The sequence below is a fragment of the Gossypium hirsutum genome, chromosome A11, assembly GCF_007990345.1.
Source record: "Gossypium hirsutum isolate 1008001.06 chromosome A11, Gossypium_hirsutum_v2.1, whole genome shotgun sequence".
Taxonomy (NCBI): domain Eukaryota; kingdom Viridiplantae; phylum Streptophyta; class Magnoliopsida; order Malvales; family Malvaceae; genus Gossypium; species Gossypium hirsutum.
The window spans coordinates 26,274,907-26,346,995 of NC_053434.1; the positions used below are offsets into that span (position 1 = coordinate 26,274,907).

The 72,089-nt window shown below is 33.9% G+C and overlaps 3 protein-coding genes across 10 annotated transcripts; 2 read left to right on the forward strand and 1 right to left on the reverse strand.

Moving 5' to 3' along the window:
• Positions 1-2,171: 2,171 nt before the first annotated feature.
• On the forward strand, positions 2,172-30,366 carry LOC107896645 (AAA-ATPase At1g43910). Of its 4 annotated transcripts, none has more exons than XM_041081490.1 (4): positions 2,172-2,393; positions 7,958-8,116; positions 28,331-29,469; positions 29,557-30,366. In XM_041081490.1, exons 3-4 carry the CDS (start codon positions 28,465-28,467, stop codon positions 30,031-30,033), a joined length of 1,482 nt encoding a protein of 493 aa, XP_040937424.1. In that variant the 5' UTR covers positions 2,172-2,393; positions 7,958-8,116; positions 28,331-28,464; the 3' UTR covers positions 30,034-30,366. The 4 variants fall into 4 exon arrangements, with proteins under 4 accessions (XP_040937424.1, XP_016677361.1, XP_016677353.1 ...); XM_016821872.2 differs by having other exon boundaries at positions 7,958-8,023; XM_016821864.2 differs by lacking the exon at positions 7,958-8,116.
• A 32,156-nt stretch (positions 30,367-62,522) lies between these two features.
• Positions 62,523-67,849, reverse strand: LOC107896629 (uncharacterized). 5 transcript variants are annotated; one of them, XM_041081493.1, is made up of 8 exons: positions 67,349-67,844; positions 67,140-67,254; positions 66,361-66,425; positions 66,149-66,267; positions 63,855-64,021; positions 63,481-63,757; positions 63,176-63,365; positions 62,523-63,072 (listed from the first exon to the last, which is right to left on the reverse strand). In XM_041081493.1, exons 1-6 carry the CDS (start codon positions 67,404-67,406, stop codon positions 63,736-63,738), a joined length of 546 nt encoding a protein of 181 aa, XP_040937427.1. In that variant the 5' UTR covers positions 67,407-67,844; the 3' UTR covers positions 62,523-63,072; positions 63,176-63,365; positions 63,481-63,735. The 5 variants fall into 5 exon arrangements, with proteins under 5 accessions (XP_040937427.1, XP_040937428.1, XP_040937429.1 ...); XM_041081494.1 differs by having other exon boundaries at positions 63,176-63,757; positions 66,161-66,267; positions 67,349-67,846; XM_041081495.1 differs by having other exon boundaries at positions 63,481-64,021; positions 66,161-66,267; positions 67,349-67,845.
• LOC107896637 (AAA-ATPase At1g43910) lies at positions 62,633-63,775 on the forward strand. The gene has a single exon (XM_041081491.1). It carries the CDS (start codon positions 62,633-62,635, stop codon positions 63,662-63,664), a length of 1,032 nt encoding a protein of 343 aa, XP_040937425.1. The 3' UTR covers positions 63,665-63,775.
• Positions 67,850-72,089: the final 4,240 nt, after the last annotated feature.

The following is a 72,089-nucleotide window of genomic DNA, read 5'->3' on the forward strand; positions in this document are numbered from 1 at the left end:
AGTTTGCCTATTAGAATTTAACATAGAAACCGTCAATTCCTAGAGCCTTCAAGGGTGCCATGCTAAAAACAACTTTGCGAATTTCACCATCATTTATAGTAAGCTTTAAACATTCCATATCAGCCATAGGTATCGATGGGAACTTGTCTTTGAAGGAGTGTACAACATGATGTTTCAAGGCAATATCATCAAGACACCATTCATCATTTTCAACCTTCAATTCTTTAATCTTATTTCTCCTCTGTCTTGCTAGAGTACGGCCATGGAAATAGCTTGTATTTTTGTCGCCATGTGAAAGCCAATTCGATCTAGATTTTTGGAACCATAGTAATTCCTCAAGGTACAAAATTTCTTCAACCTCAAGTCTTAATTGTAATTCAAGTTCTCGGAGGTGCGCCGATGACCATAAATTAAGAATTTTTTACACCCTGTTCAGTTCCGAGATAAGGTTCCTCTTGCAAATAAAGATATTTCCATAAAACTGTTTGTTCCAATCTTACACCACATTCTAAAAACATTCTAAATTCCTCACAATAACATCATCAGATCTCCAAGTTTTTCTCACAAGGTCGTTCAACTCGGCATGAAGCATCCAGCTAGCTAGACACCGAAATAGACGACAGTCCTGTTAAACATTCGGCCTTAGAGAGACCAAAATAGGATGATAATCTGATTTTAGTCTATGAAGATTACGGACAGCACAATTGGGCACAAAGAAGTCCCATTCAGAGTTACAAATTTCCCGATCAAGACGCTGAGATAGATTCCTTCTACTCCAAGTGAATTGCGGACCACTATAACCCAAATCCCGAATCTTATAGTGAACCAAGAATGACTGAACCCACTTGCAACCAAGTCGTGTCTAAGAAGCACTTCCAACCCTTTTCGACCCATTTAACACCAAGTTAAAATCACCAGCAATTAGCCATGGTTCAGAAATTGAGTTCGCCTTAACACCTAAAATATACCAGAAATCTTTCTTTCGCCTTTACTGTGGACTAGCATAAACCGTAGTGCAAAGGAAACTATTAAGAGTCATTCTCGCTACAAACCTTTATATGAACCATTTGAGGGTGAACAGCTAGAATATCAATTGAAACCATCTCACTTCAAAGGATCCAAATACAACCGTTAAAACCATTAGCTTCAATCCTACATGATCGGGCCATTCCGATTTGAGAAATAATTCTGTCAGCACGTGCACCACTCGTTCAGGTTTCAAAAAGACAAATAATCTCTGGTTAAAACTCCCTTCGATACTCAAAAACAAAGTTATAGAAACTTCGATGACCCTCACCTTAAAAATTCAAAAAAATGATTTTTGTATCCATGTATAAAATAACAAAAGAGAAACCCAATAGCAACAAAAATGTTAGCAGCTAACTTTGGCGTTAGTCGAATCCAATTGACCCATCGGTTCATCATCTTCTGGGTTTTCAGCTAAAATCTCCATGGTTACATGACCCTACTCCAGCCCATAAATTATACCCTCCATAGCTGCCACTAAATCCACAGTATCTGCTGGCGATTTACTTAACTCATCAGGTGGTTTGCGACGTTGTGAATCCCCTTCGGCTAGTAATAAAACTGACAGTCCTTCGACCTAACCGTTAGAAGCTACTCCAAACCGAAAGACCCCATTTTCAATACCCAAATCCATGCCCAAACTTTCCCTGCACAAACCCCTTTTTTTTTTCACTGCGTACTGCCCAAAACGTTTGATGCCTCGATTTATCAAGCTTGGCTATTAAGGATACTGGGTGAAATCCCACAATATGGTCTCCCCCAGTAGATTTGGTGTTAACCGTTCCAATAACCTCCGTGGGTCGCAAATCCATTCTATTTGAAGCCCCCACATTATCACTAATGGGTCTAAAAACTTTCAGGCCCACTTTGGAACCATTTCCATGAATAACACCCTTACCTTTAGAGGTGTGCATGGGCCGGACCGCCCGGCCTGACCCGGCCCGAAGGCCCGCCCTAAAAATAGGAGGGTTCGAGTAAAAATATAGGTCTGAAAAATGAGCTTAGACAAAAAATGAGGCCCGTTTAAAAACGGGCCGAGCCTCGGGTATAATTTTTTTGACCCGAGCCCGGCCCGATTTTAATATTAAATTATTTTTTATTTTTTTATTTTTAATTTTTTAAGTAACTTCACTCTTTGATATTTTTGTTTAGTTGCTGCTGCTGCCTTCCTTCTCTTATTTCCATTTCCATTTCCAAAACTCAAATCCCTAGCTCACCACCACCTCCACCGTCCAGTTGTCCGTCGGCCGATCCACCTCTTAGCCTCAAGCTCAGCTCAGCAGCTTCTTCATTTTTGCTTCTTCATTTGCAGTCTCGGTAGCCGATCCAGTTGTCTTTCAGCTTCTTCATTTGCTGTCTTCTTCAAGGTAAGCTTCATTTTCTTCTCCTTCACTGCTGCCGTGTTTCTTATTGTAATTTTCTTGATGAAAATACTGAAGGAAAATAGATAAAATGAAATAAATAATGAACACAAAATGGGATTTATCTAATCTGGAAAAGTTGATTTCCACTACAAAATGTTGCAGTAAAGTAAGAACGGAATAATTGTAACTAAAAGCAAAAATATATAAACACATGCAATTCAAGTCACTGGACACACACAAGGGTAGGCAAACATGGGATTTAGTTCCTTAAGCAGACTAATCTACTTATTAACTTATTAATCTATTGCTTTGCTTGATATTGCATTTGTTCCTTAAGCAGACTAATCTACTTTTAGCACATAAAGTGCGCCTTGGTGCCCTTGATATTTCTACAATATTTTGTACCCCAAGAGACCATTAAGTAATATTACGTTCAAAGCAAGAAAAACTATATCTCTGTAGCTTTAGCACATTCTCCACTTCTTTCATTTCTCACATTTTAATCTTATACTTATTTCTTAATTTATCATTTTCATTTTATTTTATTTAAAAAATTATTCTTAAACTTAAATGGTAGCTTTTTAATTCAAAAATAATCTGATCTTTTCTATAAATTAATAACAAAGTGAATAAATAAAAATTAATATAATTCAAAGTCTAATTCGAAGACAACTATTGCACTGGGTCCAGACCATAGGCTCATATTCAATATTAGAAGTCTCCAATTCTAATCCATCTACAAAAATTAGACACAAATCAAACAGATACACAGCTTTGTTACTATAATTAAAATCAGTACGAAGACCATATGCTCAATAAAACCTTCATTGAAAGGCCTAAAACCCATACTAACATAAATACCAAAGAACATATAGGCTAAACCAAATGCCTATGATAAAAACACCATAGAACGTTCTTATGGTTTTCATGATCCTTAAAATTCATATCATAACTAAAGGTTACAGGAAATAATTGAACACCTCAATGGAACTTTTTTCACTCCAAAATGCTTCAAACTTATCAAATTTATGCAAAATTTTAAAAAATTTTATTTAATAAAAAAGTCAAAAAAATGACCGGGCCGAGCTCGGGCCTACCATTTTTTCCCCGGGCCGGGCTTGGACAAAATTTTAAGCCCATATTTCGGGCTGGGCCTAGAAAACGGGCCTAAAATTTTTTGTGAGCCCGGCCCGGCCTATGCACACCTCTACTTACCTTTAGCATTCGGTTTATTCTTCCTTAGGCCAGCAATTCGTTTTGTGGAATACACCATATTTCCACTCTCATGGCCATTTAGTTCCTCTGTCGGTTTTTCAACAATATTCAAAGATTCATCATCAATCACCATATTTTTCTCCAAAACAACAAAGCGTGATTGATCTAGAATCACTCTTTGACCTATGCTCCTTGTCTCCCCCTACTTCGGCCTCTTCCTTTGTCGATGCTCTACCAACATCCATGGGCCAAAGTCCTCCACATCAACTCTTTTTTGAAGCTTTAATTTCTTGTAATACCCTGAACCCGTATCCATCGCCAGAACAGGGTTACGGAGTATTATCAGACTTATAACTTAATCAATCAAACATCTCATGCATATATTTCATTCAATTCACAAATTATTCATAAACATTTATATGGTCCTTATTATAAGCCCTTGAAGGTCCAAAATAATCATTAAAATTAGTTCGAGGCTAAACCGGATACTCAAGAAATTTTTTAAAAAACATAGAAATTTTTCAAAGATGCAAGGGATACCCGCCCGTGTGGCAAGGCCGTGTGAGCGACATGCCCGTATCTTAGGCCGTATGGATATTCAATGTGAGGCACACGACCGTGTCCCAGCCCCTGTCCATACCTGTGTAACTCTCTGACTTGGGTCACACGGCCAACTACACGCTCGTGTGCTAGGCCGTGTGAAAATGTAAAATTCACAATTTAGGTGCAGAGGTTACACGGCCAAGTCACACGCCCGTGTGCTAGGCTGTGTGTGACACACGGCTGAGACACATGCCCGTGTCACTACCCGTGTGAAATTACTTGAGTATTTTGTTTCTATATTTAAGTATACAGGGGACACACGGCCAAACCGCATGCCCATGCGCATGACCGTGTGTCACACATGGTTGAGACATACGCTCGTGTCTCCGCCCGTGTGGAAAAAAATAAACTATTTTCCAAGCCTTATTTCTCACCCAATTTGATACCAACCTAAAATTAAACTTAAAACATGTATCATCATCACATACAACATTGAATTTGTTAAAATGCACATTCTTCATTTATCATTCATATCAACTCATTTAAGTAACATCATTTTCAACATAGTATAAAATGTCACTAACTTTGAGTATGGGATTCTCACTTTGAGTATGGGATTCTCACTGGATGCCGAGTCCAATTCTACTATATATCTAACCTGCAACATGTAAATCAATTTATCATTAATAGGTTTCATTTATTAGCTAAACACAATTCCCACATCTCTTAATATTAAATTCTAACTTAGCCAAATAAGATTTCAATTCTCTCAATAATTCAAGTAACTTTATCATGAGATCAATTAACGATGTGGCACCCAGTGCCTAGCGATAAACTGCAGAAAAGGGTTGTGCCCAGCGCGAGTCAGATTATCAGACGGTAATGAAGGTGAGCTCAGCTCTAGTTGGATTAACTAACAATGTTTGCACCCAGTGCTAGTCGAATATACCGACGATAATAATTATAAGCCTAGCTCTAGTTGGATAAACCAACAGTAATTGTGCCTAGCGCTAGTCGGATTAACCGACAGTTATGTGCCCAGCAATAGTCAGACAAGCTGACAAAGATTTGCGCATAACGCTAGTCTAACATATTGACGGTTATACAATTGTTTACTTCAACATTTTTTCTCACACATTTTCTTTATTATTATTCAATAACATAGATACATTTCATATCATGAGCAAATTTAACATTACTTAATTTAAATGTTAATTACAAGTAAAATCAAGTTTGAGTCTACGAACTTACCTTAACAAAAATAGTCGTATTAGTGAGGCCGATAGCTACTCCGTTACTTTTGTTTTTTCTCGATTCACGTATAATTGATTCGTTCCTTAACTAAAGTTCATAATTTCATTCAATCAATGCTATATCATCAATCTAATAATTACATTGATACAATCACATTATTCTACTATTATTATAAAATTGTCCCAACATTTAGTCACTTGTTTAATTCGATTCCTCATACCAAACATAGAATTTAACCACATTCAATCTTCAACATTTACATTTAACTTAAAGGCATTCCAACTAAATATAATCCACCCAAATCAATCCACTATTTTTACAAAAAATTTAACTATTTAACTATGTTTCTTTGAGTTTACTACATTCAAATCTCTAGAAATTTTCACCAATAAAATCACTCACAACAATACCCACTTAGTCTACAAAACTTATACTCACATTATCACCTCAAATACATTTAGTATTCAACAAAATAACCCCAAAACTTTTGAGCTTCTCAACCATGGAAACTTTCATAATTTCCATTCATTCTTAAAATTTCAACTTGGGTAAACTAGCTCGTGATCTTAGGATTCCAAAAACACAAAATCCATGAAACAAAAACTAAAAATTACTAACCAATTTGAGCTTTAAAGATTGAACAAAATGGCTGAAATCTTTCTCCCTATTTTCGACAGGTAAGAGCAAAGATGAAGCTTTTTTTTTCTTTTTTTTTCCTACTAACTCTTTTATTTATTTTCTTTTATTTATTTCTTTTACTAACTCTAACACATAATAGTTATCCTATAATAACTATTGATGATATCACCTACATATCTATATGTATACATATACATATATTTATATCTATATGTCCACTAACTCCATTTGACTAATATAAATAATGAGTTATTTACTTAAATAGTCCTTGTAACTATTCATTTCTCATAATTAATTTAGTCCCTATCAATTAAATTTACTACTTTACTATTCGATTAACTTCTAAAAAAAACTCCAAACATTATAATATTAATATTTTTACACCCAACACACAAGGGCGGGGTCTGAGAAGTATGTTTTTCAACAAACCCAACTTTCAGGTCGTTACAACCTCTCCCCCTTAAGAAATTTTGTCCCCGAAATTTACCTGAAAAGAGGTAAGGGCATTGTGATCTCATCGTTTCTTTCGACTCTCATGTGGCTTCCTCGACATTATGACTACGCCAAAGGACTATGACTAACGAAACTCATTTGTTACGTAATTCTTTTACTTCACGAGTTAAAATTTTGACCGATTCCTCTTCATAGTCAAATCAAACTGTACAATTTCCTCCTGCGATAGATTATAAGACGGATCCGACCGATATCTTCTAAGCATCGACACATGAAAAACATCATGAATTCTCTATAGTTCTATATGTAGTGTTAGGCGATAGGCAACAGGTCCGACTCTCTCAGTAATCTCATACGGACCTATAAAGTGGGGGATTAATTTCTCTTTTCTCCCGAATTGCAAAAATTTTTTTCCACGGAGATACCCTTAAAAATACTTTATCACCCACTGAGAATTCAATGTCTCGGTGTTTCAAATCTGCGTACATTTTTTGTCTGTTGAAAGCCGCTTTTAATCTGTCCCGGATCACTTTAACCATACTTTCTGTTTCTTGAATCAACTCTACCCCAATTACTCTCTTCTCGCTTAATTCAGACCAACATACATGTGTTCTAAATCTTCGATCATACAAAGCTTCGTAAGGAGCCATTTGAATGCTTGATTGAAAACTATTATTATACACGAACTCGAACAAATGTAAAAAATGTTCCCAACCATATTCAAAGTTGATCATACAGGCTCGAAGCATATCTTCTAGAATTTGAATAACACCGTTCAGATTGTCCATTCATTTCAGGGTGAAAAGTTGTGCTAAAATTTAGCCTAGTACCAAGTAATTCATGTAATTACTTCCAAAATCGTACAGTGAATCGGGGATCCCGATCTGATATAATTGAGATAGGTATGCCGTGTAATCTGACAATTTCTTGAATATAGACTTCAGCTAGCTTTTGTAGAGTCCAATCTATTTGTATCGCGATGAAATGAGCCAACTTTGTGAAATGATCGACTATCACCTATGCCACATTTTTCTTGGTTGAAGATAGCGGTAACCCGGTGACGAAATCCATGGTTATGTGCTCCCATTTCCATTGAGGAATAGAAATAGGTTGAAGCAATCCTATGGGGACTTGATGTTCCGCCTTGATCTTTTGACAGGTTATGCATTTAGCTACAAATTCCACTGTTTCTCTTTTCATGCCCAGCCACCAATACAAGTTTCGAAGGTCTCAATACATTTTTATTCCTCCTGGGTGTAGGAAAAAAGGACTATCGTATGCCTTTCGTAAAATAAGTTCTTTTAATTCCACAACATTAGGGACACATACTCGATTACGGAATCGTAAGCAACCCCGATCACCGATGCTGAAATCTTCAATTGATTCATCTTGAACCATTTTTATTTTCTCTGATAATTTACTATCCAACAACTGTGCTTCTCTAATTTGATCGAATAATACAGGTTTGATTCTCAATTCGGCCAAAAGACTGCCATCGTCGTTAACACTGAGTCAAGCAAACATTGCTCGTAAGTCAGCTACTACTTTTCTGCTTAGTGCATCTGCTACAACATTGGCTTTACTCGGATGGTAATCTATAACACAGTCATAATTTTTCAAAGGTTTGATCCAAAGCCGTTGTCTTAAATTTAACTCCTTTTAGGTTAGGAAATATTTAAGACTTTTATGATCTATGTATATATGGCATTTTTCACCGTATAGATAATGTCTCTAAATCTTCAAAGTAAAAATTACCACAGCTAAATTCAAATTGTGGGTCAAATAATTAAGTTCATGAGTCTTCAACTGCCGAGACACGTACGAAATTACTTTTCCTTCTTGCATTAGGACACAGCCTAAACCACTTAGTGAAGCATCACTATACACCATTAATTCCTTTTCTGACTCGGGTAGAGTTAAAACCGGTGCTTCTGTCAATAACTGCTTTAACTTATCAAAGCTCTCTTGGCACTTCTTATTCCAAACAAACTGCACATTTTTCTGAAGGAGTTTTGTTATTGGCATTGCTATCTTCGAGAAGCCATTTACAATCTTCGATAATACCTGGCCAAACCCATAAAACTGCGAACTTCTTCGATGCTTTCCACTGAACGATTGCTTCAATCTTTTTCAGATCTACTCGAATTCCATCCACTGATATCACGTGTCCCAAGAATAACACCTTAGTTAACCAAAATTCACATTTGCTGAATTTTCCAAACAACTGCTTCTCTCACAACACTCGCAACTCGGTTCGTAAGTGTTGTTCATGTTCAACTTTTGATTTTGAATAAATCAGAATATCATCGATGAAAACAACCACAAACTAATCAAGATACGATTGAAAAATACAGTTCATTAGATCCATAAACACTGCTGGAGCATTTGTTAATCCGAAAGGCATCACTAAAAATTCATAGTGACCGTAACGTGTTCAGAAGGCTGTTTTTGGTACATCACTATCCTTTATTTTCAACTGATAGTATCCCAATCTCAGGTGGATCTTGGAGAAGATAGAAGCTCTTTTAAGTTGGTCAAACAAGTCGTCGATACACGGAAGGGGGTTTCGATTCTTAATTGTCAACTTGTTCAACTGATGATAATAAATGCAGAGTCGTATCAAACCATCTTTCTTTTTAACAAATAACACCGAAGCTCATCCAGACGATATACTCGGGAGAATAAAACCACGTTCCAACAAATTCTGTAGCTAAACTTTCAATTTCCTTTAACTCAATTGGAGCCATTTGATATGGAGCTATAGATACGAGAGTCGCACCAGAAAACACTTCGATTGCAAATTCGACATCTCTATCCGATGGTAATCTTGGTAATTTCTCAAAAATACGTCAGAAAACTCACTAACAGTCCAAATACTAATAATGTCTTCACTTTCTGTTTTCGAGTTAATGACATATGCTAAGAAAGCTTCACAACATTGCTTCGACAATTTATCTACTTGCATCAAAGAAATAATCTGATTTGGCCTATTCGTTTTAACACCACAAACCTCTATGACTTTCCCCTCTTTATCTTAGATCAAAAACTTTTTTTTGCGACAATCCAGAACTATTCCATGTTCGGTCAACCAATCAATACCTAATATTACATCAAAATTGCCAAAAGGCATAATCAATAAATCTACAGGAAACACTAGATTTTGAATCTCTAAACGACAACGTTTACAAACTTGGTCTACTAATACAGTTTGACCCAAGGGACTTGACACACACATGGCTATATACGACATTTCATAGTTCATATTCCCATATTTAACCATATCAGAATTGACATATGAGTGAGAAGAGCACGGATATATTAAAGTATAAATGGGTGTGGAGAATAGTAGAAAAATACCTGCGACAACATCGGTAGCATCCCTTTCATCATAGGTTCGCACTGCATAAACATGTGCAAATGCTCTGGTCTCAGACTAATGAGCGACTATATCATCATTCTTTCTCGATCCTCCCCTCGAAACTAATCTACTTCTACTCATCCCTTGGCCCCTCATCGCAGAAACGGCTATCAGAGAATCATCGGGTGAATCATTTTCGCGCTTCGGACATTCTCTAGCAAAATGCTCTAATGACCCACAATGAAAGCATCCTTTCGTTAATTTCCAGCATTTTCCCCAGTGTTTTTTTTCATAATGTTCACAATTTTGCGTCTCTGAAACTCTATTCGGTCCTTTACACTACCCACTGATACTGTAGGTTGACGATCTTGCACTTTAATTGGCATACTCGATCTTGCAGTTGATTTTCCAATTTCTCGTAATTCTCTACTTCTTTTTTATGCAGAGGAAAAATTGAAGTTCCCGAATCGTTTACTTATAGTACTAGGGGGTTTTTGCATAATACCAGAGATTGTTCGACCATTTTTGCTCGTTCTGATAAATCCGCAAACTCTTTAATTCTCAATACTACTAGTTGGGTCTGAATTTCATTGTGCATGCCCCAAAGGTAACGTTTGCAATTTTCCTCCTCCGTAGGAATCAGTTCTTTCCCATACTTGCTAAATCACGAGTATTCCCTTTCATAGTTTACTATCGACATATTTTTTATTTTAACATGAGAAATTATTGTTTCTTATCTTCAAGATAAAGCTCACCAACGTATTTCTTCCGAAATTCAGCTTGGAAAAATTCCCAATCGACTACTTCTATAGTAACATGCCTTGTAACTATGTTCCACTATGCATAGGCTTCTCCTTATAATAGTGAAACTGCACAGATAACGCTCTCTCAGGTAGTGTATTCTAACTGTTGCAAGATTCGAGTTGTTGATTCTAACCAAACTTCTGCCGTTGAGGGGTCAACTCCTTTTGTTCCAGCAAACTCGGTAGTGTCGTACCTCCATAGTTCTTTAATAAGAGATCGTCTAGCCACAGATGTGGTCGTTGGGAGTGGAGAGACTCTCGTTACCCTCTAAAGAGCATCCGTTATCGTTCGTAATACATCATTATCAGATTGCCTTTCAATTGGGCCACTATTAGTATTAGGTTTTTGTACCCTGTCAATGTGTACACTCGGTGTTATATACTAAAATTCATCAAATTCCCCAGTGGATTCATCACCAATATGTACTTCTTGATTGGCTACATCATTAGTATCATCTGACATCTTTACATATAAATAAAACATGATTATTAGCATCTAATCCCGACTCAAACTCGACTCGACTTTCGCATGTACCTCTAGACTCACTCATGAGCTTGATTTAGTCCGAGAATTAGCTAAACCTGTACACACTGATATCACTAAATGTAACACCCTAAACCCATATCCGTCGTCAGAACAGGGTTACGGAGCATTACCATACTTATAACTTAATCAATCAAACATCTCATGCATATATTTCATTCAATTTACAAATTATTCATTAACATTCATATGGTCCCTAGTATAAGCCCTTGAGGGTCGAAAATAATTATTAAAATTAGTTTGGGGTTAAACTAGATACTCAAGAAATTTTTTGAAAAACATAGAAAATTTTCAAAGATACAGGGGATACACGCCCGTGTGGCCAGGCCGTGTGAGCCAAGTGACATACCCGTATACCAGGCCGTATAGACATTCAATGTGAGGCACACGGCTATGTCCTAACCCTTGTCCATACCCGTGTAACCCTCTGACTTGGGTCACACGGCCAACCACACACTCGTGTGCTAGGCCGTGTGAACAATGTAAAATTCACAATTTAGGTGCAGTGGTTACACAGCCAAGTCACACGCCCGTGTGCTAAGCCATGTGTCACACACGACTAAGCCACACACCCGTGTGAAAATACCTGAGTATTTTGTTTCTATATTTAAGGATACAGGGGACACACCGCCAAACCACACGCCAATGTGCATGACCGTGTGTCACACACGGCTGAGACACATGCCCGTGTGGACAAAAATAAGCTATTTTTCAAGCCTTATTTCTCACCCAATTAGATACCAACCTAAAATTAGACTTAAAACATGTATCATCATCATATACAAAATTGAATTTGTTAAAATGCACATTCTTCATTTATCATTCATATTCAACTCATTTAAGCAACATCATTTTCAACATAGTATAAAATGTTAACAAGCATTTACAATTATATACACTTACAAAAGAAATTCGTACTCTAGAGTTCGTTAAACAAAAGGACACTATCATTAATTTTGCATCCTAGATAAATGCCAAAACACAAAAAAAAAAAGAAACGTCACCAACTTTGAGCACGGGATTCTCACTGGATGCCAAGTCCAATTCTATTATATATCTAACCTGCAACATGTAAATCAATTTATCATTAATAGGTTTCATTTATTAGCTAAACACAATTCCCACCTCTCTTAATATGAAATTCTAACTTAGCCAAATAAGATTTCAATTTCTCTCAATAATTCAAGTAACTTTATCATGAGATCAATTAAAGATGTGGCACCCAATGCCTAGCAATAAACCGCAAAAAGAGGTTGCGCCCAGTGCTAGCCGGATTATCCAACGGTAATGAAGGTGAGCCCAGCCCTAGTTGGATTAACCAACAATATTTGCATCCAGTGCTAGTCGGATTCACCGAAGATAATAATTATGAACCCAGCTCTAATTGGATAAACCAACGGTAATTGCACCCTACACTAGTCGAATTAACCGATAGTTATGTGCCCAGCACTAGTCAGACAAGCTGACGAAGATTTGCACCCAGTGCTAGTCGAACATGTCGATGGTTATACAATTGTTTACTTCAACATTTTTCCTCACTCATTTTCTTTATTATTATTCAATAACATAGATACATTTCATATCATGAGCAAATTTAACATTACCTAATTTAAATGTTAATTAGAAGTAAAATCAAGTACGAGTCTTCGAACTTATCTTAACAAAATAGTCGTATTAGTGAGGCCGATAGTACTCCGTTACTTTCGTTTTTCCTCGATTCACGTCTAATTGATTCGTTCTTTTACCAAAGTTCACAATTTCATTCAATCAATGCTATTTCATCAATCTAATAATTACATTTATACAATCACATTATTCTACTATTATTATAAAATTGTCCCAACATTTAGTCACTTGTTTAATTTGATCCCTAATACCAAACATAGGATTTGACCACATTCAATCTTCAACATTTACATTTAACTTAAAAGCATTCCAGCTAAATATAATCCACCCAAATCAATCCACTATTTTTGCCAAAAATTTAACTATTTAACTATGTATCTTTGAGTTTACTTTATTCAAATCTCTAGAAATTTTTACCAATAAAATCACTCACAACATGACCCACTTAGTCTACAAAACTTATACTCACATTATCACCTCAAATACATTTAGTATTCAACGAAATAACCCCAAAACTTTTGAGCTTCTCAACCATGGAAACTTTCATAATTTCCATTTATTCTTAAAATTTCAACTTGGGTAAACTAGCTCATGATCTTAGGACTCCAAAAAACACAAAATCCATTAAACAAAAGCTAAAAATTACCAAAAAATTTAAGCTTTAAAGATTGAACAAAATGGTTGAAATCTTTCTCTCCATTTTCGGTAGGTAAGAGCAAAGATGAAGCTTTTTCTTCCTCTTTATTTTTCCTACTAACTCTTCTATTTCTTTTCTTTTCTTTATTTCTTTTACTAACTTTAACACATAATAGTCATCCTATAATAACTATTGATGATATCACCTACATATCTATATATATACATATACATATATAATATATATATGTCAATTAACTCCATTTGACTAATATAAATAATGAGTTATTTACTTAAATAGTCCTTGTAACTATTTCTTTCTCATAATTAATTTAGTCTTTATCAATTAAATTTACTACTTTAATATTTGATTAACTTCTAAAGAAAACTCCAAACATTATAATATTAATATTTTTAAACCTGACACACAAGGGGGTCCCGGAAGTATGTTTCTCAACAACCCAAACTTTCAGGTCATTATATTTCTCATCAACCACAAAAGCACTATTGTTACTAACACCAGACGAAGGAATATTCATACACGCACAACCTTTAGTACTGTAACCATAGAGACCACAATTGAAACAAACGTTAGGTAAAGATTCATATTCCACACGTTGTGTTCGGCCCTTTATCTTTTTTTTTTTTGAACACACGATTTCTTAAAATCAACACAAACAGCTAAGCATGCAAACTTACCCCTCCTGGTAAAGCCCGTATGGGTGTCAAGTTTTACGACTGGACTAATAACTTATCCGATAGCACGCAGTAAGAAGTCAGAATAGTAGCCTTCTGGAAGACTAGGCAGTATTATCCAAACTACCTGAACATTGATTCCAATTTCAGTGGTAAAGGAGTCTGATGACCAAGGGCACACCGTTAAATACTAACCATAGAAAACACACGACCCTCCTACCAGTATTCGATCATAGTCCTCTTCATTGTTAAAATGAACCAAGCAAAAATCATTCTCCAAGTCCATCAACTGGATAAGATTCATCAGTTTCCATAAAATACTAGTCTTACTAAGCAAAGCATGAAAGCCAATTCTACAACTAAGAGTTTAAAAATTAGAGTTTTTGACGTCTTCCGTTCTATAAACTTATGAACTCGATCGGAAAAAGTGATTGATAGTATTCCATCCACCATCTCCATTATCACATTCGCCTCTGGCAATTCAAAAACCTCTTCCATCCTATTTGTCTAATCCGAATTCTGAGCCATACCTAACAATGTGGCCTTGTATAAAGCCTTTGCCAAACTGAGATCTGGAATCTACCATCTATTCTTATCGATCTTGGGATAGTCAGGCTCTGTAGAAACCTTCGATCTTCTACGAACTTTCTTTGTTGCCTTTCTGACATCATTGTTTGAACTATCAAGTTTTCTGGCCACCGTGACCTCCATTAAGAGAATATTAGCTATCTATTATCAATACCACTAAACTTTTGATATAAAGAAAAGTTAATGGTCAAACATATTTGATCTCTGGATACAAATTATTGGCAAAAATAAATATTTTGACTACCATGGGTTTATAGAAGCACTTGAGGTATCCATTTGTACTGGGTCATAGTTGTTGCAAATGATTTTGGTACTCACTCAGTCAGTGTTTCCCATCTACATGATATATATATTTATCAACATTAAATAAATCTATTACTTGTAACTAGACTTGAGTATAGGTTTAAGCAAAAATGAGATGATTTGAGTAAAAATACAGGTTCGAAAAATAGGTTGGGATAAAAAATAAAAACCCAATTTTTTAAACATTCTGGGCCTCAGATAATATTTTTTGACTCAGCTGGGCTCAAATTTGCTTAAAATTTTATCTCTTGATGCTGTTTTGATGTCATTTTGCTATTATATTGCTACTATTTTATTATTATTGTTTGGATATTATATAACTCTTGTTTTATTATTAATTTTGCTACTATTTTAGAGGCATTTATTTGCTAATTTGCAATTATTTTAGTATTATTTAAGTATAAATACTTTTTTTAATATATTTTCAATTTATTGGGAAACATTTATTTTATTGATCTTAGTGTATTTGATGTATTGTATTTTATAATTTTGTTTTTATATAAAAATTAATATAAAAATTTTTAATACGGGCGAGCCAATCTCAGGTTTAGCATTTTTTATTTGAGTCGAGTTTAGACAAAATTTTAAACCCATTCTTTAAGTCTAGTCGAACCCAAACCTAAAAAACGAGCTTCACATTAATTCAACACAAACATGATTCCATCCTGCCAATGATTAATTCTACTTGTAGTTGCCTACCTTTACAAATTAAAAATGACTTCCAAACCCAATTTTAATAATTTTAATACGTAGTGTTTTTTTATGTCAATTATTTTAATACACAGTCTATTATATTTATTTCTTGCGCTTACAGAACATAACTACTTGCATTTCAAGCTAACTCATTGACATCCCATCCACTCTATTTTATTGGTCTACATCACTTACTACCACTAAATGTTTTCCAACTTCTCTTTTTCTTTTTTTAGAAGGTTCATTTTATTTTTACGGATTTAAATACTTTATTATAATTTTTTTAGTAAAAAAATTCATTAATAGATTAAACAGGTAAAAGTTAATAAGGATATAATAAAGAGAGAATCTAAACTCCAGTCATCAAACTTATTCAATACACTCAAATCTAGCTTCCTTCCTTAGCTTTCAAGTTAGACAATTTATCAGCATATACAATACGAGTAATAGGAGTACAAACAGTGCAATCCATATAGTTCACTCTCCATAAAGTTTCTCTTTCACAAACATAAGCAACGTTATTAGCGTTCTTATAAATCCAACATAAAGAAAAAATTGAAAAGTATATGTAATGCTCTCTACTTGACCCGATGAATTGAATCTGAGTTTTGGGTGTTACTTCCCATAACAGATGTAACTTTAAGTTTTTGCCTATGTACAAGTTCTACCTATGAATGTGACAGAGCCTTTTATAGGTGTGCATTGTATGGTTACATTTACAATTCATGATAAAAAAAATTTAGTATTCTCCATTTTATCTTTCAGTCTACTGTATACACATTGGATTACTACTTAATAAACTTATGCTCAGACTTAAGCATGCCACTTAACATCCTCTATATGCATAATAGCCCGATCCGTCACTCCTTGACGTAGCCCTGGCATCGTCCCTCGACGCATACTCCTTTAAAACCTAAAACAGTAAATAACTGTAATTATTTTTTCTATTTTGACATTTTTCTTCCTCTTAGTGTCTTTAAGGACTTATCTTCCTTTCATATTCATTAAGCCTTCATTCTACTAGGCTCCAAATTCGAGGTCCAAACTCAAGTGACCATTTTTTTTTAGCATGTTATGCTTAACATCTCTTCACTTTCTATGTCATTTCTTAAATCTTATCTTTACATAGTCCTTAACCATTTCATTCACCTTATTAATAGACTTAAAATCTTATTTCATACTAACTAATTTTACCACTACCTTCGGGCGAGGTAGACTACTCCCATTACTTAACACAGAGTTTGCTCAGATCTTCCTTACTTCAGGGTACTAGCTATACATGCCTATAACATATATCTCGGATTCATCACCTATTCTGGCATGCTCTAGCTTTATTATTCATTTCTTGTTACTATGCGAGGTTCACCGATTAATTTACATATGGAGCCTTTCTTTCAAAGTTCATTGGATACTTGGTTCTTTCTACTTGTCCATACATTATCTCTTACTTGCCATATCTTCTGAGTCTTATCTTTACTTTTCCTTCAAAGGACCATTTATACCATTCTTTCCTAATTCCTTACATGCCATTTGTAATACCCCTACCCGTATTCATTGCCGGAATAGGGTACGAGGCATTACCGGAGTTTACGAATTAATTTTTTTTTCAATTCAACATATTTTCATGATAGATTTATGCATTTATATAAGATAACGTCATCACATATCTATAACCAAGTTTGTTAACCATACTAATGGCTAACTTTACATTCATTTCACGTTAATATTTACTTTGTTAACTTATACATGCCATTGATTTCCAAAATAAAGTTTCTTTATATACCGAAATCCTGAGGTTGACAGTGTTATGTGTCTCCGACCAAATCCGACCTCTGAGCTCTTAACACTACAAAACAGGGAAAAAGGAAACGGGGTAAGCACTTTGTGCTTAGTAAGCTCATGTAACAAGAATTATACTTACCTAATATTTTCAATACAATATAATAAACATTCATATATCCTTTCAATGCATTATTACCCTAATATGCACAAACTCAATATTCAAGTTAGTACAATAATTTCCATGTACCAATAATATATACTATGATTTCCATTTCCTTGTTATTTTTTCATATTTATCCCGATGAATTTATCGAAATTTCGATGGATTCTCAGAGGTACACTTTTAGTGTACGATTCCGGGTCCGTCAATTCATATTCATGTGCGCACATTTCCATTTCAGAGAGCACACTCCCGCGAACCTCAACCTTGCAGCGGGATTACCAGTCCAGGCTAAATCCCCTGCAATATAAACTCATAGAGTATTGTTGGGATTACTAGTCCAGGCTAAATCCCCTGCAACAACAATTACTCTAATGAGCTTGGATCTGAATTACCAGTCCAGGCTAAATTCAGACCCTAATTCGGATTACCCGTCTGGGATAAATCCATTTTACACATATTCTTCGGGAGGGCTATATCAGGATAGGATCACCCGTCCGGGCTAGATCTTTTTTACCGTCAATTCCTTTTCAGAGATCCATCGAATTTTCCTTTCATTCAACCGGGATTTCTTCCCATTTTATCAAATATATCAATGTTTTATTAATTTTCATACAATGAACATTCAAATCATATTCACATCAATAACATATAATCTCAAGCAATTTATGAATATAATTCAAGTTACATGAACTTACCTTGATACTTGTTTGTAAACAGTAAAAATCTATTAATCCCGAACTTTTTCCTTTCCTCAATCTAGCTTCGTATTTGAATCTTTTGGTGCAAAAATTATGAAATACCAGCTTAGAGAACCCTCCTATGGCGTTTTTAGCTGCTGGAATTGAAGAGAAATGAAGAGGAATCTAGATATTTCCTAGTTAGTCCTAGTTTTATTTAGTTAATTTTGCAATATTCCAATTTTACCCTTAATTTATCAATTTTTCTGCTGATTTCATACCCTTGCCGTCCAGCCCAAATAACTTTGGGTCTAATTGCCTTTTATATCCTTTCTCATTAGACTAATAAGCTATTTAATCACTCTAGCAACTTTTACACGTATGACAATTCAGTCCTTTTCATTTAATTGACTACCCAAACATTAAAATTTCCTAACGAAATTTTAATACCATATTAATAACATTTCATAAATATTTATAAAATTATTTTTGACTCGGTTTTATGAGATAGAGGTCCCGATACCTTTTTTTACCTAATTTCTTCAATAATTTCTTTTTCTAACTAATCACTAAATTGATAAAATTTTCCTATCAATATTTTCATACGATTTTCCTATCATATAAATTTTCAAGCAAAAATATTGAAATAAATTTCTCTTTAAATCGGATTTGTGGTTACGAAACCACTGTTCCGATAACATTGAATTTACGCCATTACAACTCTCCCCCCCTTTTAAGGATTTTCGTCCTCGAAAATCCTACCAGTAAAGAGGTTTGGGTATTGTTTCCTCATTGCCTCCTCCGGTTCCCATGTTCAGCTAGGATTGAACCATCATCAGTCAATGATAACCGGGTATTTATAGCTCGTAAAGCAAACAGAGATTTTCGGCTCAAAGCATCAGCTACAACATTAGCCTTACCCGGATGGTAATCAATAATCAAATCATAGTCCTTTATCAGTTCAAGCCACCTGCGCTGTCTCAAATTCAAATCTTTCTGTGTCATCAAATATTTCAAGCTTTTATGATCAGTATAAATATGTCATTTCTCACCGTACAAGTAATGCCGCCATATCTTCAGCGCAAATACAATAGCAGCTAATTCAAGATCATGTACTGGGTAATTTCTTTCATGTGGTTTAAGTTGTCTTGAAGCATAGGCTATTACTTTACCTTCTTGCATCAAAACACAACCTAAACCATTTAATGAGGCATCACTGTAAATAACAAATTCCTTACCCGGTTCAGGCTGCACTAATACAGGTGCTTTCGTTAATAGGTCTTTCAATCGGTTGAAACTTTGTTGACATTCATCAGTCCACTCGAACTTTACATCTTTTTGCAATAATCGAGTCATTGGAAAAGCTATCATAGAGAATCCCTATACAAATCTCCGATAATAACCAGCTAAACCCAAGAAACTTCTAACTTCAGATACATTCTTCGGTGGACTCCAATTGACAATAGCTGAGATTTTGCTTGGATCTACCCTGATGCCTTCGGCAGATACAATGTGTCCAAGAAAACTCACTTCTCGAAGCCAAAATTCACATTTACTGAATTTAGCATACAACTGCTTCTCTCGTAGAATTTGCAACACAATTCTCAAATGTTCTGCATGTTCTTCTTCATCCCGAGAATAAACCAAAATATCATCAATGAATACTACTACAAATCTGTCTAAGTACGGTTTAAATATCCAGTTCATCAAATCCATGAATACTGCAGGTGCATTAGTTAGCCCAAACGGCATAACTAGAAACTCATAATGCCCGTACCTGGTTCTAAAGGCTGTTTTTGGCACATCTGACTCATTTACCCGTAACTGATAATAACTTGATCGAAGATCAATCTTTGAAAACATAGTAGCACCTTTCAGCTGATCAAATAAATCATCAATCCGGGGTAACGGGTACTTATTCTTTATGGTTACTTTATTAAGCTGCCGGTAGTCGATACACAATCTCAAAGACCCATCTTTCTTTTTCACAAACAGAACCGGAGCACCCCAAGGTGAATGACTCGGTCGAACAAAACCTCTGTCAACAAGCTCTTGCAATTGTGTCTTTAACTCTTTTAATTCTATAGGAGCCATCCGGTACGGAGCTATGGAGATCGGAGTAGTTCCCGGAATCAAATCTATAGAAAATTCCACTTCTCTTTCTGGTGGCAATCCTGGTAATTCTTCTGGAAACACATCAGAAAATTCACATACCACTAGAACTGCCTGTATCTTTGACTCAGATACCTTGGTGTCGAGTACATAAGCCAAGTAAGCATCATACCCCTTTTTGACATACCTCTGTGCTGCCATTACTGAAATCATATCAGATAACCCCTCTGTCTGATCAGATTTAATCCGGAGCAACTCACCATTCTAACATTTTAACACAATATATTTTTGTTTACAATTTACTACTGCATCATGCTGGGTTAACCAATCCATACCCAATATCACGTCAAATTCATCAAATGGCAGTAACATCAAATCAGCCGGGAAACAATAACCTCTTACCATCAGTGGACAATTTTTACAAATTTTATCCACTAACACAGACTGGCCCAGGGGGTTCGAGACTTTAACCACAAATTCAGTAGGTTCAACAGATAAATTTTTAACAATTGCAAGTTTAACACATATATATGAATGCGTAGAACCAGGATCAATCAATGCAGTAATATCAGTATCAAGTAAAGAAAATGTACCAGTAATAATATCGGGTGCTGAAGCATCTTCTCTGGCACTAATGGCATATGTCCTAGCAGGTGCTCGTACCTCAGGCCTACCTATAGTATCTTTTGTAGCTCCTCGACTACCACTGACATTACCGGATGGTCGAGGTGGTCTGCCCCTCGAAACTAGATTGCTCGGCTTCGATATATGTTCAACTTCTTTTTCAACCCTTTCTGGACAATCTCTGAGGAAATGGTCAAAAGAACCACATCGGTAACAAGCCCCACTCTTAAATCGGCATTCACCAAAATGAGCTTTATTACAGTACTGGCATCTCGATTTAGGAGTGCCAACACTGCCAATACTGGTCACTGATGGAGTAGAAGGCCTTGGATTAGTGTGTTGAGAACCTCGTTCTTTGCCCGAATACCCAATGGCTGAAGTAGAACGATCCTGATATTTCTTCAATTTCTTTGAAGCAGAAAACTAGGATTTTCCCATCGGTCTTTTACTAAAAATTCGAGCTTCCCTCTCAGCCTGTTTCTTTTCTTTGCTCAATTCTTCTGCTTTATAAGCTCTCTCTGCCAATGTAGCAAACTCTCGAATTTCAAGAATTCCAATCAGTAACTTAATGTCTTCATTCAACCCTTCTTCGAATCGTTTGCACATTTCAACTTCTGACTGTACCTATTCTTGAGCATATTTACTCAATCGAACAAATTCTCTTTCATATTCAGATACTGATCTATTGCCCTGTTTTAGCTCAAGAAATTCTTTTCTTTTCTGGTCAAGGAACCTCTGGCTGATATATTTTTTTTCTGAACTCGGTCTGAAAGAATTCTCATGTAATTTCTTCTTTCGGAACAACTGAAGCTTTAGTATTCCACCAATGGTAAGCTGTATCTTTTAGCAGTGAGACAGCACATTTCAGACATTCTTCTGGTGTACAAGATAATTCTTCCAGAACCCGAGTAGTATTTTCTAACCAGAATTCAGCCCGTTCGGAATCATCATCAACTGCTGCTCGAAATTCTACAGCCCCATATTTTCGAATTTTATCTACTGGAGCTTTCCCTTTTCTGACAGATTCAGTACCTGTACCTTGTGGGATCTCGAGAACCGGTGAAGGAGCAGGAGGGGGAGCTTGAACTTCTGCACTACAGGGTTAGTTCTTAAGTATTGATTAAACCATTCATTCATCATTTGAAAGAAGGCTGTTTTTGCCTCCTCCCCTCGACCCTCTGTCTCGGGCCTTCTACTGCTAGTTTCTTCTCTTTGTACTGAAGCCGGAGCATGACTCCCAGCTTCCTCAGATTGAGCTCGGTCGGATGACATTACTATAGGAAAAACACATTTTAAATGGTCAGGAGATATCACACTATCAATAATAATTTAAATGGCATGTATAGCTAATCCCGTATTTACTACATCGGTTCTAGAACCGGCTAAACTGTAGCTCTGATACCAATAAATGTAATAACCCTACCCGTATTCATTGCCGGAATAGGGTACGAGGCATTACCGGAGTTTACGAATTAATTTTTTTTTTCAATTCAACATATTTTCATGATAGATTTATGCATTTATATAAGATAACGTCATCACATATCTATAACCAAGTTTGTTAACCATACTAATGGCTAACTTTACATTCATTTCACGTTAACATTTACTTTGTTAGCTTATACATGCCATTGATTTCCAAAATAAAGTTTTTTTATATACCGAAATCCTGAGGTTGACAGTGTTATGTGTCTCCAACCAAATCCGACCTCCGAGCTCTTAACACTACAAAACAGGAAAAAAGGAAACGGGGTAAGCACTTTGTGCTTAGTAAGCTCATGTAACAAGAATTATACTTACCTAATATTTTCAATACAATATAATAAACATTCATATATCCTTTCAATGCATTATTACCCTAATATGCACAAACTCAACATTCAAGTTAGTACAATAATTTCCATGTACCAATAATATATACTATGATTTCCATTTCCTTGTTATTTTTCCATATTTACCCCGTTGAATTTATCGGAATTTCGATGGATTTTCAGAGGTACACTTTTAGTGTACAATTCCGGGTCCATCAATTCATATTCATGTGCGCACATTTCTATTTCAGAGAGCACACTCCCGCGAACCTCAACCTTGCAGCGGGATTACCAGTCCAGGCTAAATCCCTTGCAATATAAACTCATAGAGTATTGTCGGGATTACCAGTCCAGGCTAAATCCCCTGCAACGACAATTACTCTAATGAGCTTGGATCTGAATTACCAGTCCAGGCTAAATTCAGACCCTAATTCGGATTACCCGTCCGGGCTAAATCCATTTTACACATATTCTTCGGGAGGGCTATATCTGGATAGGATCACCCGTCCGGGCTAGATCTTTTTTACCGTCAATTCTTTTTCAGAGATCCATCGAATTTTCCTTTCATTCAACCGGGATTCTTCCCATTTTATCAAATATATCAATGTTTTATTAATTTTCATACAATGAACATTCAAATCATATTCACATCAATAACATATAATCTCAAGCAATTTATGAATATAATTCAAGTTACATGAACTTACCTTGATACTTGTTTGTAAACAGTAAAAATCTATTAATCCCGAACTTTTTCCTTTCTTCGATCTAGCTTCGTATTTGAATCTTTTGGTGCAAAAATTATGAAATACCAGCTTAGAGAACCCTCCTATGGCGTTTTTAGCTGCTGGAATTGAAGAGAAATGAAGAGGAATTTAGATATTTCCTATTTAGTCCTAGTTTTATTTAGTTAATTTTGCAATATTCCAATTTTACCCTTAATTTATCAATTTTTCTGCTGATTTCATACCCTTGCCGTCCAGCCCAAATAACTTTTGGGTCTAATTGCCTTTTATATCCTTTCTCATTAGACTAATAAGCTATTTAATCACTCTAGCAACTTTTACACGTATGACAATTCAGTCCTTTTCATTTAATTGACTACCCAAACATTAAAATTTCCTAACGAAATTTTAATACCACATTAATAACATTTCATAAATATTTATAAAATTATTTTTGACTCGGTTTTACGAGATAGAGGTCCTGATACCTTATTTTACCCAATTTCTTCAATAATTTCTTTTTCTAACTAATCACTAAATTGATAAAATTTTCCTATCAATATTTTCATACGATTTTCCTATCATATAAATTTTCAAGCAAAAATATTGAAATAAATTTCTCTTTAAATCGGATTTGTGGTTACGAAACCACTGTTCCGATAACATTGAATTTACGCCATTACACCATTCATCCAGAATTTTGTCGTGAAGACATTCCTTTATTTAAATAGCCGCAAAGGCTTCCTTTGTATTTGCCATAAGAGTTTTCTTTTACAGAGCTGTCACTAAGGCATCCTATCTTTACGTTGCACCACGAAGGTGTTCCTTTTCAGATATAGCTACGAAGGCTTTCTTTACGAAAATTACCAGAAAAACTTTCCTTTAACAGAGATTGCCACTAAGATGTTTCCCTTCAAAGATTTTCTACAAAAGCGTTCTTAAACAAAGGTTGCCATAAGGACTTACCTTTCCAAAGTTCTGCCATAAAGGCATCATTTACATCCAGTACTTGCCACAAAGACTTTCTTTTAACAGAGATCGTCACAAAGATGTTTCTTCTCAGAGATTTACCATAAAGACGTTCTTAAACAGACATTGTCATAAGGGCTTACCTTTCCAGAGTTTTGCCACAAAGGCATCCCTTACATCTAGTACTCGCTACAGAGGTTTTCCTATCTAGAGTTGTGCCACAAAAGCTATCATTTACATCCAATACTAGTCACAAAGGCTTTCCTGTCTAGAATTATGCCACAAAGGTTGTCCTTTACATCTAGTACTCGCTACAAAGGCTATCATTTACATGCAATACTAGCCACAAGGCTTTCCTTTACAACCACTACTCGCCACAAAGGCCTTTCTGTCCAGAGTTATGCCACAAAGACGTTCTTTTACTGATGTTTTAAACGATAGTGATTTGCTTAAACTCACACTTAGTGAGGTTTTCCCCTAATCATTTTGAAACACACAGAGAACCATATTAGGTAATAACCTTTATTATTATTTTCCATATGATGCCATAACTTACCAGTTACGGTCTTACATAATATAGTCTTCTCCCCATATGATGCCATAACTTACCAATTGCGGTCTTATACAATATAGTCTTTTCCCCATATAATGCCATAACCCACCAGTTACAATCTTGCACAATATTGTCCTTTAATGCTATGGCCATGGACTTTTTGTTTCAGAGATTCGTGTTTTTAGTCCCGACGGACCCCTTTGACGACTTTGGAGACAAATACAAACTTGTCATGCTTAGACCCATCTTTTCAAAACTTCACTTACTCGTAATAGACACATCCAAACCTTTCAGACACATCAACACATTTGTATTATCCAGACACAAGCATACTTTAACCTCAAGATTTAGGTTTCATACTTTGACTATGGAATTTCATGTAATCCATACATGCAAGTTCATAAATCTTAGGTTCCTCATCAAAGTCATCACATCTCATTTCACTAATTCTATTTCACAATTTGGTTACTTAGCATAGAAGTTCCTAGGAGGCATACTATACATGCATGAATCAGTTCAGAAACTCACCTGATAACCTCAAAAAGTATCTTAGCCTTCAGATCCATCATTCAGCAGGATGTTACAACCTCCTTTACCTTGCAGAACAGAAATATTTCATTGGAACCCATCCGGGTAACCATTTTCATCATTTTAATCCAGACATCTCTCAAAGCCATATTTCTTCAATCATACTTATAGATATATGTTTGACAAATAGAGTCATGAAATGTACCTTATAGTGAAGAAAATCACTAGAGATATCCAAGATTCTTAACTCAGCTTAGAGCAATGTTTCTATCTCTCTTTAGTTCTAAATCCTTTTTATTTTTGAGGGGAAAAAAAGAGGAAAGAAGATAACATTTTTCTTAACCCAATCGGAGTGTCCTTTTAACTTGACCCAAGTCTCTATGGGAGCTTGGTAAACGTCACATCAAGACTGAGTGGCCTTATCAAAATTTGTCACCTCTAAAAACTTACTCGATTACTCCTTTAGCCCTTAACCTTTCTTAGTTCACATTTGGTTAATTCCTAACCAACATTCCTCACAATTTAGCTATTATGGGACCACATTGGTCACTGGATATACTATATCACTGGTGTGGACTCATACCTTATAACTATTCCTTTTGGATTACCACTTATATTTCACTTGTCATTGTAATCTGACAGGGAGTCCTTGTCTATTTATTTTCATGTTGAAGTCCACCCGTTCTATTCACTGAATAGGGCTTTTGGACGAACACTACTTCGCCAATAGTACTTCTTTGTACTATGCGCCTTACTCAAATATATTCTTACTAGCACTCATTGCTTCGTTATACTTACCTTTCTTCAGAGTTAGTCATAAGTTTTGTTCTTTTAGAATATCTTATATGTTGTACATACCAGAGTTCGCCATAGGTTCCTTTCTTTTCATTCAGAGTCCGCCAGACCAGGGCATCACTGGTGCATTCAGATGTTCTTTCATAAGATCCTATACATTGTACACTTAATCGAGTCTTAACGTTGGACACTTGAAACTTACCCTTAAGCTTTACTTTTATAAACGACACTTAAATAGTTAGGACTTTGCCAAGCGGGATGTTACAATAGAGGCAATAGTAAAACAACCTTTAAGTAATAATCTTGAGTCCAAGGCATATTCATAACCATGATAGAAAGCTTGTCAAAGACATTGACTATCAGTCTCCATTATAAAATTGTCCAAATATAAAAACCTTAACTCGAACAACAAGAATTTTAGACAAAAAAAGATCACGAGAGCTATTCATAAAACCCAAAATAAAAAAAATATTTTTTTTACATTTATTAAAAATAAAATAAGAAAAATATAATATTTGTCCAATTATAAAAAAAATGGACAAGTGTATATGCTACATTACTATATGTTTTTTAAAATATAGGACATAATAAATTATTTAATAGTACCTAATGAATGTTGGGTGTAGTGGTAAGATAAATTATACTTCTAAAAAAATATAAAAGTTCAAACCTGAGAGATAATATCATTAAAATTAGTGGTCATGAATTTTAAATATAAACCATAAAATTAGATTAAATTGTGAAATAACAAATTTAGAAGTTTTGGATCGGGGATAATTTTAAAGTTTAATTAATATTTTTTTATGAGTTTAATGGTAAATTATCTTATTAAATTAAATTTATTAAACTTAAAACAAGGTTATGATTAAATTAATTTTAGATTTGAAGGAAAAAAATCTCCTTTGTTTTTCGATTAGTTTAAGCGTCCTGTCTAATTTTTATTTAGGTAATTTAAAGTTTTTAAAATTTTAAATTAGTAAAGATAAAATTGTACTCCGACTCTCCCTAAAAATGATAAAAAATTGATTTAATCCTTTAAAAATTATTTAAAATGGTAAAATTACATTTTTAATATCGTAAAAGTTATAATATAATTCTGATCCCTTAAAAAGATTTTCTGACTTCGTTTTTGTATGAAATATTATATATTATATTTTAAACAAAAGAAGATTATTGATATTTCTTTCCAGTTTACATCGTAAAAGATTAGTTAGAGTAATTATTTTAGTTATTGAATTGTAAGGAATTTAAAGGAGCATGGAGTCAAAAACATTCATGGCCGGTTAAAATCATTCATCGTAATCATCTTTGCATTTTCCTTTGTTAATTTCTAGTTGTTTGTTTTGAAAATTTGCATTTCTTTTATGGAGTCAAAATCATTCATGGCCGGTTGAAAACCCGACCTTTTCATACTTCTTTTATTCTGATACAGGATTTAATATGTTTGCTTAATAAGTTTATATATTAGTTATATTATATGGTGTACCTAAAATTAGCCACCTACCACATATGTATGCAGACATACCCTGTTTATAAATTAGAAAAACTGACTACTTTTTATAGCTCAGAGGGGCAATAGTTCTTTTAAGTGCCAGGAAGTATTTTAATTTATCCAATGAGTTAGCAAAGCATGCATATGAACATTCACTCAATGTCCAAACGACTTTTAATTTCTTTGCAAAACAGTCCAAATTTACAACTTTCTGCACAAAATATTATATGATTAAAAATCATATTTAAAACCTAAAATATGGTTCCTCTAGAAGCTAATGATTTAAAATCCGCCAATATATTATAGAGTACTGAAGTCGGTCCATTAGCCTGTTCACACTGTTCATGTTTATTTCCAGGAGATTTCCACAGTTTCGCATACTAATCTTATGAGATATACAAGGGAATGCAAATGTACTGAGTGTTCCTCACCCTTCACTCAACTTCTCCATTTATTTTTTTCTCAACCCAGAAGGATATAGGATTGGGTACAATGTTGAAGGAGTTACCTTCTTTGTCTACTATTCTCTCCGCTTATGCCTCTTTTTCAGCCATGGCTATGTTATTCCGTACCATCTTAAATGAAATGCTCCCTGAAAGGATGCAAAACTACATCGCCTCTAAGATTTACGACTTCACAGCTGCTTACTTCTCATCAGACTTCACCTTCGTAATTGAAGATCGATGGCGCGCCGGTTATAACCAAATGTTTCGAGCTGCGGAGATGTACTTGCCCACCATAATTGGACCCTCCAGCGACAGTATTCTCGTAGGTTACGATGACTCCTGTGATCCCACCGCACCACCAAAACGAAGCATCCCTGTAGATTGCAGGATCAAGGATGATTATGATGGCATGCGCTTGGAATGGACTTTATCTTCCATTGACCCAAAAAAGTTTTACGTCCCCCCTAAGAGATTCTTCAGCTTGACCTGCAAGAAAAGAGATAGAGAAAGAGTTGAGCAAAGGTACTTCCCTTTTATTAACAAGACTGCACAAGAAATTATAAACAAGAGTGAGAGCCTCAGTATTTACACATACGATCAAGAGTGCTCCCTGTGGGAGCCCACAGTTTTCAAGCACCCTGCAACATTTGAGACCCTGGCAATGGATCCCCACCTTAAGGAGTTCATAATGAAGGATCTTGACTCATTCGTGGAACGCAAGGAGTTCTTCGAGAACGTTGGCAGGGCTTGGAAACGAGGGTACCTTTTGTATGGTCCACCTGGGACAGGAAAATCATCACTAGTTGCTGCAATTGCGAATTACATGAGATATGATGTATATGATCTCCAGTTTCAAAGCGTTAGAAACGATTCCGATCTCAGACGCATACTCACATCCACCACGAACCGCTCCATTCTGCTTATTGAAGACATAGATTGTGGCACCAAAGTGTCACATAATCGAACCAAGGTCAAGGAAAAAGGTGAAGAAGAAGAAGAAGATGATGAAGATAGAGATGAAATCAAACGTCCCTTCTCTATCGATCCAGGGGTAATTCATTTGTTTCTTTACTTTATCTTGGTTTCATTAAAGTTAAAAAAACAAGTTTCTAAAGTCTAATTTAACATGATTCTGTAGGTAACACTGTCAGGCTTACTCAACTTCATTGATGGATTGTGGTCGAGCTGTGGGAACGAAAGAATCATAATCTTCACTACAAATCATAAAGAAAAGTTGGATCCAGCGCTGCTACGGCCAGGGCGAATGGATGTGCATATTTACATGGGATATTGTAGTCCAGCAGGATTCAGAAAACTTGCAGCTTCATATCTTGGGATCAAAGATGACAAACGGTTTGGATGCATTGATGATATGATTAAAAGCATTGAAGTGACTCCAGCTGAAGTGGCACAACAACTGATGATCAGTGATGAACCCGAAGTTGCACTCCAAGGTCTCATCGAATTTCTTAACACCAAGAAGGATATAGAGGAAGCTGCAGTTGAAGAGAAGGAAAATAGTATTGAAGAAGAGGAAGTAACAGAAGAAATGGAGGTTGAAAGACAAAATTCAATGCTTGCTGAGTCCGAAACAAGATGCATATATTTGACTTAGTTTAGCTATCTGTCAAATCATGGAATTACGAGTGATGGGAAGATGAAAGTTTTTGTACTCGTTGAAACCCCATCAGTGATCAACAATTTCTCTTAGAAGGTGATATTTGTTTGTCAGTTTTTTAATTTGTTTTTTATAGATAATTTCATAATAATAAATAATTTTATAAATTGATTTGAATGTGATGTATTAAATGTTTTATATATATATTGTTTTTCATTGTTTAATAAGACTAAGAAGTGTTTGACTAATTTTATAGTACATTTTTTAGTTTTACTTATGCACTCAATTTTTCTTTTGTAAGTGATTTTAAGAAAGATTTTGTTATCGTTCTCTCCAATTTAGTGGACGCTTGATTTTTTGTCGATTTTTATTTACCACCTTGGACCATCCGAGACTAATTTCATTATCGTATTAAATACTTTCAATTACGCCAAATATATCATGTTTGAGTTGTGACAAAACTAATTGTCAACGTGTCATACTGTTCATTTGATTTTGAGGTTAAATTACTGTTGGGTTGGAGTTTGTCATTTACCGTCTACGACCTCCCAGCCCCTCCCCCCCCCCGGGCGAATTGTATGGTAACATTTATGTAAATGAATTAATGAATTTGTCTTTCAAAAAATAGTATGGTCATGTAACTTTTTTTATTCAAGTTGGGGGATAGCTTTCACCTATTTTAAGGAATGTTTTAAATATCATTATTTTTTTACTCGGCTGTAATTTTTTTGGTTCTAATTTTATCCTTATCCAACAACCATATATTACAAGTAAAGTTAGTTGGGTTACTCTCTCGATCTAGTAGATCCAGTTTGTCTTGACTCAAACTTGGAAAGTGATTTTTTGTGCTCGGGTTGACCTAGCTTGACCCAAATTTAAATTAAATTTTTAAAAATATATTTTTTTAAAATTTAATTATAAATTTATGTAATTAATATAAAATTACATATTTGAATTTTTATAATTATAAATATGTAAATATTTATATTATTTTAATAAAATTATATATTTATTATTTTATAAAAAGTAATAATATTAATATATTATTTTTAAATAGTAACTGTCGAAACCATTTTTTTCAAAAAGGGGTCGACTTTTTATTTTGAAAACAAAAATGAAAAATGGGAGTCGCCACCAATCATTTTTTAAGAGGTGTGATCGGATCACCTCATAATTTGATTATTTTAATAAGAAGTTCGATTTATTAACATGATGATTTTGGTCTACGAAATTCAGAAAAACGGGTTCGGGATTCGGTTATGTACGAGAAAGAATTAGCACCATCGTAATGCCCAAAATTGGTACCTAGTTGATTAATTAATGTCTTAGTGTCAAGAATTGAGAATTTGAAAAGATTTTAAAAATATGATCCTTTGTTAAAATATTATTTAATTGAAAATTTTTCGAGAAAAGTGCATATTTCACGTTAATGAGAAAAAGAATTACGTCCTGTAAGTTAGGACACAATGTCTTAAATTCCCGATACGCGAATAAACGTTGAAAAATTTATTTTAAAAGACGTTCGACTATCTCGGTTTGAGAAAGAAAATAATATTTCATGAGTTAGAACACGACCTTCTCTTAATTCCCGAGATTATGAAAAAAATTAAAAAGACGTTCGTTTATTTGGATTTATCGAGAAAATCAAAACCCCGTAAGTTAGGGAATGACTTTTTGAATCTCAAAATATGAAATGTTGCTTATTTAAAAAAAAATTATGCATCGGGTAAAGATTAATGTAACACAAATTTGCAATAAAAAATGTAAAAATAAATCACGGTACTAATATGCATAACAAAATAATAATAAATGCGTTAATATGAATAACAATAATAAGGACAAATTTTTTTTTAAAAAAGAGCTAATTATAAAAGAAAATTAATAAGTAAAAACTAAATAATAATAATAATAATAAAACCTAATAGTAAACAAATAAATAAATAAATATTATATAAAACAGTTTAAAATTAATAATAATAATAATGATAATATTAATAATAATGATAGTAACTAATAGAATACCTAAAGTTTGAAATTATATAAAAGAATATAAATAAATAATAAAATGAATAAAATAAGATAAATGTATTTAAAAAATAATAATAAGTAAATAAATACAAAAAAAATAAAAATAATACTAATATTAATAATAATGCTAAATTAATTAATTTAAACAAAAAATAACAAAAAAAGACTAATTTGAACTTTAAAATAGAAATTTGGGGCAAATCAGAAATAAATAAAAAGGAAAAGGACTAATTTGAATGCGCGAATAACAAGGAGGGACCAAAATGGAAAATAATCCCCACCCTCCAAAATGCGCAGCTTTAAGGTGGACTAATTTGTAAATCGAAATAAAGTATAGAGCAAAAATTAAAAATAAAAAGAACTTAATTCAAAAACATTAAAAAGCGGAAGGGCTAAAGGTGCAATTAGCCTCAAAAGCAAAAACATGCGAATCCTCCCTAGCGGGTCGGGTCAACACGCGGATCCTAGGGACAAAACGACACCGTTTTGGGCGTTTAAGGCCAGTCCCAAAACGACGTCGTTTTGGGGGCCTATAAAAGTCAAATTTTTTTGGCAAAAAAACTTTCATTTTTTACCTTCTTCCCAAAAAAAAACCTGAATAATGCTCTCTCCCTCCCTCTCTCTTAGCTTCTTGGTCGACCAGGGGTCCGGCTATCGGCCGTCACGCCGGCCGAAAGGCCAAAAGTCATTTCTTTTGGCGATTTAAAAAAGTAAGTTTTTCTCCTCCCCTTTTTATCATTATATTTTGTATTTATATATATATGTATGTATGTATGAAGGAAAAAAAGGATTCGAGGAAAAATAAAATAATAAAAAAACAAAAGAACAAAAAAAAAACACCTTAGTAATCGATTTGATTTCGCTTTGTATTTTTGGCACTTGCTTTCTCTGTTTTTTTGTTTGGATTCGATTGTCTTTTTTTTTTTTGATTCAATCTTGTGTTTTTTTTATTCAAAATCAATAAAAAAAATTACATTGAGTCTTTGGCTTTATAGCCGATTTAGTACAATATTATATTTTGCTACTGTCTAACATCTTTTCTGCTACAGGTGGTGGTTGAACGGTGGAGCAGAGACGGTGGCAGGGATTAGGGCAATGGCAGTGGCAAGTGGCTGTCCGAGGCTAGGGTTTTTTTGTTTTTTTCTGAAAAAGTTTAGGTTTTAGGCTTTGTATTTTGGGCTAGGGTTTTCTTGATTTGGGTCTTTTTTTTGTAATTGGGTTGCTGCTTTTATTTGATATTTGGGCTTTTGGTTTTTATATTTTATGGGCCTGGGCAAAATTTAGGTTGTACAGCTGCTTCTCTTTGCTTGTTGTCGTGTAACGAGAACAGAGTAAAGACTTTTAAGAAATACCAATTTTGCCCAGTTGTGCCGAGTCTTAACTTCTTTTGGTGGTTCTCTTTTCAAATGGCTTCGTTCCAGTCCATTGCATCTTGTTGCTTTGATCCACTCCACCGCAACTTCAGAGAGAGATAAGACTTGTAGCTTCAATCTACTTCACTGCTATATTAGGGAGATGAGATTTGTAGTTATAGTAGATTTAATCCGACCTACTGCAACTTCAGAGGTATAGGATTTGTCACTTTAATCCGCTCCACTGCAAATTCAGGGAGATAAGATTGATATTTTCAGTCTGCTCTATTGCAACTTCAAGGAGATAAGACTTGTAATTTCAACCTGCTCTACTGCAACTTTAGAGAGATAAGGTTTGCTATCTTTAATCTGCTTCACTGTAACTTTAGGGAGATAAGATTCGTGACTTCAATTTGCTCTACTGCAACTTCAGAGAGATAAGATTTGTAGTTTTAATCTGCTTTACTTCAACTTCAGAGAGATAAGATTGCCATAATAACTTCAATCCATCCCATTGCAAACTTTAGGGGTATGAGATTTGTAACTTTAATCTACTCCACTGTAACTTTAGGGAGATAAGATTTTTTATTTTTAACTTGCTCCACTGCAACTTCAAGGAAATAAGGTTTGCAATTTGTAGCTTTATTTTGATCTACTGCAACTTTAGGAAAATAAGATTCACTATTTTCAGTCTGCTCCACTGCAACTTTAGGGAGATAAGATTTGCAATTTGTAGCTTTAATCTGCTCTGTTGCAACTTCAGGGAGTTTAGATTTGTGATTTTTAACCTTCTCCACTGTAACTTCAGGGAGATAAGGTTTGAACTTCGATAGCTTTAATCTGTTCCACAACAACCTTAGGGAAATAAGATTTTCTATCTTTTACCTGCTCCACTACAACTTCAGGAAGATAAGGTTTGTGGCTTTAATCTACTCCACTGCAACTTTAGAGAGATAAGATTCGCCATAACAACTTCAATCCGTCCCATTGCAACTTCAGGGGTATAGGATTTGTAATTCGTCTAATCTGTCAACCATTTTCTTGGGAACATGACTAGTAGAATCCATTTCATGGGCCTACTTATACCAAGTGATTAGGATGTCATGATCAAAATAAATCAAATGCTCCCAATTAGATGTGTATGAATGATATTTGCATGAATGCAGAATGTCATTTTTTGAGAATGATCTCTTTGTAGTGCTTAGGTTGCCATTGCTTGTTATTCATCGAGGTTCTGTCACTAATGTGTTACCATGCATTCTTGTTCAGCTGGTATCTTTGGTAGAAAATTTGAAGAAATAGTCACAATTTAGACTATTCTTTCTCAAATCTTAGGTTTGGTTAGTTCTAACTAGTGGTCCTATTTCAGGTCCCTGTACTATTTATAAGTTTTTCAGAGCAATATGTAAAACTCCTTTTATGTGAATATTATGAGTCCATTAATCCTTATTTCAATAAAAAAATGCTTGAAAAAGATTTAACAACTGACAAGATTGAAATTTATTGGAAGCAAAGCTCAAAATGAATGGAATTAATCAAAATAGCAAATTTTGCTAAAGTACAAAGCGGGTAAGATGAAAGCCGATACCCCAGATATCGCAGCATGAGCTTATCTGCACAAAACTTCTTGAAGACCATTTTGAGCTTAATTATGCGTTTAGGGGATCTAGAATACTTTGTCAATGCCCAAAGAAGTAAAGTTTCTCTTTATTGTTATTTCTGAGAGGACAAGACTACCACATGCCCAATATTCGATCAAAATTTAAGTTGCCCTTTTTTGGGTTTTCAACTCAAAACCCATTTGGTCTCAAGGAGCCATTTGAGGGTTTTCACCTTGGCCTCTCCTTTTTTTTTTTAGGTAAAGTACTTCTTGACTAAATCTGAATTCACAAGATCGGGCAAGCTTTTTTCATCCATCTCAGTCAAAATCAACGCTCCTCCAGAAGAGGCCTTCTTTACCATATAAAGTCCTTCCCAATTTGGGATCCATTTCCCTCTGAAATCTTTTTGTGTGGATAGGATCTTTTTCAATACTAGGTCTTATTTATTGAATTTTCTAGGGCGAACCTTTTTGTTGTATGCTCGTATCATTTGTTTTTGGTACATCTGACCATGATAGATGGCTTTCAACCTTTTCTCTTCAATTAAGTTTAGCTAATCATATCGAGATTGGATCCATTCTGCTTCATCCAACTTTAATTCTGACAAAACTCAGAGAAAGGGAATCTCGACTTCAATGGGAAAAACTGCTTTCATTCCATAAACCAAAGAGAGAGAAGTTACCCCGGTAGAGGTCCTGACCAATGTTCAATAGGCATAGAGGGTAAATGGTAACTTTTCATACCAATCTTTATAAGTCATAGTCATTTTTCTCATGATCTTCTTGATATTCTTATTAGCTGCCCAAACTGCACCATTCATTTTTGGGCGATATGGTGACGAGTTGTGGTGTTTAATTTTGAACTGACTGCAGACCTCTGATATTGTGTTGTTGTTCAAATTCAATGCATTTTCCGATATGATCCTTTCTGGCATTCCATACCAACATATGATCTCATACTTTAAGAACTTGCTGATTGCTTAGCATATGAAGCAGCCTTTACCCACTTGGTGAAATAATCGATGACCACAAAGATGAATCGATGCTCGATAAGATTTTTTTGCGAGATCGGCCCAATGACATCCATCCCCTACATAGAGAAAGGTTATGGAGAAATCATAACATGAAGAGGTGAAGAAGGCACGTGAATCTTGTCTCCATAAATTTGGCACTTATGGCACTTCTTGGCATAACTGATACAATTCCCTTCCATTGTGGACTAATAATACCCAAATCTCATGTTTTTCCTGGCCATTGTAAAACCATTAGCATGTGTTCCATAGACACCCTCCTAGACTTCCTCTAAGATTTTTTTAGCTTCAACAGCATCCATACATCTTAATAGCACTTGGTCCTTTCTTTTTTTATATAAGATTTCCCCGTCTAGGACGTAGTCACTAACTAACCTTCTCAAGGTCCTTTTATCATTTTTAGTTCCTTGGTCAGGGTATTCACGATTCTTCACGTATCGCAGTATATCATGAACCAGGGGTGATAATCTCTTTCTTCTTCTTTGTTGATGTTGTAGCAATGGGCCGAAGTCTCATAAATACTCATTCAGATAGGTTTTACATCTTCCTGTTTATTCACTTTGACCATGGAAGCCAAAGTAGTCAGGGCATCAGTCATCTGGTTTTCATCTCGCTGGAGGTAACAGAAAGTGATGTCATCAAACTCCTCAATTAACTCTAGGACCAGTCTTCTATACTCAGTCAGCTTAGGATCTCTTGTCTCTCATTCCCCTTTGAGCTGATAGATCATTAGTGCGGAATCTCTATAGACCTTTAACACTTTGATCTTACGTTCTATGGCTCATTGAATTCCCATGATACATGCTTCATATTTGGCCATATTGTTTGTGCAATCAAAACCTAATTTACTAGTGAAGAGATAATGATCTAAGTTTGGGGATATCAAAATCGCTCTAATTCTGTTACCCGCAGTGTTTGAAGCTCTGTCGAAGTATAGATTCTAATGATGACCTTCTTGAGAGTCTTTTACTGTGGTTGCAACATACATTAGACCTTAATTTGAGAAATCAAAGTTCAAAAGCTCGTAATACTCTAGAGGTCTACTGGCCAGAAAATCTGCTATTGCACTCCGTTTAACAACTTTCTGATTCACATAAACTATATCAAATTCGGAAAGCAAAATTTGCCATCAGGTTATCTTTCCATTCAAAGCAGTCGACTCCATCATGTACTTTAGAGGGTCTAGTTTCGAGATGAGCCAAGTTGTGTGGTACAACATGTACTGTCTCAATCTTCGAGTTACCTAGATTATGGCGTAACACAACTTCTCAATTGGTGAGTATCTCATCTCACACTCAATGAACTTCTTACTGAGGTAGTATATTGCCCTTTCATTCCTTCTTGACTCATCGTGTTGGCCAAGCACACATCCCATAAAATTTTCAAATACTGCCAAATACAGTATTACTGGCTTATCCGAATTAAGAGGCGTCAGCACTGGGGCATTGGACAAGTATTGTTTAACCTTGTCAAAAGTTTTCTAGCATTCGGTATCTCATACACTTGGATTGTGTTTCTTGAGAAGACGGAATATAGGGTCACATTTTTCAGTTAGTTGTGAAATGAACCGGGTAATGTAATTTAACCTCCCTAAGAAACCTCGAACTTCTCTTTGAGTACGCGGTGGAGGTAGCTCCTATATAGCCTTGACTTTATCCGGGTCAATCTCAATCCTCTTTTTGCTGACTACGAATCCTAGCAGTTTTTCGGACTAGCCCCGAAGGTACATTTTGCTGTATTGAGTTTTAGCGGGAATTTCCTCAACCTCAAGAATAATTTCTTCAAGACTTGCACATGCTCCTATTCTGTTCGGGATTTGGCGTTCATATCGTCGACATAAACTTCAATTTTTTTGTGCATCATATCATGGAACAGGGTTACCATGGCTTTCTGATATGTCACTCCCGCGTTTTTTAGTCCAAATGGCATCACTTTATAGTAAAACGTCCCCTACATGGTTACATGTAACGCCCCGTACCCGAGACCGTTTCCGGAGTCGAACACGAGGTGTTAACGGACTTAATTCATTAATTAAACAGCTCATACAATTCATTTTAAAATTTCCAGACAAGCTGGCTAACTGCATCACAGTCGCTTTAAAAATCATATCTTGAGTTACAAAACTCGAAATCCAATTCCGTAAATTTTTCCTCAAACCAGACTCATATATATATCTACTAATTTTTTTCTAGAATTTTTGGTTGGGCCAATTAGTACAGTTTATTAGTTAAAGTCTCCCCTATTTCAGGGTTTGACTACTCTGACCTCTGTGTATTACGAATTAGATATCTCCCTGTACAGAGCTTCAATGACTATGCCGTTTGTTTCTAATAAAACTAGACTCAATAAGGAATCTTTACATATAAATCATGACTTCTAATTACCTTTGTAAAATTTATGGTGAATTTCCAAAGTCAGAACAGGGGATCCAAAAATCGCTCTAGCCCTGTTTCACAAAAATTTAAACATCTCATAAAATATAACTCATATACCTGTTTTGTTCCATTCATATGAAAATAGACTCATAATTATTTAATTTCATATTTTATTCATCATCTAATTCTATCTCTACTATTTTAAATGATTTTTCAAACTCACGTCACTGCTACTGTCTTAATCTATTTTATGGTAAATTTTACCTATTTCATGGTTTCCATGGATTAGCTAGTAATTTGACATACATAACACCAAATATGATCATGATTAGCCATTCCAATGGCTAATCATTACCAAGCATTTCCATACCACTTAATAACCATATCATAAGACCATATATACAAAATGATTATAATGCTATACATGCCATACTCAAAATATACAAGCCATTATGCCAAGATGGTATACGGATAGTGTGAGCGAGCCTCCGACCGTTCCCGATTTTCGAGCTGGCTTGTCAAAACTACAAGGAATGAAAAGGAGGGAGTAAGCATAAATGCTTAATAAGTTCACATGCAAATAGCAAGTAACATAACCATATAAGCAAACATAAAACATCATTTGCATAATCATCACCAAGACATTCATATCACATTTTCATTTATCATCTTACCATATTGTTGTTATATCGATTTTTCAACCCGAGGGTTAAGTACATACCTGTTCAAAGTACCCATTTCACAACACTTGCCAATACGTCCCTTTCATCTTGAGTATTCCTCTATTTCAGTAGAACTTTACCCGTTGAACACATCGGAATATAATTCGGATACATGGAAAGTTTGCACCTAAGTGCCACATATGTAGCCAAGCTACCATGTAACCCGCCCATAAGTGAACTCGGACTCAACTCAACGAGCTCGGGCGTTCGCATCCATGAGTGAACTCGGACTCAACTCAACGAGTTTGGATGCCTAGTTACATCTCACGAACTCGGACTCAACTCAACGAGTTCGGACATTTGCATCCATAAGTGAACTCGGACTCAACTCAATGAGTTCGGATGCCTAGTTACATCTCACGAACTCGGACTCAACTCAACGAGTTCGGACATTTGCATCCATAAGTGAACTCGGACTCAACTCAACGAGTTCGGATGCCCAAATATCCCAGTGACATGTCACTCGTATCCTAATCCATTCCTCAGGCTCAACGGGACATTTTTCCCAATCATATGTCTCAGCCATCTTCTATGGAATGTCGATACCGATACTCGGTAGTATTTCACATTTTCCAAGTATATCACATAATTTGACATATTATCAAACAATTGTCACAAGTATGATATTTCATAATAATTATCATATCATTTAAATAACATTAAAACATTTAAAACAATAACTATGTTACCAACATTTACATATGAACTTACCTCGTATGCGAAAATGGCTACTTTTACCATTTCGTCCACAACTTGGTATTTTCCCCATTTTAGCCTGAATTTCAGTTTTCCTTACTCTATCATTTAAAATATAGTCTAATTAGGACTCACATTATTCAAATTGACCCAAAATCATATTTTGGAAAAATTACAATTTTGCCCCTAAATTTTTGCATATTTACACTTTTGCCCCAAAGCTCGTAAATTAAACTTCAGCCTATTTTCTTATGTTTTATGACATTCTGATCATTTTTCCCTTCTATGGCAACATCAAATTCTCACTCTAACATGTACTTATGACTATTAGGTATTTTTACCGATTAAGCCATTTTGCTCGTTTTCACTTAAAACCGAGTAGCACAAGTTGTCTAACATAATTTAAAACCTCATATTCTATCATAAAACACCAAAATACACAAATTTCACCTATGGGTATTTTTCCAAATATAAACCCTAGGTTAAATTATTGCTAGCATAAGCTAAATCGAGCTACCGGGACTCCAAAAACGTAAAAATCATTAAAAACGAGGCTAGAACGGACTTACAATCGAGCTTGGAAGCTTGAAAAACCCTAGCCATGGTTTCTCCTTGCTATATTCGGCCATGGGGTTGAAGATGAGCAAAATTGGCTTTTAATTTTGTATTTTAATTCATTTTACCCCTAAATGACCAAAATGCCCTTACTACTAAACTTTCCAAAAATTCCATCCATGTCCAATTTTTGTCCATAGACTTAGAAATTGGTAAAATTCTATTTAAGACCTCCTAATTAATATTTCAAAACAATTTCATACTAGAAACTTCTAGAATGCAAGTTTTGCAAATTATTCGATTTAGTCCCTAATTTCAATTTAAGCACTTTATGCATAAAATTTCTTCATGAAATTTTCACACAATCATGAAATCATATCATAGACCTCAAAATAATCATAAAATAATTATTTCTATCTCGGATTTTGTGGTCACGAAACCACTATTCCGACTAGGCCCAAAATTAGGATATTACAACTCTCCCCCCTTTAGGGATTTTCGTCCCCGAAAATCTTACCAGAAAAGTGGTCTTCACTTTTAATCTCATATTCGGTGCCGAAGAACTTTCACTTAGGCTGTACCTCCAATACATCTCTTTAATTTCTCATATGATCTGAAAGCTTACAGTCTCAACTCTCAACTGTTCTTAAATTTTCAACCCTTCTCAGTTTCCCATGATATCATGACATAAAATCCGAATCTTAACTTGATTAATGGAGACCGGAATTCCAAGAAATCCAACAATCAAAGAGACCTGAAATTCCATGAATCTGATAAGTAGGAATTCATTCAATATAGATAAGATTTATAGATCTCGCCAAACATTTAACAATAGGATACATCACATTTTCCTCTTTCCGCTATGGAAATAATTCTGATATGGCCTCAAGAATAATCCTTCTCATTTCCATCCCAATATCAACACTGACAAGGATAATTTTGATAGATCCCAATGCTCGGCTTTAACCCCTTTAACAACTCCGATTTTATGTAACATCGAATGCTCTAAACTATCACATTACCTCACTGTCTTGAAACACATCACAATTCATATAACAGTACATTACTGAAAGTCAGGAAGTCTTTACTCAATGTAGACTAGTCTAGTTCAGAAGCTTCGATTACCAATATTCTCATCTATCCAAACTTTGTCAACATGTAATAAACTTTTCAGCTTTCACAAGACGAAAACCTTATCATTTGTAGTGACTTTAACTAATATCTAACTCTTTCTAATAAATATACACTTCTCTTTTAGACTATTTACTCTTTTATCAGTACAAAAATGAAATTATATTATCAGACTTGAGAAAAATAATCCTGACATAATTGTCACATGAAATCCTTCAAATAAATAATTCACCATACCGACTGAAACTCGCGCTTTTATCACTTATGCCTTTACTGATGTCAAATCCTTACACAGAAATTAGAAAAAATCCCAATACTAAAATCACCACATTACCAAGATCAAATTAGAAGTATAGTCATATTTGACAAGATTATCACGAGCTGAAGAACGTACTTCGAAAATGAGTCATAATTGACAAATTATGGAACAAAGATAACAAGGAAACCGAATAAAGAAATCCAAGATACGATACTATGCCGGAGAATCGAAAACCAAACTCATAGAGAAAATACAGAATACCCTGATAATTCTTCAAAGAAAGAAAGTCCAAAAGAAAACATCATTTAATCCCACTGAAATCAAATATAACAAGATCAATATATCTTCCCATACATATATATCAGATGAAGCATCAAGTAGAAGAAACAGAATCATAATATCATACGTATTCTCTCATCAATTCTTATCAGACGAAATGAAATAGAATACCCGATGAAATAGAGCAATATAAATTATAAACCAGTCAGACTACCAATGCTTTCATCCAACACCAGAATTAGAAGACATTCCCATATAACAAGAATTTCTTCAGAAGATCAATAGCCATAGAAATATTTCTGAGAACGGGTGAACACATAGAACATCTTAAAAGAGACTGCTAAATCTGTCCGGTCATCACTGTCACACTCAGATAGTTCACATTTCAATTATCATTTCCCCAACTAGTTCTGCCGTCACAAATTTCATATTAAACCATTCACTAAAGAAGGCCAGTTCTGAATAAATTTCGATTTACACTTTTCTCGACCTTGCACCTGAGTAATTCGGTTTACCAAGGAGAATTCCGTTTCTAACTGGGACAGTGCATAACTCCAATAATTTTTACGTCAATTCGATACTTTACTGGCTCTGACTTTACTTATCAGCTCATTTTCAATCTCTAATCATACTTATAATTATTCTATCACTGTACTCTTTGGGTTCTCAACTGGAAACTTATTCAATACAAATCTCATGAAATTCCATTATAAGTACCACTTCGGTAAGGGGGAGGGGTTGTAGGACCTCTGACTCAACTTTCTTATACATACACATATGACACAACTTCCATCATCATAGTAACATCATCAAAATCATGTCATTCATTCATGTTGGCTTACACCAATTTTCCTATTGTCCCATTTAGACTATATACTTATGCATACATTCTATGTTTTCTAGATAGTTTTACTTATCCATTCATTTAATTAAATTAATTCATGCTCATGACATCATATAAGGCCAAACAAACATAGATATTAGCATCACAATCACAACTTTCATTTCGTGCATCATCATGTACATATCATTACAATCATGTAATTCAGTCCAACAATTTAACATAGATAAGTTCATTTCATTATAATCCTTTATCTCATAAAAATTATATATCATTAGCATTCATTAACATTCAACGTCCAATCAAGACAAGGACATTTTCATTCGTATCATGATATTATGACCTTTATTCATACCTCTACTACTTTCTATTTATTCCATTCATCTTATCAAGTAAGCCACATACACTACATCATATGAGCATTAAGCAAATATGAATATTTATCACATATGTATCATAAACCTTTATTCATACTTTTCTGAACCGAGACTTATCATAATCATAATTTTACTCAAATACCTTCACATAACATTGAACATAGTCGGCGCAGCTCGGTTGGAGAGTACCCTGTCTAAATAAGAGGGTACTCATACGCGTCGGAAGGCATCACACTATCACAGATCAGTGGCATGTATAGCTAAACTTTTACACATGCTAGGTTAGTCCGAGAACCGAATAAACCTACTCTGATACCACCAAATGTAACGCCCCGTACCCGAGACTGTTTCCGGAGTCGAACACGAGGTGTTAACGGACTTAATTCATTAATTAAACAGCTCATACAATTCATTTTAAAATTTCCAGACAAGCTGGCTAACTGCATCACAGTCTCTTTAAAAATCATATCTCGAGTTACGAAACTCGAAATCCAATTCTGTAAATTTTTCCTCAAACTAGACTCATATATCTATCTACTAATTTTTTTCTAGAATTTTTGGTTGGGCCAATTAGTACAGTTTATTAGTTAAAGTCTCCCCTATTTCAGGGTTCGACTACTCTGACCTCTGTGTATTACGAATTAGATATCTCCCTGTACAGAGCTTCAATGACTATGCCGTTTGTTTCTAATAAAACTAGACTCAATAAGTAATCTTTACATATAAAGCATGACTTCTAATTACCTTTGTAAAATTTATGGTGAATTTCCAAAATCAGAACAGGGGATCCAAAAATCGCTCTAGCCCTGTTTCACAAAAATTTAAACATCTCATAAAATATAACTCATATACCTGTTTTGTTCCATTCATATGAAAATAGACTCATAATTATTTAATTCCATATTTTATTCATCATCTAATTCTATCTCTACTATTTTAAATGATTTTTCAAACTCACGTCACTGCTGCTGTCTTAATCTATTTTATGGTAAATTTTACCTATTTCATGGTTTCCATGGATTAGCTAGTAATTTGACATACATAACACCAAATATGATCATGATTAGCCATTCCAATGGCTAATCATTACCAAGCATTTCCATACCACTCAATAACCATATCATAAGACCATATATACAAAATGATTATAATGCTATACATGCCATACTCAAAATATACAAGCCATTATGCCAAGATGGTATACGGATAGTGTGAGCGAGCCTCCGACCGTTCCCGATTTTTGAGCTGGCTTGTCAAAACTACAAGGAATGAAAAGGAGGGAGTAAGCATAAATGCTTAATAAGTTCACATGCAAATAGCAAGTAACATAACCATATAAGCAAACATAAAACATCATTTGCATAATCATCACCAAGACATTCATATCACATTTTCATTTATCATCTTACCATATTGTTGTTATATTGATTTTTCAACCCGAGGGTTAAGTACATACCTGTTCAAAGTACCCATTTCACAACACTTACCAATACGTCCCTTTCATCTTGAGTATTCCTCCATTTCAGTAGAACTTTACCCGTTGAACACATCGGAATATAATTCGGATACATGGAAAGTTTGCACATAAGTGCCACATATGTAGCCAAGCTACCATGTAACCCGCCCATAAGTGAACTCGGACTCAACTCAACGAGCTCGGGCGTTCGCATCCATGAGTGAACTCGGACTCAACTCAACGAGTTCGGATGCCTAGTTACATCTCACGAACTCGGACTCAACTCAACGAGTTCGGACATTTGCATCCATAAGTGAACTCGGACTCAACTCAATGAGTTCAGATGCCTAGTTACATCTCACAAACTCGGACTCAACTCAACGAGTTCGGATGCCCAAATATCCCAGTGACATGTCACTCGTATCCTAATCCATTCCTCAGGCTCAACGGGACATTTTTCCCAATCATATGTCTCAGCCATCTTCTATGGAATGTCGATACCGATACTCGGTAGTATTTCACATTTTCCAAGTATATCACATAATTTGACATATTATCAAACAATTGTCACAAGTATGATATTTCATAATAATTATCATATCATTTAAATAACATTAAAACATTTAAAACAATAACTATGTTACCAACATTTACATATGAACTTACCTCGTATGCGAAAATGGCTACTTTTACCATTTCGTCCACAACTTGGTATTTTCCCCATTTTAGCCTGAATTTCAGTTTTCCTTGCTCTATCATTTAAAATATAGTCTAATTAGGACTCACATTATTCAAATTGACCCAAAATCATATTTTGGAAAAATTACAATTTTGCCCCTAAACTTTTGCATATTTACACTTTTGCCCCAAAGCTCGTAAGTTAAACTTCAGCCTATTTTCTTATGTTTTATGACATTCTGGTCATTTTTCCCTTCTATGGCAACATCAAATTCTCACTCTAACATGTACTTATGACTCTTAGGTATTTTTACCGATTAAGCCCTTTTGCTCGTTTTCACTTAAAACCGAGTAGCACAAGTTGTCTAACATAATTTAAAACCTCATATTCTATCATAAAACACCAAAATACACAAATTTCACCTATGGGTATTTTTCCAAATATAAACCCTTGGTTAAATTATTGCTAGCATAAGCTAAATCGAGCTACCGGGACTCCAAAAACGTAAAAATCATTAAAAACGAGGCTAGAACGGACTTACAATCGAGCTTGGAAGCTTGAAAAACCCTAGCCATGGTTTCTCCTTGCTATATTCGGCCATGGGGTTGAAGATGAGCAAAATTGGCTTTTAATTTTGTATTTTAATTCATTTTACCCCTAAATGACCAAAATGCCCTTACTACTAAACTTTCCAGAAATTCCATCCATGTCCAATTTTTGTCCATAGACTTAGAAATTGGTAAAATTCTATTTAAGACCTCCTAATTAATATTTCAAAACAATTTCATACTAGAAACTTCTAGAATGCAAGTTTTGCAAATTATTCGATTTAGTCCCTAATTTCAATTTAAGCACTTTATGCATAAAATTTCTTCACGAAATTTTCACACAATCATGAAATCATATCATAGACCTTAAAATAATCATAAAATAATTATTTCTATCTCGGATTTTGTGGTCACGAAACCACTATTCCGACTAGGCCCAAAATTAGGATATTACATTACAAGTATGGTCTTATCCATGTATTTAGGATGCATCTTTATCTGGTTGTATCCTGAGAAGCCATCCCTGAAGAAGAATAATGAGTAACCTACCGTGTTGTCCGCTAAGGTGTCGATATGGGGCAATGGAAAATTATCTTTCGAGTTGGCTTTGTTCAGGTCTACTTTTCCATCTTTTTTAGGGACGGGGACGATATTAGCTACCCATTCTGAGTATTTGACTACTTGTAAGAAACCAGCATCGAATTGCTTCTTCACATCTTCTTTTATTTTTAGCAAAACATCGGGCCTCAACCTTCGGAGCTTCTGTTGAACTGGCTTGCACTCTTCCTTTATGGCGAGTTGGTGTACCATGATATCAGTACTTGGTCTAGGTATATCTTAATACAACCATGAGAAAACATCTTTGAATTCTTGGAGTAACTCAATGAGGTATCGTTTTGTCTCTACGGTAATGCAAGCTTCAATTTTCACTTCCTTTCCTTCTTCCAAGACCACAATCTCTACTGACTCTTTGTGAGGTAGAATTTGTTTCTCCTCTTGTTCTACCATCATTAACAAATCAGGAGATAGGTTACAGTTTCTGTTATCTTCAAAGTCCTAAGGTTCCTCTAAACACATATCTAGTTCAAATAGAGATTCTGGATTAGTAGCAGCGTCGCTTATATCATTGATATCTAGAGACCTGCTATAGAAATGAAGGAATACCCACAGAACAAATAAATTTAGGAATAATTATTTATGGGGTATAAGTATGAATGAAATGAAAGAATAGAAAAATATTTGCTCGGAATAAGACAAAAAGATGTATTTTTTTTTAAATAAAGATGTTAGAAAAAGGCCTATTTCACAAAAAGACTCTTATTGCTCTTAGGCTTAGAGAAATAAGCGTGTGTTCTGAACATTACTCTGAATTAGCTCGAAAAACTACAGGAATCTCTTCCGCAGTCTAGTTGTTCAGAACACTTCCAGGTACATATAGACAGATGCCTGATAAATTTCCTCCTCCAATTCTTTCTTCGGATATGGTGTTGAGTTCAAATTTACTGTTATTTCTTCAGCAATTTCTTTTCTTGTTATCTTCCGTTTAGTGTGAATAGTTCCTCCTAACACAAATGTTTTGGATATATGGGAAAAAGTCATCAGTTCCCATTTGACTTCTTCCTCGCTTAATCGTGCTCTTCTCCTTTCCTGCTTCTTCTCCAACTCTTTCTTCTTTTGCTTCGCATCTAGCTTATATCCTAAGCCAAAGCAATCTCATTTATCTATCAGAATTGGTACCTCAACTCTCCCTTGGAGATATTTTTCGAGTCCTTGCAAGGCTCCCTTTTCGACCGTCAGTCGTAAGCCCATCTTTATAGTTCTGGATATTCTAAGTATAGGGATCTTGTTCCCTTCGACGATGAAGATTGCATTTACAAATTTCAGCGATTGAAAAGAACATTGTATCGTTTCATTATCTGCCCCTCTGTATGACTTGTCACTGGTTACGGATGCAATAATATCTTCTTCCGCGTTTATCATTACTTGTCGACTCTCAGTTATCAACTTTAGCTTTTAGTGCAGTGATGATGGCACTGCCCCAGCTGAGTAAATCCAAGGCCTTCCCAGTAAGCAATTATAAGAAGGCTTGATGTCCATCACCAGGAAATCTACTTTATACGTGTTTAGACAAATCAAAAGATGTATCTCAATCCTTCCCATCACCTTTCTTTTGGTACCATCAAATGCTCTCACTATGTTCTGACACGTCTTCATATGAAAGCTATCCACTGATAATCTGTTTAGTGTGGATAAGGGCAAGACATTCAGTACTGATCCATTATCAATTAACACCTCTAGCAATGTATACCCTTTTACAGCGGGTAATGATGTGCAAAGCCTTCGTCGATCCCATACCCCCTAGTGGTATTTCATCATCATTAAAAAAGATGAAATTATCGGTGCTTATGTTACTGACCAGACAGTCTAGCTTGTTGACGGAGATATCATTAGCGACATAAGTTTCATTTCATATTTTTATCAACGCGCTATGATGTACCTCCGAGCTTAAGAGTAAAGCTAGCACTGATATGCGAGCTGATTGTTTATGCAGTTACTCTACAATGCTATACTCGTTATGCTTTAAGAATTTCAAAAACTCTTTAGCATCCTCTCAGTTGTTGGCTCGTTAACAGGCGATTCAAGTCTAGTCGACTTTTCCATCTTTTGTTCAACTGCCAAGGCTTTTCCTTTTACGGGCTCAGCTTTTGCATTTGATAGGTCGTAGCGCCACCCACTGTGCATGTAGAAACCCACATCTTGACCCTCTTTTGGAGCACTAATTGAGTTTTCTTTTCCTGGAATCGTCATGTTGCAGTTATAATTCTAGGAAACCTTTTTACTTTCTTTATAAGGGAAAGCTACAGGTTTCTAGATTATGACCCTTGGTGCAATTTATGCTCTAGCTTCATTGATTCTTGGTCGTGAGATGATTACCACAGGGTGATTGGCCCTATAAACCTTCTCTGTCAATTTTTCTTCTAAGGCACATACATCTTATCCTTCTGGGCCTTCGACATACTCAAAGAATTCTAACTCTTTATTGTCCATCAGACCTTATACTAGGGCCCTAAATTTACTACATCTTTGAATCTCATGACTTTCTTCATCACGGAACTCACAGTAGTTCCTTGCTTCTCGGGATTTCTCCCTTAAATCCTGTGTGATTAATCCACTTTCTACCATTTTCTTCCCAACCCTTCTCAGTAGAGTTTTCACTTCTGCTATATTCGTCTTGATTCTTTTTCCCGCATTCTCGATTATCGCTTTTACCTCTTTGTCAGAATGGTTGGGTAACGGATTCTCTGCACCAAATGGATCATCAAATCTCACAATGCCGATTTTGATGAGTCTTTCAATTAGCTTTTTGAAAGCAGTGCAGTTCTCGATCGAGTGTCCCGTTATTCCCTCGTGGTATTCGCATTAGGCGTTCGTGTCATACCATTTGAGGAATGGAGGTTGCATAGGTTTTAAGTAGAAAAGGGATAATATATGTGCATCAAACAAATTCTTGTACAACTCCTTATATGTCATCGGGATGGGCGTAAACTGGAGTTTCTCCGTATTTTACCTTGTGTTGGATTCTTGCCTCAGGCCTTGCTGGCTAGTAGCCGCTGCCCTTGGCTGGCTTATAGTAATTGGCTTTGAATAGCCATTTTTATACACACTCACATTTTTTTTCTCGGGGCCGTTCTCTTGGTATTTTCCCCGGCTTCTATTTTTCCACACCTTATTGCATTTTCCATCATCTCACCGGATATTACTATGTCTGAGAAACTCTTAGGTGTACTTCCCAATATGTGATTAATGAATGGAGCCTTCAAGGTATTAATGAAGAGCATTATCATTTCCTTTTCTAGCAGAGGTAGTTGGACTTGCGTGGCGACTTCCCTCCACCTTTGAGCATATTGCCTGAAGCTCTCGCTTGGCTTTTTCTCCATGTTTTGTACTGTGATTCTGTCGGGTGACATATCGGTTACGTGGCTATATTTGTTTCATGAAGGCCTGTGCCAGGTCATTCCATAAATTAATTTGGGCACGGCTTAGCTGATTATACCATTTGGCCGCAGCCCCGATCAGGCTGTCTTGGAAACAGTAAATTAATAACTGATCATTATTAACATATCTTGTCATCCTCTGACAAAACATCATAATGTGAGTTTCAAGGCAGCCGATCCCATTATATTTCTCAAACTCCAGGTTCTTAAACTTGGGCAGGAGCACTAGATCTGGAACCAGGCTCAAGTCTTTAGCATCAATTCCATAATGGTAATCAGCGCTTTCTAATGCCTTAAATTTCTCTTCTAGCCATCTACATCGGTCTTCAAGTTGCTTTGGGAGCTCCACTCTCGCCTTTTCTATTTCTGCTACATCATCAAGACTAGTGACAAAGGGATTTACTGGATTGTCTCCTGGGTTGGAGCTTGAACCTATCGGGAAGCTTGTTGGTGCCAAGGTACCTATATGATATTGGGGTCTGACGTTAATGGACACCCTTTGTGGATATGCGTTTGGTTGTGCTTGGGTGTTTGTTAGGGTAAAGTTTGGAAGATAAGTAGGTTCCTCGTTATCGTCCCTGGAATTGACCATAAGGCTCTTTCCTTTTTCTAGCCCTCCAGCCAACAACTGGGTTAATTGGCTCATCATATTCTTTTGGGATTCTAGCATCTGATCCCTCACGTCTTGTTGAATTTTGTCCAATTGTTCTTACATCTGTATTTACAGCTGATCTTGTATTTCTTTTTGTATTTGCTCTAATCTTTCCAATCTTTGGTTCATTGCTTTAGTTTTTCCTTGTGTACCGTAACAATATTCCAGGGTAACTACCATGATTTTAGGGTCTCTTTGTAAGATTTAATGCACATGATGCAATGTAATGCAAATGCATGAAATGCATGCAAAAAATGCACTGGTTCTGATTCAATTTCATTAGAGTAACTTTTCTAGAAAACAAATTTTTTCACATAAAACGGATTATATATAAGGCCTCGCCCTAATACTTAAGGCATTGACCTTCCTAAGAAGCCAAGCTAACTCTCAGCCTCGATCTGACTCTGACTCGTATTTCAAGCTCAGTACATCAGCCTAGACTGCTTAGGTTCGTAAATGATCAGCCACCTCTCGTACTTGAGTCAAAGCTGACATAATCCCTATCCCTAACCTGATCTTGAGATCGGTGAAGCTGCTCTTGCCACTGCTCATTATTTTCCTCCAGGAGTTCAACTCGAAGTTCACAATTTTGTAGCGCGGTTTCGAATTCTTCTATCTTTCCTTTTAGCTCTTTGATTTTACTCCGGCTAGCTTTCAACTCGATTACAGAGTTCCAACTACGATACTGATGTAAGGATTTTTCTAACTCCGACACCCGAGTTTTTAACCCCACCTACTCCCATTGACTGACTCTACTCTTTTCCTCTTTAATTTCTTGCCGCCATTGTTCTGACGTTTTTCTCAGACCGGCAGTTCTTATTGACAATCGTAACTTTTTGTAGTCCGTTTTCAAACTGTCCAAATCTTATTCAGCTTTATTCTTCTCCTTTTTAAGCTTCTCGGCTTCTAGTTTCTAGACGTTGACATCCAGTCCCAGCTGTATTTTCTCCTCCTTTAATTGCTCTATCCTTTTTTCTAGTTCCAACCTATTTCTAACAAAATCTTGTTTAATGATCTTTAGCTCAGACGGGATCACCTACAAGTGTTCTTCTATTAAACGAGTGTTTTCTTGGTCTGACGTAGGGATGTTGTCGTTGATTCTCTAACCCCACCACTGGTCATACTTAAGGGTAGTCATCGGGTTGGCTACAAACCTTTTCATTCTGCGAGTTTGATTCCAAGCTTTCGATATTTCACGAACTTTCTTTTTGTAGTTATCTACTTTGTATACAAACTCACACTGAACTAACCTTTGTGTTGCTGGCGTAAAATGTCTTGATCTATATTGCCTTAACGCGAGCAGAGGGGCATACCCGACAGCCTCCCATATTCCAAGTAAGGGAACCCAATCAAAATCACCACACCGATATAGAATCTCGTCAGGGAACATCTAAGGGACTCTCTATTCAACGTCTTCGTCTTGCAGATTTTGGAGAATCCTCATCCATTTCTCTTTCATAATATCATCTCGTCTTGGTGTACCCACTAACTTTTTCAGTGGAAAATAGTCTTCGGAGAAGATTCGATATGAGACCCTTTCCACTTTCTAAAAATAGCTGTGGAACCATGCTAGTAAGAGTTGTGCGCATCCGATGAATCTCCCTTCGCCCGCTCTTCGGTATGCATTCAAGGATCTAAAAGTTTTGGCCAAAATTGCGAGAATGAATGTGGCTCTTTTATCAAGTCGATCAAATAAATCGGAGGCCGCCTTGTCTATATGCCCCAAAACCTTAAGAAAGATAACCAATCTGTAAATGCTTAACGTGAATACGTCAACCCTTTTCTTCATATCAGGATGTGCTAGGATCAGATCTCTCAAATTTCTCCAAGGAATGCACTTAATATCACTTTTCTACTTGATTTGGGCTACAACCCACTGTTCGCCCATTCCCGTGATGTTCATCAGCTTTTTTAATAACGTTGGGACATTGGTAGCTCAAGAATAAGTCTTATCAATTTGAATATTAGGGCAACGGAGTAAGGTCGTGTATTCTTCTACAGTAGGTACCAAATCTACCTTTCCAAAAGTAAAACAACTATAAGCAAGGTTCCAATACTGGGCGAAAGCTCGGAATAAGTGCTTTCCCACTTTAATATCGAGTAGATAGGGCAAATCACCATAATTATAGTAGAATTGTTACTTGATCTCGCTATCCCATTGATCTCATATTTCTTTCATATCTTGAAGATTATTTTGGGTTACGCTGATACGAGTAAAATCCCACAACTTTGACACGTACCCCCTCACCCTTCTCTTGCTGCGTTGTCTCGGCCCATATCCGGACGGCCGCATTATTCTTCACTTTATCAAGAAACCCTTTTTTCCATGACAAGTTATCTATTTAGCAACAGAATATGAATCAACATTTTTTTGTGATAAAAATGTCATGCAATTATAATAAAAGTAAAACAAAACAAGTCAATACTTCATACACAGTTTAAAGCAAACGAAGAATAATAAGTAAAGCACCTACTCGGGTAACTACTAGGGTTTCAGCACGGTTTTACCTAGGGTGGGCTCTTAGAGCTCACTATATGCGGTTCGGTTCTAAAGCAAAGGTACCTGAACAGGCAGATTCCTCGATCCTCACCCATTATAGGCTCATATGAACCGAGTTCGGTTCAAGGGAATACATTTCCCTATGGCTATACGAAGATGAAATCTTACGAAGACATAGGTACGGATGTATCCCGAAAGCAATCCACTATCCTATACGAAGGTGAAGCCTCACGAAGAAATAGTTTCTCACTCCCACTTAAAAGGGTAAAATCGACCGATTATGCGATGCAATATGCAGAGATATATTAAAAAACTCGAACCAATTAAAGCAAACATATCAAAATGATGCAGACCATAAAAATGAAATGCGACAAAAGGATCGTAAGTTTAAACTGAATTATCAATTTTCGAAAAAAAGACAAGAAATACTCAACTCGTGGCTTGACTCTCTTATTTTGTCCCCAATGGAGTCACCAAGCTGTCGAAACCATTTTTTTTTAAAAGGGGTTGACTTTTTATTTTGAAAACGAAAATGAAAAATGAGAGTCGCCACTAATCATTTTTTATGAGGTGTGATCGGATCACCTCGTAATTTGATCCTTTTAATAAGAAGTTCGATTTATTAAAATGATGATTTTGGTCTACGAAATTCAGAAAAATGGGTTCGGGAGCTGGTTACGCACGAGGAAGGATTAGCACCCTTGTAACGCCCAAAATTGGTACCTAGTTGATTAATTAATGTCTTAGTATCGAGAATTGAGAATTTGAAAAGATTTTAAAAATATGATCATTTGTTAAAATATTATTTAATTGAAATTTTTTTGAGAAAATGACATATTTTACGTTAATCGAGAAAAAGAATTACGTCCTGTAAGTTAGGACACAATATTTTAAATTCTCGATACGCGAATAAATGATAAAAATTTATTTTAAAATACATTCGACTATCTCGGTTCTAGAAAAAAATCATATTCCGTGAGTTAGAACACGACCTTCTCTTAATTCCTGAGATTATGAAAAAAATTAAAAAAATGTTCGTTTATTTGGATTTATCGAGAAAATCGAAACCCTGTAAGTTAGGGAACGACTTTTTGAATCTCAAAATACCAAACGTTGCTTATTTTAAAAAAAATTATGCATCGGGTAAAGATTAATGTAACACAAATTTGTAATAAAAATGTAAAAATAAATCACGGTACTAATATGCATAACAAAATAATAATAAATGCGTTAATATGAATGACAATAATAAGGACGAATTTTTTTTTAAAAAAAAAGCTAATTATAAAAGAAAATTAATAAGTAAAAACTAAATAAATAAATAATAATAGTAATAAAACCTAATAGTAAACAAACAAATAAATAAATATTATATAAAACAGTTTAAAAATAATAATAATGATAATATATTAATAATAATGATAGTAACTAATAGAATACCCAAAGTTTGAAATTATATAAAAGGATATAAATAAATAATAAAATGAATAAAATAAAATAAGTGTATTTAAAAAAAATAATAAGTAAATAAATAAATAAAAGAAATATAATACTAATAGTAATAATAATGCTAAATTAATTAATTTAATAATAAAATGACCAAAAATAACAAAAAAAAAACTAATTTGAACTTTAAAACAGAAATTTGGGGCAAATCAGAAATAAATAAAAAGGAAAAGGACCAATTTGACTTGCGAATAACAATGAGGGACCAAAATGGGAAATAATCCTTACCCTCCAAAACGCGCAGCTTCAAGGTGGACTAATTTGTAAATCGAAATAAAGTATAGGGCAAAAATTAAAAATAAAAAGAACTTAATTGCAAAAACATTAAAAAGCTAAAGGGCTAAAAGTGTAATTAGCCCAAAAAAACATGCGGATCCTCCCTGGCGGGTCGGGTCAACACACGGATCTTAAGGGCAAAACGACGTCGTTTTAGGCGTTTAAGGCCAGTCCTAAAACGATGTCGTTTTGGAGGCTTACAAAAGTCAATTTTTTTAACAAAAAAACTTTCATTTTTTACCTTCTTCCAAAAAAAAAATTGAAAAATGCTCTCTCCTCCCCTCTCTTTTAGCTTCTTGGTTGGCCAGGGGTCCAGCCATCGACCGTCGTGCCGGTCGCCGACGACGGCGCCGTCGTGTATAGCGGTCGAAAGGCCAAAAGTTTTTTTTCGACGATTTAAAAAAGTAAAATTTTCTCCTTCCCTTTGTATCATTATATTTTGTATATATATATGTATGAAGGAAAAGAAGGATTCGACAAAAAATAAAATAAAAAGAAACGAAAGAACAAAAAAAACACCTTAGTAATCGATTCGATTTTGCTTTGTATTTTTGGCACTTGCTTTCTCTATTTTTTTTTGTTTGGATTCGATTTTCTTTTTTTCTTTTTTTGGATTCAATCTTGTGTTTTTTTGTATTCAAAATCCATAAAAAAAATTTACATTAAGTCCTATGGCTTTATAACCAATTTAATACAATGTTATATTTTGCTACTGTCTAACATCTTTTCTGCTGCAGGTGGTGGTTGAGCGGTGGAGCAAAGGCGGTGGCAGGGATTAGGGCGGTAGCAGTGGCAAGTGGTTGTCAGAAGCTAGGGTTTTTTTGTTTTTTCTGAAAAAGTTTAGGTTTTGGGCTTTGTATTTTGGGCTAGGGTTTTCTTGATTTGGGTCTTTTTGTTTGGTAATTGGGTTACTACTTTTATTTGATATTTGAGCTTTTGGTTTTTATATTTTATGGGCCTGGGCATAATTTAGGTTGTACAGTAATATTTTTATTTTATTATTTTAATTTATATAAATTTAAATATTATAATATTTTGTTATATTTTAATATTTTTAAAATTATAAAAAAATAAAGATGTTAAGGGTAAGATGGTACATTAACAAATTAAACTTATTTTCTTCTTTTTTAACATTAATCTCATTATAGGTTGTTTATCATATATATATTTTTTTAATCTTTTTGATACAATATCAAGGATTACTCATAACCCCTTCTCAACTCTTGAGGATAATGTGCTTTAGCGCATTCAAGTTCATGTCCTCCTATACTTAAGGATGAGCGTTCGATCGAATCAAAACGAATGAAAAAAAAATTCGAGTTAATCAAGTTAATGAATTCTATTTTATCATCCCAACTCTATTTGAAATTTTCTCAAATCGAATCAAGTGAGATAAAATTCAAATCAAATATATTTGCTTGAGTCAAATTTAAAAAATAACTTTAGTTTGTTTCGAAATCAATTAGGGATGAAACGTCTTAAAGTCTTCAATTAATTATTTTAAGCACAATTTCAAAATTTATTAAAAGCAGGATACAAATAAAAAGTTGTTATTCCAACTTAAATAATAAGCAAAAAGTAGGGACATTGATGCTTATCAGCGAACTGCAATAGCAAAAAAATTATGGGGTTACCTTTCATTCTAAAATTTGAAGAAAATATCCACAAGATCGAGATTTTCTCGATTCAACGGCAATCCTCGAATTTACATAAATTGACTGGCAAAAATAATTGATCGAACTAGTAAATTAAAAAATTATTAAACTTCAAGTCTTGATTCTCATAATAAAATATAATAAAAACGAAAAAAAAACACAAAAAGAAATTAATGCAATGACCAAAGAAGTCAATTACTGCTCTTTTTCTACTGAGCAAATTTGCGATTTGTTAGTTCGTGAGTGAAAAAGGTAATAAACCGAACATGTAGCAATCCCACAAATCTAAAATAAAAGCGAAAGTGTTTCATAGCCAAATCTAGATTGTTGGGTTTGGGGTCGAGGAGAGATGCAAAAAGGTCGAGGTGAAGAGTGGAGACTGAAGAGAACAGAGCAGCCAAAAGGAACACCAGTTTCGAAGATCCTAGGGCAATTTGTTTTGTAGCAGCAGCAACATCAACAACCTTTGTTACAGCAACAACTTTTACAGCAACAGTATAAACAACACCTAGTACCCACAGCTAAAGTGATGGACAGGGAGACCGGAGACGGGTGAGGGATTTGCCTAACCTTAGAAACTGATGAAGAAGAATTGAAGGATGGAGGGTTTGATTTAGGGATTTTGACTCAGGGATAGGAAATAGGAATGAGATTTTGATTTGGGGGAAAATGGTGGGGCAGGTGGGGGAAAGTCAAAAGGCTTGGAGGGGGAGTATAAAATAATTATTAATTAGACTACATAATATAAATTTAAAATTTAAAATTGTATAGTTTGATATTAGGTTTATTCGAATTATTTGAGTTATTTAAATTCAAAAATTCAACTCAAATCTAACTCAAAATTTGAAAAAGAATTGAAGGCAAATTAAATTTTGCTCACCCCTACTTGCAATGACAACAATATCAATGTCAAATGAGCTAAAATTCAATCAACAACACGTATTTTTAACTCATAGCAAACCCATTACTAGAAAAATAACATACATCACAATTTTCACGGCAATCACTTTAATGTAGTAACATCTATCCTTTATCCATAATGAGGAATATGACCATGGTTCGACATTTTATTATTTAAAATGTTTATATATTTTTTAATTTATTTATTTATGTAAATTTTTAATAATCCTTCTATCATCCTAGATATTTTCAATTTATTAGATTTATAACTCAGGCACTTACAAATGATTTATTTGATTTTTAAATATTTAGTATTTAACATTTCATAAAATAAATATTGTATTTTCATTTTCTTTGAATGAAATAAAAACAAAATAAAATTACTTAGAATTTTGAATTAAAAAGATGAGTCAAATTTGCACTCCAATAATTTTATTTTCAAAATGGCACTGTATGCTTTCTTATTTGTTCAAATATATTTTTAGTGTATGTATTTTCTATTAATTTTACTTTTAAAATCTAAAAAGCTCAATAATTATGGATGGGTCATTTATTTTATTTTTTTGGTAAAAGAAAAAAATTATAGATCAATTACAAAGGAGCAGTAAAGTCATAAAGCCAAATTTTGACCATAATTTCTAATTTGATGAGCAATTTCTGAAGGTAATTCCTTCAACCTAGCTAGAGTATGAGTAGCAGTATTTACCTCTCTCGAAACCTGTTGAATTTTACAAAATTCTTGAATTCTCAGAATCAATCCCCTATTTATTTGTTCTTGGAACCTACCATTAAAGGCTTCAACAGCTAAAGTATAATCTGATTTAACAATTATATTATTCCATTTAACAAATCAAGCCAATTGGAGACCATCATAAATCACTCGTAACTCAACTTATTCAACACTATATCTGCCAATATTTCTTCCAATCCCAAAAATCCATCTGATCATCCCTGGGATGAAATCATTTTTATTCTATTGATTTATGTGTTCTAAATAACATAGAGTACTACTCTATATATGATAGTTGGAATATAAATCAGTATTGCATATAAAGAGAATTAAGGTTCACAATAAAAAAAATACATTTATAATATAATATGTACAAATTTAATTAATTTAATAAAAAATTAAATATGTAATTGAATCAAAACAATGATCCAAACTTGTTTAAATAAATATAAAAGCCATAATAAGTGAAAATTGGTCTTTTGCTAGAATAAGCATTATATTATCAACTGATTTCACTCATAAAAAAATCTTAATAATTTGTTAAATTAAGAACAATAAAAAAATTAATTTTTTAATATAGCTTGAAAAATCTTAAATGGTAATATAATGTAAAAGAATTGGATATTTATAATTACACTTGTACATGTTATATTATAAAATAATGTAAATAATTGAATCAAATATTTTTAATTGTAAATATTAATTTATAAAAAAATTTAAAGTATAAAATAAAAATTAACTTTATAAATTAAAAATAATATTTCTTTTGTATAATTACAAGTGTCCTTGTCTGTTTTATGGTTTGAGTATGATCGTATTTGGTTAAGGGTGATATTTAGTTAGAGTTTTTTCAACAATGTTGACTCAAAGATTTGCACTTGATCCAAATACTTTCACTACTTAATTCTTCTAAATATTTGTTGGTAAATTAACATTTTAAATGTACTAGAAAAAGCTTAAAGAAAACAATTAATAAAAATGAAAGTTGACATTTTGTAATTTTTATTCTAAGCAAAAGAAAGAAGAGATATTAATTTAAAAATTACATTAAAAAGAATAAAGTAAATGATGATTTTGACAACAACAATATCTTATTAATTACAATGACTAAAGAGCACTGTGTTTATTGCCATACCTTTTGTATTGTTTCTCTTTTTTGCCTAGAAAAAGTTAATATTATTTCATAAGAAAGAAGAAACACTGTAAATTTACAATACACCTAGTTTAGCTCAAACAATGTAAACAATATACAATTAAAGTTCATATAATAATCAACCAAATAAATCCATGTAGTAGCATAGCCTCAAACATCATCCACACACCATTGCCTTCCACCCATATCTCTATTTATTTTACCTCAATTGTCAATTTAATAGTGTATCAGGTTTTCTTATATTTTTTTCTCATCACATAATTTTTACCAAATTTTCTTACATTTTCTAATCAACCAAACACCAAAAACATATATATATATATCGATTGCTTCCTTGTACAAAGTTTCTACCATTTTATCATCTTCAAGCTTTCAGTCTTCTTCTTTCTTCACCCGATTCTTTCCTTGTACAATGATGTGGAAAACTCAAAAAGATCTTTAATTAAAGAGAATGAATAAAAAAAAAAGAAAAGACAAAGAAAAATCTTCACTTTCATACAATGATAAAAAGATTCCTAAATCACAAATAATAATAATAATAATAATAATAATAATAAAGCACTTTTTGAAAAATGAAAAAGTAATTGACATCAGATTGTAGATTTGTTCAATTGAAATTTTTTAGCTCGTTTTCTTTTACTCTCTCTTTTCTTTGCTTAAGTGCCAAAAGCATTGTTGTTTCTTTGAATCGACAGTTTGTTGTCTTAAATTGATTCTGTTGGACAAAACACGTTAATGAACAAAATATTTAAATATAAATAAACACAGATTTATATATAATATAAAATATAAATAGAATAATTTATATTTAAGTTGTCAAAAACGTAAATCAATAAAAACCGTAACAATAGTTAAAATTGAAAATAAGAATAGAGATTTACTAAACGTTGAGGCATGTTTAACACAGTCTCCTTAAGGCAGATTCGACCGCTCCTACGGTACTTGGAGAAACCTTGGTTGAATTTCTTCCAGGATACAACAACACAATGATCAAAACAGCAGTAATCAATGAACAAACAATGCCTTTTTCTATCACTAGAACATTTAAGATAAATGTCCTTATATAAACAGATTCTTAGTGCTGAGGAAAAATAATTTTGTGTTGGGCTAAAATAGCCACAAGCCTAATTTGGACCTACAAACCTCCTACGCACAAGGTAGAATTTCAAGTTTAGTCATTCAATTACTTTCAAGAAGACCCATATATAAACACATCTCATACTTGGTATTTAACCAATGTGGAATCTAAGCCTTTATTTTTCCTTAACAAATATTTTCAAGTAGCTTATTTTGAGCATCAATTTCTAATCCATCACTCAACCATTTTGAGCATATGATATACCGTTGTAAAGGTCTCATGGAGTAGAATATGAAACCATAATTTTATGATTCAACTCTCCGCCTTTACCTATTGAGAATATGCCTCAACGTTCCCATAAAATGTAATTTTTCCAACATATTCTTTGTTTATTTGAATCGATTCTTTGTTTGAATCGATTGACTCGATTCTTTTTGTTGTTTGAATCAATTCATTATTGCTTAAATTGATTCTTTGTTGTTTAACCCAATTCAAAAGCCAACATTTTTTGGCTCGTTTTTTCTCTCTTTTCTTTGCTTGAGCACCAAAAGTGTTGATGTTTCTTTTGAATCGATTATTTGTTATCTTAAATTGAGTCTTTGCTTATTTGAATCGTTTATTTTGTTGATTGACTCAATTCTTTTTGTTGTTTGAATCAATTCATTATTGCTTAAATCGATTCTTTGTTGTTTAACTCGATTCAAACGCTAACACCACTTTAGTATCTGGCCCTTTAATTCTATTAATGTTTCAATAACAAAGAACACTTATAAAATGGAAACGCCCCAAAACAAAAGGTGAAGAAAGAAGAAGACAGGAAGCTTGAAGATGATAAATTGTGGAAACTTTGTACAATGAAGCAATCGGTAAGAAAATTGTATAAAAATTGTTTAATGAGAAGAAAATATAAGAAAATCTGGCAAAATCAACACTACTATATTGACGGGATAAAATAAATAGATAGCTACGTGGCAAGTTGTGATTTTGGCTGAAAAAAATTCTAATGAGTCTAACAGTTGGGGTAAAATGGGTAACAGCTTAATAGTTTAGGTACCAATTTTAACCCAAAAAAGGTTTTAAGTACCAATTTGGGAAAACTAGTATAGTTTAGATACCATTTTGTTGTTTAAGCCTAAGAAAAATGTTTTTGAAAAGTGTTCTTTGTTAATTTTTTGTGTTCTCCATTACTGTGAAAATTTGTGGTTGAAGGTCAAAATATCTTTTTTAGACATGATAATGGAAAATTAGAAATTAGTCATGTTATATAATTTTTAAATAATTTAATATAATGGTATATAAAGTATAAATTTTAAATATCTTTTAATTAATTAATATAAATTATTTATAAAGTGCATGATACATAGAATATTTCAAAAACTTAAATATAATAATATATTATATTTAAAAATAATTTAATATAATGATATATAAAATATAATTTAATTTAATTTTTTTATACTTTTAAAATATAAATAAGCATATATTGTTGTTGTTGATTGAATTAAAAAAAAAATTCAAAGTAGTATAGGAAGATCATCTTCATCATTAGATTTTTTTCTTTCCCTGTTTTCTTTCTTTATTATATTTCTTAGTAAATTTCTAATTTTTTTTCATTTCTTTATTGAGTAAAATCATTCAATTTTCATTAAAAATTCCATTTTTTATACTCTTTTTTTTTATTATCTCAATACATAAAGACAGCACTTCTGTTTTTTTTTAATAAAATATTTCAGTTCAACATTATTTGTTTAATAAATTTATATACTAATTACATTATGTTGATATTATGTTATATTTTTATATCCTATCATATTTTTAAATTGTGTACCTAAAATTAGCCTCTTATACATATTGATATTATTGAGGGACAATCTACACACTACCACTACTAAACTACCATAAAGTGCTAGCCGTCCCCTTTTTTGGGATTGGGTGTGAACCCTTGGCCAATCAAAGCAGGGTTATACTGAGAAGCTAATGTTGTAGGGTACTGGGGTGGGACCATTACCCTGTTCCTTTCAAGCAGTTCACGCTGTTAATGTTTATCTCCAGGAGACTTCCACGGTTTCGCACACTGATCTTATGATATATATGTATATAAGGGAATGCAAATGTACTGAGTGTTCCTCACCCTTCACTCAACTGCTCCATTGAATTTGTTTTTTTTCTGTGTTTTCCACACAGAAGAAGCAAAACAAAGGAAGAATACAAAATTGGGTACAATGTTGAAAGAGTTACCTTCTTTGTCTACTATTCTCTCCGCTTATGCTTCTATTTCAGCCATGGCTATGTTAATCCGAACCATCTTAAATGAAATGCTCCCTGAAAGGATGACAAACTACATCTTCTCTATGATTTACGACTTTACTTCTGCTTACTTCTCATCCGACTTTACCTTCATAATCGAAAACCGATGGCACGCTGGCGATAACCAATTGTTTCGAGCTGCGGAGATCTACTTGCCCACCATAATTGGACCCTCCAGCGATAGCCTTCTCGTAGGTTTCGATGAGTCCAGTGATCCCACCACACCACCAAAACGTAGCATCCCTGTTGATTGCAGGATCAAGGATGATTTTGATGGCATGCGCTTGGAATGGACTTTATCTTCTATTGAACCCAAAAAGTACTACGTCCCTACTAAGAGATTCTTCAGCTTGACCTGCAACAAAAGGGATAGAGAAAGAGTTGAGCAAAGGTACTTTCCTTATATTAACAGAACTGCACAAGAAATTCTGAACAAGAGTGACAGCCTCAGCATTTACACTTATGATCAAGAATGTTCTATGTGGGAGCCGACCGCTTTCAAGCACCCGTCAACATTTGAGACCTTGGCAATGGAGCCCCAGCTTAAGGAATTCATAATGAAGGATCTTGATTCATTCATGGAACGCAAGGAGTTCTTCGAGAACGTTGGCAGGGCTTGGAAACGAGGGTACCTTTTGTATGGTCCACCTGGGACAGGAAAATCATCACTGATTGCTGCAGTTGCGAATTACATGAGATACAATGTATATGATCTTCAGTTTCAAGGCGTTAGAAACGATTACGATCTCAGACGCATACTCACATCCACCACAAACCGCTCCATTCTTCTCATCGAAGACATAGATTGCATCACAACAGCATCACATGATCGAACCAAGGTCATTGAAAAATGTGAAGCAGAAGAAGATGAAGATGAGAACAAACGTCCCTTCTCTATCAACTATCGGGTAATTCATTTGTTTCTCTCCTTATCTTGGTTTGATTGACGTTGAAACAAGTTTCTGAAGTCACTAAGTTAACATAATTTTGTAGGTAACACTATCAGGCTTACTCAACTTCATTGATGGATTGTGGTCGAGCTGTGGGAATGAAAGAATCATAATCATTACCACAAATCATAAAGAAGAGTTGGATCCAGCGCTGCTACGGCCGGGGCGAATGGATGTGCATATTTACATGGGATATTGTAGTCCAGCAGGATTCAGAAAACTTGCAGCTTCATATCTTGGGATCAAAGATGACAAACTGCTGAAGTGGCACAACAACTGATGATCAGTGATGAACCCAAAGTTGCACTCCAAGGTCTCATCGAATTTCTTAACAGCAAGAAGGATAAGAGGAAGCTGCAGTTGAAGAGAAGACAAAATTCAATGCTTGCTGGGTCTGAGACACTGAAATATTTTTGACTTAATTTACTTATCTGGCTTAAAAGCGGGTAAACTTGTGGCATTTACAAAAGAGTTTGACTCCATATCATCAAAAGAGTGTGCTTCATGACAATCTTCATGGTTGAATTTCTTTCCTAAATCAATTTAGGATCCTGGTGCATTGATATTGACATTTTAAATATGAAGGGGGAAATAACATCAACGCAAAATTCTTCCAGGTGTCCAAACATTTCCCCCCTGAATCTAACAGCTATTTTCCCCTCCTATATCAATTTTTGCAGCAACCCAATGCTTTAACTAAAAAGGAAGTTATCATATATACGTGGGCCCAATCTGGGGCTAGCTTCTTTTTTTATTACCATAAAATTCTCAGCATCAAGAAAAGGAAAAGTCAGGTTGGGTTAACCTTCCAAACCTAAGCCCACTAATCACAATGTCTCCCCAAAATCATTCCTTCCCTAATTGTTACTCATCTAAACCTCTTTCATGGTTTTAGGAATGGTCTAATTATGAATTTTTAAAACTTAGTCTTTTTCCAAGCAACTAATTTCTTTCAGAATCTTTTTTCTACCAATCCATTACAAAATTGTGAAAGGCTCAGAAGTGAAATCCAGCCGTGTATATCAAAATCTCTAAATGAAAAACTTATAAGAGATTTCAAGGAAGATGAGGTAATGGAAGCTTTAAAAGGCATGGCAACTCTCAAAGCATCTAGAATAGACAGATACCCAGCATTTTTCTACCAAAAATTATGGCATATAATAGGAAAAGACGTTACTCATTATTGCCTTCAAGTTCTAAATAATGGGATGGATTTCGAGGAAGTTAATAAAACCAATATCGTGCTTATCCCAAAGGTACAAACCCCTACGAATTTGGGACAATTTAGGCCCATAAGCCTTTGCAATGTCATATACAAGTTGATCTCAAAAATGGTTGTTAATAGATTTCAAAGGGTACTACACTTATGTATAGAGGAAACACAAAGTGCCTTTGTCCCAGGTAGACAAATTACTAGCAACATAATGATTGCTTATGAATTACTACACTCTTTCAAAAAAAAGAAAAGAGGTGGCACAGAGTATTTTGCTTTAAAACTGGATATGAGCAAAGCATATGATAGAGTGGAATAGAATTTTGTTGAAAATATGATGAAGATGCTAGGTTTTTGCAATAGGTGGATTGAGCTCATAATAAAATGCGTACGAACAGTGTCTTACTCAGTAGTAATTAATGGGAATCGATGGGCAGAATTTAAACCAACATAGGGACTCAGACAAGGAGATCCATTAAGCCCGTATTTACTTATCATATGTGCAAATGGATTCTCTAAGCTTCTGAACAAGGCTAAAAGAGAGATTTTTTGAAGGGGTCAAAGTGGGAAGAGGAGAGCTTGCTATCACTCATTTATTCTTCGTCGATGATAGCATCTTATTTGGGAAGGCAACAATGAATAACGCAATGACAATGAAGGCAATAGTCAATGAATATGAAAGTTTATCCAGACAACTAGTGAATTTCGAGAAGTCTTTGATCTATTTCAACAAGAATGTTCAAGACGATTTAAAAGGGCAGATAGAGGGAATTTGGGGTGTTTGGATTTCAATCAATCCAAAAAAATATCTGGGGTTACCTACAATGATTGGGCGGAGAAAGAAAGGTGCGTTTTTAGAATTAAAAGAAAGATTCATCCAAAAATCAAAAAATTGGAGCATTCGCAACTTGTCTTTTGGAGGTAAAGAAAATTTTATCAAATCCATTTTACAAGCACTTCTGATTTATGCTATGCAGTGTTTTAAGTTACCAGTTTTATTTTGCAAAGAATTAGAAAATCTGATGAGTACATTCTGGTGACGCAATTTAAAAACAAATAAAGGCATCCACTAGTGCAGTTGGGTAGCAATGTGTAGTCCAAAAGAATTAGGGGGTATAGGGTTTAAGGATTTAACAATGTTTAATACGGCTCTGTTGGCTAAACAGAGATGGAGACTAATCACCCAACCTGATTGTTTGTTTGCGCGAATTATGAAATCAAAATATTATCCACGTGATAATTTTTTAAATGCAAGGTTAGAAGCTTACCCCATCCTTTACCTGGAACAGCATTTGGAATGCACGAAGTTTGCTTGAGGAAGGAACAGGATGGAGGATAGGGAATGGCGAATCAACAAATATTTGGAATGATACTTGGCTACCCACACCTGATGATGGAAGAGTAAAAGTTCAAAATATTAATATCAGCTATTCAAAAGTAGCAGATCTTATTAATACAAATTCATTCACATGGAACTTACTCGAAGTAGAGCAAGCAGAGGCAATATTGTCAATTCCCTTGGTGAATAGGATACAACCGGATGTTCTAGTCCGAAGAGGGGACAAATTAGGCGAATACATAGTACAAAGTGGTTACAAATGGCTAATATCTAAGAATCTACACCTACAGAATTATATTACAGACCAAACTATCACTAAAGAATTTTATTCAAATATCTGGAATCTCCCGATCCCAAGTAAAATAAGAATACATCTGTGGAGGGTGGTGAGTAATTTTATTCCAACACTCAGTATTCTCAAATCTCGAAAACTCAGGAACGATGATGAATGTCTAGTTTGTTCATTTGGAGAAGAAATAGTGGAATACATTTTTCGAGATTGTGGATTCACAAAACAGATTCTACAAGAAGTTGGGATGGACACCTCGCCATCAAACACAAGACAAGTATGGAAACAATGGTTAGCAAGTTTCTTCCAAATGAATAACACTAAAACATGCATAGTCATGGCAATAACTATTTGGGCATTATGGTACAATAGAAATATAATTTATCACGAAGATAAGAAGAAAAGGGTATAAGAGGTTTCCAGTTTTATTTTAGCTTATTTTAAGGAATTAGAGCAAGTTCAATCATTAATAGAAACTAGAATCATTCCGAGAGAGATGTTTTGGAGACCCCCCATGGAAGGACAAATCAAGGCCAATTTTGATGCTGCATATTCACAACAAAACTCGATAGCAATTGCGGGGGTTATCTTAGGAAATCATGAAGGCTTTGTTATGGGAGCATGCTCTTACCCTTTAGGAAAGACAGGGGATCCGACTACTGCAGAAGCAAAGGCGTATCTACAGGCAATCATCTTTGAGGAAGAAATGGGCTTTCGAGATCTAGTGGTTGAAGGTGATGGTCTAACTGTTATTAAAAAGTTGAAATTAGATACAGAGGATATATCGGTGATTGGAAACATTATTAAAGAAATCCAGAGGAAAAGAGCAAGCTGTTTTACCATAATTTTTGAGCATACACCCCGAAAGACACCCCGAAAGACAAACGAAGCAGCACATGCCCTTGGTAGTCGAGGCTATAATCTAGATAACCCATACTATTGGGTAGAAGAGGTACCGCCGGAGATTGAGTACATCATCGCCAACGACCAGAGAAGAAGATAGAATTGGTTGAAAAGGACATTTTTTACTGAGTCCGAGGATATAACACAAATACGCCTATACTTAAACGATCTCTGAAGAAACTCAGTAGAAGGAGATTACTAGTAAAAAGCTTCAATTGAAGATCTTTGCAGCAAAGAAAAGGCAAAATCAGTTTACTCTACCAACACTTATAGAATGCAAAGAAGAGGAAATGGGACTATGATTGAAGAGAGGATTTAGGTTTTCAAGTTTATTTTTGCTTTTGCTTTGTTTTAGGGCAGTTTCATTGACGTTTCATTCATCTTTCAGGCTTTTATTTAGTAAGCATAACCGAGGCACCGCCTCAGCTACAAACAATAGTATGATAGCTAGTATTGTTAAATCTTTGATCAGTGTGCCAAGGATCCTCTCATTTAATGCATTTTCGATTTTATTTTCAAAATTTAGTCTTTTTTTTACTTTTTAATTTTAAAAATAAAAATTAATCCTTAAACTTAGCAATTTTTTTATCTAGGTCGTTAAACTTTTTTTATTCACATTAGTCTATGACATTGGCAATTTTTTCTCAATTTAATCCATAATTTTGGATACTGTTAAGATATGATGATGTGGCATTCTAAAATTGTTTTATGTCATCACCTTAAAAAATAGTTTTGTGTATATTTTTTCTTTAGTTTTTATATAAATTTTTAAAAAAAGTTTCAAGTGATGATATCAAAAAAATTCAAGTTCTATGACAAATTAGAAAAAGTTTCCACGTTTCAGAAGTATTGTGGACAAAAAAATTTTAAGAGACCAAGTTGAAAAAAATTGTCAAGTTGAAGGACTAAATGTTTCGTTATTCCTTTAAATAATTTAGTTATTTTCTTGTCTGATTTAAAAATTAAAGTTCATCAATAACATCATAACCGAATTTTATTAAATTTAAGGGAATAACTTACATTAGGATGATCTTAAAAATTAAGGTTTTTAGGCACCAATAAAATTTTACCATATCATCAAACTTTAAAAGACATGAAATTATTATTATACACTCATCTATAGAAAATTTATTTTGTGAATCTTTCCCACCATATTATTCATGGCCCCTTTCTAATTATTTAATAACATCTCAACAATTTTTTTCATATCATTATACACAATTTTGTACTTTTTTTTACCTAGAATCTCAAACCTAAAACCTTGAACCCTAAATCTAGGAACCCGAACCCGAACCCTAAACCCAAAAAACTTAAGACCACAAACCCTTGAACATTGACTACCAAACTTGTAACTTCAAACCCTAAAACTTAAATCATGAACCCAAACCCTGAACCTCGAGATTTAGGACAAAATAATTACCAAAATTATGTGTCACTAACATGAAAAATTGCACAAAAATTACTATTTTTTAAAAAAATTGGTTGCACAAAAATAAAAAATATATATTAACTTATGAAAAAAATGATTAAAATTTGTAAAAGAAAAAAAGATGTTTGTTTATAATTTAAAAATTAATTATTTTAAGTAATTTAATTAAAGTTAAATTAAGTTAGAGAAGATATTAGATATAGATGAGTGTATAATAATACTTTGTTATCTTTAAAATTTAATGGCGTGACACTAATTTATTAATGCCTAAAAACTATGCCTTTTAGGATGATCTTAATATAATTTATTCTATAAATTTAAATATGTATTATTAGACTTTAATTTTTTAACTAAATATTTTATTAATAAAACACTTCCCATTAACAATATTATTAAATGAAGTGTAATTTTACACATCAAATGTGTAAAAATAAAAGTAGATGGGTAAAATTGAAAAGTACAAGGAGTGAGGCATAATTAAACCTTTACATGTCTGCCATGTGCCAATGTAACTGAAAGGCTCACTGTTATCAAGTCAAGACTTGGATCTACATCACATCGGCAACCTATAAAATATTTTCACCTTTCAGTATTAATTTTATAAAACGACTTTACAAATTAAAATTGACAACCACAGTCAATTTTTATATTTTAATACACTGTGTATTCTACTTTTTCTTAATTTAATCCTTTTATTTTAATTTTGGTTTGAGACATCAGTCTTTGTATTTCTTAATTGACTTCCTCAATTAATTATATATAAAAATTAATAAAATATAAAAAATTTTAAAAAAAACTATATATAACTGTTTTGTAATTATGATCATCTATCCCAAACCTAGATAAAATCTGGGTTGTCTACCCGCAACTCAGATGAGCCTTACCAGAAGGATGCATGCAGGCCTTATAGTGGGGGCTCGTAAAGGGAGTTTGCGAGCCCAGTTTGCATATACCAAGGAGGGCTCGCAAGAGGAATTCGTAATTCCAGTTCGCATATACACAAGTAGTTTATATGTGAGGAGCTACGAAGTCTAGCAAGCAGACTGGAACAGTACATGTGTCCAACATGCATAAAGCCTATTAAGAATGTCAATTTCATGAACAGTAACCGTGTGTATAAATATTTGATTATCTCTTTTAATAAGATACGACGAAAAAATACTCAATAATAACAAAAGTGATTCCTAGAATTTTGAAATCATGAAATTATCTTATAAGTTGGATTTCAATATTAATTTTTTTAAAAAAAAAATAGTTGTGATTTTTAACTTCATCTAACCAAAAATAAATAAATAAATAAATGATTCCGACCAATTAAACTTCAAAGATATTTCATGTCAGCTTCCTCCATATTTCGTGTTTCACAGGAAGGTGCAATTTGCTCCCTCTCTTCCCCCATATTATTCTATACATTATTTTATTTAAATAGTAATAATAATAATAATTTCTTCCAGATATAAATCAGCAGCAGCCTCACCACAAAAGCAAAAAGTTAAATTCTACTATTTGTATATGTACTTTGTGAAAATTATGGATTTAGTCATTATACTTTAATTTGATCAATTTTAATCTTGTATTTTTTGAATTGGTCAATTTTAGTCCATGTACTTTTTGAATTTTGAAATTTTAGTGTTGACCAAAACAATAGCAGTTAAATTCATTTGGTTAAACTCGATTACTAGTCCCATATTATACTTACAGTTGTAAATTTAGTCCATATTCACCAATTAAATCACCCTAAGACCCTATACTCTGTGAATTCTGAAATTTCAATCTAACACAAACGACAGTTGCCAATCCATTAACTGGATTTTTAGTGAGTAATATGTGAAAATAACATGTTGATATGGCATTACACATTTGATATAATATGGTTACCCATTAGATATCGAAATAATATAATTTAATAAATTTAACAAATATTGAAATTTTAAAATTCAAAAAAATATAGGAGCAACATTTTGACAGAATTGGACCGACTTGTTCATTGGACAACAAATCTTAAATAAAAATTATTTAAAAATTAGATATCTCAAAATTAAAGTTTAAAATTTAAGAGTACAGATCGATTGATTCTTAACTTGATTGGTATAGACATTGTTGCCAATATAGGAGAATATGAGTTAGAATGTGCATAAATGTATTATCCACTTATTTATGAGTCAGGGAGGATCTATGAGTAATTTTAATCATTATATAAAAAAATGATTAAAAACTATAATAAAATTATTCAAAAATAATAATAAAATAAAAGTACAGACATCTCTAACGTGGGATACCGGCCTTTTTATGAAAATAACCTTTTAATTTTAATTATGTACCAAAATGACCCACTTTTTTAATTAAACACCAAAATGACCTGAAATCTACAGTAAAAATTGGTGGAGCCAAATTAAATGGCGCCACCAACTTACCACGTCAGCGAGCATAAAAAATTAATTTTTTGGTGGAGCCATGTAGAATGTCGCTACCTGTATAAATACCAGGAAAATATTGAAATTTTTTAAAACATAAGAGGACTTAAAAAAATTACCCATTTTTCTCGTGGAGCCAAATTAAATGGCGCCACCAGTCTGCCCATGTCAGTAACTTTTTTTTTTTACTTTTTAGCTTTTTAGCTTTTTTTTGTTTTTTGTCTTTATTTATTTATTTATTTATTATTATTATTAATTTTAAAAATTATGAAATATATATTTAAAATATTTTATTGACATATATTTTTTAATTTTTAAATATATATTTTGAAATTACTTTTTTAAATTTTAAATATTATTTTTTTAATATTTAAATATTTTAAACTTTCAAATTTGTTATTAGTTTTATAATTATTTAAATATTATTTAATTTGTTTTATAATATTTTAAATTATGATTTTTAAATTATTTTTAAAGATATTCTACTTTTTAATAAAAATAACCCAAAAAATTTAATTAATTATCAAAATGACCCATTTTTTTAATTTGGCTCTACCAATTTTTACTGTAGATTTCAGGTCACTTTCGTGTTTAATTAAAAAATCAATTATTTTGATAATGAATTAAATTTTTTGTGTTATTTTTATAAAAAAGCCAAGATATTTAAACCATTTTTTAAATTCCATTTAAAAGCTAAAAAATAATATTTTAATTAAAAAAGTGAAATTTGAGTTATTTTTTAACTTTTTTAATTAAAATATTATTTTTTAACTTTTAAATAGAATTTAAAAATAGTTTGAATATCTTGGCTTTTTTATAAAAATAACACAAAAAA

Excerpts from the sequence above, each read along its gene's own strand:
- LOC107896645 (XM_041081490.1), top strand. The coding sequence starts at position 28,465 with ATGTTGAAGGAGTTACCTTCTTTGTCTACTATTCTCTCCGCTTATGCC. Across the intron at positions 29,470-29,556 it reads CCTTCTCTATCGATCCAGGG|GTAACACTGTCAGGCTTACT; the intron begins GTAATTCATTTG and ends ATGATTCTGTAG.
- LOC107896637 (XM_041081491.1), top strand. The coding sequence starts at position 62,633 with ATGTTGAAAGAGTTACCTTCTTTGTCTACTATTCTCTCCGCTTATGCT.
- LOC107896629 (XM_041081493.1), bottom strand. The coding sequence starts at position 67,406 with ATGTGCTGCTTCGTTTGTCTTTCGGGGTGTCTTTCGGGGTGTATGCTC. Across the intron at positions 66,268-66,360 it reads CTCTGCTTGCTCTACTTCGA|GTGTGGGTAGCCAAGTATCA; the intron begins GTAAGTTCCATG and ends TTCCATCATCAG. Across the intron at positions 64,022-66,148 it reads TGTTCCAGGTAAAGGATGGG|CTTCCTCTTATCCTTCTTGC; the intron begins GTAAGCTTCTAA and ends CTTCAACTGCAG.